The following is a 59271-nucleotide window of genomic DNA, read 5'->3' as shown; positions in this document are numbered from 1 at the left end:
ACTGGTTTGTATTTTTTCTTTTCTTTCTTTTTTTTTAATTTCTTTTTGTCCTTTTTCATGTCTTTGGATTTAGCTTTAGTTATGAATGAACCGGAATAAAGCTATTTAACCAAAGTCATCAAGCATAGGTGTCATTCTAACAAGTGATTAAATAGTATCCAGAGTTTTGAAGGTGAGTTTATCTTGGGTGTACCCAAATTAAAGTAATTTCAAGTGTACACAAAATGAAGACGCTGGGATATTCTTTCTTTCCCCTTTCCTGCACTTTGGTTTTCAATGTTACAATAAATAGTAGTGAAGACAATGTACAATTGTTCATGTACAATATACATGTCAAGTAATGATTTAAATTTTATTTATTGTAACAGGTTGCAGTAAAGATGTATTAAGCATGTCTGTGTCCACTTGTATGGACACAGTTTAAACTCCCATAGGCATGTGTGTTGCTGTAAAGACATGTATGGGAATACACGTCAAGATATGTACCTAAATCTGTGTACATCCAAGCTGGGAGACTGTGGAATAAGCTTCAGGCCAACTTACCTAGCTCGTGTTATGCTACATAAAATGCCTGATGCTAGAAGTGGAGCAGAGTGGGACATTTCCTTGGGAATGAATGGATCTGCAGCAAGGTGTTTTTTCTTATATAAATTTTGTTCACTAAAAAAGCATTAGCTGTTTAATTCCAATGAACCCACTTGAAAAATCTGTACAGGAAGCTTGAGCTCTAGCTAGAATGTACCTCAACCTGTCAGAGTGGTTTTGGTGTCAGAACAAGGTGCTCTGAAGGTCTTGTGGAATTCGCACCATAGCACATCAGTTCAATGATACTTTTCTATATACTTACATGACAGTGGGGGAGATGGGGCTGTATTATTGTAATATATATTTTTATCTTTATCCTGAGACTGTCTAAAACAACAGAACTCCCCTCTAAAGAGGTCATTGATAGAAAACAGGATTTAGGACATCCATACTTCAAGCCAATGTCATTATCTTAGGAGAAACTATAACCAACTGGGATGTTAGCCTATCTTCAATAACGATTTTTGCGGTTTTATTTTAAAACTTCGAAATTTTTGTTGTTCCAGAATTGATTTCATCTTAGCTAAAGGTACAGAATTATCAGTCTAACCAGACTTACAGATAACTTTGAAAAAGATGGATGTGTACCTGTTCTGTCCCTTGTACCATCCTCCACTCCCTCATCCTATTAGGCTACCAAATCTGAATCATGTTACTCTTGAGAGGTGTCATCACACAACTTATATCCCATGCTTGTGGTCAGTCTTGACCATGTGTGTCATCTCTTTTTAAAAACAGAATTCATTATTCTTCAACAAAGCTGGAACCCAGTCTGTTCTTCATTTTTAAAAGATTATAGCCATTCAGTTTCCTGAAAATCCAAGCTTACTGCAGAGGCGAGCTGCTGTGACACTTCAGTATACACAGTCATGTCTGATTTTACCAGCACTTTCACAAGTATGAATGTTTCTCCTCACATCCAGGTAGTAGTGATTTTATTTTTAAAAAAAATCTAGTCAGCCTTAATTTCTTGACACTAAAAGGTGGGTGTTTGGCCTAGACAAGGTAAAGTAGTTGATTATCTAAACCCATATTTGGCTTTGAAATACATAATCTTAACTTTCCCAATGTCATTGTCCTAATGTTGGTTTTATTTTGGCTTCAAGTTAAAGTTAAGCTTGGACTTACTAAGTTCACAATTGGCAAGAGCATGTTTGGAAAAAGCAGCTGTCTGGCAAGCTCTGGTTTCTCCAGAAAGTGTGTTGTGCCTGGTCCTTCTTGGCCTTTATGTATTAAAACTGAACACTCTTCCATCCTAGAGAATTGTTTAAGTACTGGTGTTTTTGTTTTGTTTTGTTTTGTTTTTTGTCACTTGTTGCTACCTTTCTTTGAAAAAAAAAAAAAGATTGGCTCAATTTCTTTTTAATTTTCCTAGAATGAAATAATTATATCCCCAGTCCCCAAATCACATTGAAAACCAAAACAAGCCTATTTATGGAAAGAAATAAAGAAGAAAAGTCTTCCCACTCAGTAGCCATGAGCATTTGTGTTTTCTGCTGCGGTCAGATCTGGTGAAGAACTGTCCCTTCACACCGTCCCTTTCATTGCTGACGGCTGAGACTCCCTGGAATTTTTCTGAGATTGAGGAAATGGACTCTAAGCTATAACAAAATCCATATGATAATTTTCTCTGAAATTTTAAATTTAAAATAAAATTTTAAGGTATTTGAGGAAATTTACTGGGTTAGATTCTAACATTTTCCATTTAACAATTTTTCAGCTAAGAAATTCAAATTTTGCAGGGCTTAAAATCTTGATACAAAATGTATAGATACACATATTTTTATACATATGTAAATTTTTAAATGCCAGCCCTTCTCTTCAATAGGACACTGTCTGGTAGGAGACACTTGTCAGGAGTTGTTGGAGGATGTTACTGCCTTTTCTTACTCTGTAACATCTTCCTCTGCTCACCAGAGCATTGGTTTGGCCAGTAAACTGAACTGTCAGGCACCCAAGGCAGCCCCTGTTGGCCTAGACATCGTCAGTGGGTGCCAGAGACCAAATGCTGAGATTAGAATCATTCATTAAACCAGATTAAACCAGGCATCAGACCTAAATCTAACCTTGAGAAGAATAACCATTTCTAGAGATTCTAAATGAGTCTCAGCGACTCATTTAAACATTCCCAAGCTGAAATTCATCTTTAGCAACCCACAGCTGAAATGTATCCTTTTCTGAATCTCCTGACCTGGAGTCTGAGCACGGACTACAGGGAAGCCGGGAGCAGCCAAGACAGGATGACTTAGAAACCACAGAGAGCCACATTGTCTCACGTAGCTCCATGGCTGCTGCTCCTGCGCAGCGGAATCAAGGAGATGGTTCGAGAGCCTCTCCTCAAAACTTGCTTTTTATTTTCTCTCCAGGTTTGCAACATCCCAACCCCAACACCACCACTAGCCTACCCCAGTGCTAGCTAGCTGTGGTTGCACACAGGCTTGTTGATGCAAATTGGTAATTACCACCCTGAGGAAACCTGATCAGCCCTTGGCCACAGGGGCTGGACTTGTCTGGGAGAAGTCCCTTTTTGGTGGATCTGCTAACTAAGGGGAAACCCTGGAGAACAGGAGAGTGCTTGGGGCTGGCCTCATAGCCCATCACTGGGGGAGAGGATCACTGAGCCTCCTTCCCAGGCTGCAGACTTGCACTCTGTCCATGGCTGAGCTCTCTGTGCTGGAGGAGCCTCGCTGACCATCTTCATCATGGTCGAGGCATTAAATAGAGAGCACTTAAAATACAAATCAAGCTTCTTTACACCATGGATCCATTTACCAACAGGTTAAATGCTGAAGTGCTTGAACTTGAGTTTCAACCTTTCTCAGGAATTTTCATAGAAATGTGAATATGCCACATCATCCCCGGTGGCAAATTTAACTCTAGAATGGCAGGAGAAATGAGCAGTATTCTGAACCGAATACTTAGCAAATGAAACATTTGACAAAAATAAGACATTGAATTTGGACAGCAAGAATTTTGAGTGATCACCAATGTCAGGGTTGGTCTATATATGTATTCATATATTATATATTTTCTTTCTTTAGAAATGCAACTTTACAGGTGATTCTTAAAAAGCTAATAGAAAAGTAGAAACTGGAAATTATTTTTACATATTTTCCCCCACCCCCAAATGAAGCCCTGTTAGGATGTAGCAGTCCCATGAAGACGAGGCTGTAAACTCCTCTATAAACTCTTTGGTTTTGTGGCTTGGGAGAGGATGTGTCACCAAGACCCCCCACCCCTGGTTCTCACTCTCCTTCCCTCCCCTGATGATCAGACTCTGAACATAGAAGGAACCAAGTCTAAGGGCTAAGCAAAGAACATTCAAGTGACAAGACTGTTCCCCGCACTGCTGAGCAGAGAGGGTGACATCATTCAGTATCCCAACATCTTACACTTGCAGTCCATGGAAGCCTTTGGAGAGATTCCATGTTGGGGTTAAAAAACCCATATGACAAAATTAAAGGAAAACAATAACATCAAATAAATGACCCTTTCCTTTTGTTGCTCAGAGAAACAAAATTGATTACCTTTGTACAGATCAATGACGATATTAGTATTTAGCCAGGCAAGAGGAGATAATGAACTGAAACAAAAGGTGTGAGAAATCCTCATCTTTGGTATTGTAGCTGTTGAGGTTTCTGTTGCTCTGTTCTGTGTTCTTTTGAAAAAACTGCATAGGCACAAATTAAAGACAATCTTCAACTTTAAGATCACCGCGTGAGTTGTCAAATGAAGCAGCAGCCACCGAGGCCCTTCCTTACTTCTATTCTTGTCTCAACCCTTTCTTTAAAATCTGCTTCCAAAAATTGTCCCAAGAGGTCTATTTGAACACAGTGTGTCTCGCTGTTTTGGTTTTTTTTTTTTTTTTTTGGTTTTGATGTTTGTTTGTTTGTTTTTAATTATTTCTGGCGTGCTTCCTTCTTGGTGGTGATTTCCATTGATTCACGGATTTATTTATTCACTTTAATGGGACAGTTTTGTTTGTTGCAGAAGTAGGTGCAGAGAAAGTTTCTTTGGTTTCGATTAAGTAATTCATAAAAAAAAGTCAGTCTCAAGTGTCTGTAAAGAATCATTGCAGCGTTTGGCTTGCTTTGAACACCACCACCCTCCACCCCCCATGCCCACCCGGGGCCGTTCACTGGTAAATATGCACATGGTGACCTTTGCAATCTCCCAGAGTTCTGTGGGCACTCTCTTCTGCTTGCTGTTGGAAGGTGACAGCCAGAAACCACAGCTAGCGTGGAAAAGCTTGGCTACTGTCCTTGGTGTAGCTGGTCCGCTCAGCCTGATGGTGAGCCAAATGCAGGAGCTGAATGCCATTCGGAGTTGCAGAGGTTTTCTGATTTCTAAAAGTAATCACAGTATCTTTAGGCTAGAAAATGGCAAGTAATAAATGTCTTTGGTTTGCAGTATTCTGCTTCTTTGGTGTGCTGTGTGTTTTTATTTTTATTTTTTCTTCTTCTTTCCAGATTTATGTAGTTAATCTGCAAGAATGATTCAACATAGAGGAGATTTAGGACTATATGACAGTCATGAGCAATATGTGTGGTGGTTTGATTTATTATTTTTTTTTTCCTTGCTAGAAAACACTGAAAACGTTCCTACTGACTGGATAGATGAGGGAACAACACAAAGCAGACAGTGTGAGAATGAGTGATGATCATAATGCACAGTAGAAGGAACCAGATGACTAATAAACCAAGGACACATTAATGCTCTAAAAATATCTAGATCTGTTAAAATGTTGCATTTTCTCCATGTACCATAACAGTTTAACTGGCCTCCTGAGTGTTCATCTGCATTATGTACAAACAGAATTTGTATCAAACTGCAAAGTGTGCTTGAAGCCATATTCCCAGTGATTCTCCAATGACTTCACAAAACTTCCTTGAAAATCCATATGTGGTAAATCCAGAACCTTTCTTATTTCTGTTTCCTTTTGTTGTGCTTGATACTTTGAGCTCAAGTAAACTGATTTGTTTTTGGACAGATCCAAGACCATGTGAAATTTCCAGGAGGTAAAGAAAATTGTAAACTGAATCAACTTAAAGTTTCCTAAGCTACTCAATGAAAAAAGATGCCTGAGTTGGAAAAACAGGTCCTTGGATTTTTTTTAAACTTCCATATTTAGACTTGTGCTCAGTAATTACCATTCTGATGTTTTTCATATTATGGCTGTGAACTTTGGTGGACTGTGGTATCATGAGGCTAAGCACTTGGAAAGCAAATGAGGTCAGTCTGGTGGAAGAGTCTTCTCTCACATAAGCATCTTGGAAGCCTAAACTCAGAGTCCTTATACAGACTAAAGTCTTACTGTTTCTCATGTGGACTCTGATGACGTGAGGTTGGCAGGACTCAAGTGGGACTGTTGATATTTTCAGCAATCCTGAGCCTAGGTGACACCTTACTGGAATCAACCCCTACAGGAAGGCCCCATTTGAGTTTCTGTAATGCTTAGCATGCTCAGAGGACAGTGTCTGGTTTAAAGAGATTAATTTCAGCTTGCACTTGGACTCCATAGCCGTTAAAAACGAAACAAAACAAGACAAAAACACCTGGCCTATGATTACAGCTAGAATAGAAGTTTCTTTTTAAGAGAATTGTGCTTTCAAATCACCAGTGAAGGGCCCCAGCTGTGAATTTGGTGTCTTTTTCCCTTTGTGTTTTCTTTTGGTATCTGTTGTCCTCATTCCGAGGTGACTTGTGCCCAAGTGAGTGTCCTTCCGTCATGCTTTGGTACAAGTGCTGGAGGTGGCTGAGGAGCCCCCTGTGCTCAGGTCGTCTTGCCACTTCTCCAGGCTGCGACGCCGGGCGTTCATGAAGAAGTTGCTAACAGTGGTGAGCTCCAGGCCCAGCTGCTGGGAAATGGTGATCTGCATCTCCTTGGACGGGCGTTTGTTCTCCTTGAAGATGGCAAAGAGCGTGCGGCGCTGGAGGTCGGTGAACACCAGGCGGGATTTCTTCTGCGAGTTGTTCCTGTCTTTGTTTGGTTCTTGTTCTTTACGTTTGCACGCTTGAAGAGAAAGAGAAGGATAAGAGTCAGTGGGAGTGGGAGCGCCAGCACCTGGAAGGCGATGCATTGACAGCATTGACAGAGTTGTACAAAGTGATGTAAGCCATTAAACTTCATTGTGCAAATTGCCTGGCTGTCAATACCCAGCCTTCCCAGCTCATTTCTGAGTGACAGAAGGCATCCGTTAGCTATAGGGGTGGGACCACAGGACTGGTTCACACAGTCTGGTTTGGAGCCAGCTGCAGTTGCCATTCCTAATTTGTCCATGCCCTCCCAGCACCTCCTGAAAATCTTTCTGAATTCCAATCCTGGGAAGGGAAGGCAGACTCCTGGCCCTGAGAGAAGCCAGGGTGGCAGTTCCTCCTTCACAGCCACCCTCAAGAAATGCTTACAGTGAGGCCGAAACTTCCTCTGCTGTCGGAACTTCAAAGTGGGTCTTTTTGTTTCTTTCCAAAATCAAACCTTCTACCACCACAATTCTAAAAAGTGCTAACAGAATGAAATTGGAAATGACAGGATGATAGTCTCATTTTGACTCAAATTCCCTTCATTCTGACTCTTGAAAATTAAAACACAACAGAACCAGCAGGAAGGGAAAGATTGTGAAAGAGCTCATTTCGCCAGTTGTGCTTCAGTGGGAAGCAGAAGGTAGGGGAAGCATGGGCAGGAAGGAAGCCCAGAGACAGTGTCAGGACTTGTGGATGCCAGAGCCTCTTCGGCCCAAGGTGAATGAGTTTCTGCATGTGGACTGGCGTGTGCAATCAGAATGCTTCTTCCCAGGTCACAGCTGCTCCTTAGCCAACAGCTTCCTAGAAGGCAACAATATCTCCATGTAACACTACTGATTGACTCTTCTTGGAGTCACAGATGCAGTTGAATGGCTGGGACAGTGCTGTCAATGCCATTTTCACTTAGAGACCTGGTATGCCTACTTCACAGCCAGGTTTGGTCTCTCAGGAAAGTGATTTGTGAGGGTTCAATGGCACACAGTGTTAAAGTATAATAACGCGTGGAAATCGCACTGACAGGTGAAGGCCTTTGCAGGGTCTGAGACTTATAGGTGGAGCACTTGGATGCCTGGTCTCATCATCTGGTTAAAGAAATCATAATGCAAGTGTCTAGAAAGGTTTTTTTGAGGTAAGTTAGGGAAATGTTCACTTCTGACCATTTCTCTTATTGGATTACCATAGCCATCCAGAGTTGGGCCGTTGGGCAACAATTATTTTCATTTCAAAGGGAAATAAATGAAGACCTAGAGTGTAAGTGAGGACGCCAAGGCCACATTCCAGGTTTGACATAGGTTGTAGGGGCGGTCTCTTCTTCACCTCTCCAGGGTGTAACCTGCACTCAGATGCACCCTAAAGGGACCTCCCTCTCTGCAGGAAGGCCTCTCAGGCCCTCCTGAGAAGCAGGAACCTGTATGTTTGACTGCACTGCTGCCTCATCCTGGGTCTACTTCCTGGATTGCCTGATGCCAAGCTTTCTTCTTTTGGACTCTATTTAAACAATGATGTGTGGAAACCAGCACTGTAGCTAGTGGGTGAAGCTGCTGCCTGCAACACTTTAATCCAACTCCCTGCCAATGTGCCCAAGAAAGTAGCAGAAGATGGCCCATTCCTCCTCAGATGGAGTTCCCGGCTCTGGCTTTGGCATGGTCCAGCCCTAGGCATTGTGGACATCCGGGGAGTAAATTAATGGCTGGAAGCCCTCCCTGTCTCTCTCTTTCTGTCTCTGCTGCTGGCTTTCAAATAAGTAAAATAAATCTTTTAAAAGAAAATAGTGATGCTTGGTTAAATTCCTAGTAACAAAGTCAGGGCAAAAAGCTTTAACTGTATAGCTTTCAATTTTCATATCAATATGGATTATTTTTCAGATAATACTTTATTAGTGCTTTTAATAGGGTTATTAGGTCTGATTGCCAAATTACATTTTGTTTTATATGTGTGTGTTTTCATATTTATGTGTATATATATGTATGTATAAAATAGGAAAATGTTGAAGATTTAATATTTAGCAAACTGCAGAGAAAGACTAGATGAAGGAGCTGATGGTGTGGTGTAGTGGATTAAATCAGTGTCTGTGGCACCACCTCCCATGTGGGTGCCAGGTTTTGCCCTGGCTGCTCCACTTTTGAACCAGCAGTCAAAAATGGCCCAAGTGTCTGGTTCCCTCTCTCCCATGTGGGAGACCTGGATAGAACTCTTGGCTTAGGCTTTGTCCAGCCCTGGGCACTGTGTCCCTCTAGGGAGTGAACCAGCAGATGAAAGATCTCTTTCTGTCTGTGAAAGTCTGCCTTTCAGATAAGGTATCCTGCACATAATAGCTTCCTAATAGCTTTCAAAAACTCCCAGATTTCATACCAGCAAATGCAAGACTGTGGCCTGTGATCTTCCAACGTACAAATCCAAGAGCCCAAAGGATTGAGGCTGTAGTTCTGTAACTTGCCCAGAGTTCTTAGAGCTGTCAGTGGTCAGCCCAGGAGTCTCAGATCCTTCATGTGGGACTTTTAAACTCTTGTCTCTCACTTGTTTTTCACAGGCTTTTTGGCTCATGCCTATCTTCTAGTTTTGCCTGGCCCTCCCAGTATCTAAGCCAACCGCATCCAACCATGCTCCATCCCAGACCATGTTCTCTTCAGGCGAGGACTTGCTCAGTGTCTATACACATTCCTTCCCCCACCCCCTGGTCAAATGTCATTTTCCAACCTGACAGTGAGCACAGGGTGGTCTACAGAAATTGCTCTCTGTTCAGTCCCCCAAACCACAAGGCTAGGGCCCAGTGTGAGGTCATGGCACAAGGCTTTGGTGAAGACCCAGCTCCGCAAGCAAGATCTAATGTCAAACAAGGATACTCGAGGTTGCGCAAGTGACCCAGTCATCTGCTGTAGCCAAGAATCAGGGAAAGGCGTTGAGAGGAAGGTGCTGAGGGAACAGGGGCTCTGGGGAAACAGCCCCAAAGAGGAGCTAAGGCAGATGACTTGCAAAAAGTATCCTAGTGTGGACATCTCTTATAGTGTGCCAACAGCCCTCCAGCAAAAGTGGGGTTGATTCACTTTTCTGTGGATCTGGGCTGATGTTGTGGCTTGGTTTGGCTTAGTGGTGGAGGTGACCGTGCGGCAGCCCTGGGACCAAGCCTTGAGAAGCTCAGTGCTTAGTGCTGGGACTTGGAACTCTGCACAGCTGCAGTGGGTCTGGTGGAGGAGATGGTTTATTCTAGCCCAGGCTCTGTGGGATTGCACCTAGCTGACCCAGCAGTTCACTGTAGATGTTTGAATGAGCCCAGCTGAGATGAACCAAATATTCTGGATCATCAGAGCAGCCCAGTGAACTTGCAGACTCCTGAGCAAAAATAAATGTTGCCTATGCCTCTCATCCTGCTGTTCTGTGCTGGGCAGCATTCCTGTGGCAACAGATAACTGATCATGGAAAGCGAGAACACCCCTTTGCCTTCTTGTTGAGGGAGTGGGTGAAGTATACGATGAAAAGCCTCAGTCAGAAATCATTGCCTGGTTTCCAGCTCCACGTTGGCCACTTAGCAGCCGCGAAAACTTGGACCTTATGTTTTTCATTGTATAGGAGGATAATGACGGCTACCATGCTGGGCCATCAAGTGACCAGCTATAACATATGACATACAGTAGGCATGCAGGAAATGTAAACAGCCTTCCTTTGCAGAGAAAGGAGGTAAGGTTAGAAATTCAGGATTTGAAATTATTTCTCAGGTCTGACTCAGCAGTAGATGAACTGCCCAGAGGGGCAACGACAAATAAAAGGTTAAAGAGCTTTGTTTTTCTTGTGAAACTGCCCCATAGCCAATTCCTTGCCTTGTGTAAGAGGTACGACTGTACTGTGTTTGCACACACGTGTCAGAGATCCTAATAGGTTCTGGACCATTGGTGTTTCCTCACATCACTAATTTATGCCCAAATACATTCTACATACGATGGGTATTGTTAGCCCATCATAAATAATGCAGCAGTACTGTACTCTCCTTGCATTCAGTAAATACTTTCCCTGAATAGTTCAATATGATCTTGCCAGGGCAGGGAGAGGGGGAAGGGAAGGAATGCATCCAGGTGCATTTGTCAGCAGACACTTAACCTCTGTGTATATGGGTTTGAAAACTATGCATACACCAGAATCCTTTCCTTCTTGTAGCTGAAGAGCGAGAAGCTGCCCCTTTTAGAAGGGCTTGTGCCAAGGGGAGTGTGACCTTTGTGGAAGAGGGAATACACCAGGGAGAATGTGGGGCTTGTGGTTATGTTGGAAAGATCAACCCCGGCCATCAAATGGGGTTATGCTAGGAAAATCAATTGCAAAACAGTTTACATTTGTGTCTGACCTTGTTCTCTGAGAAAGCTACGGATATTTGGAATAAGAAAAAAACAAACAAACAACCTCCTTTCACTTGGCTGTTCTGAAGAGGTGGTAGTTTGTTGCTGTGAGAATAGCCAGCCCGTGTAAGAGGTGATGGTGATTTAAAAGCATCCTTCAAGAGGAACTACTTTCTGTACTGAGGAGCCTTCTGAATAATAATAAGATCTTGCATTTAAACAAGGAAGCAAAAAAGTGGAAGAACTGCAAACTTGGAGTGTGGCCTTTGGCCTAACAGTTCATTTGCCCACATCCCAGCTTCAGTTCCTGACTCCAGCTTCCTGTTGATGGAGCCCAATGGGAGGCAGCAGTGATGACTCAAGCAATTTGGTTCCTGCCACCTGTGCCCAGACCTGCCACTGGCAGCTCCTGCCTTCAGTCTAGGCCAGCCCTGACTCTTGCGGTATTTGAGGAGTGAATCAGTAGTTGCAGATGATCTCTGTGTTAACTGTCTGCGTCTCAAATAAGTAAATGGGCTAAAAATAACTGAACATGTTTGATGGTATATATTTACCATTTAGCTAATCATCAATGCTGGTCAGTCTTGGTGATGCAGGCTAAATGAAGACACCAGTAGATTGTTAGAAGGATAGGGAGAGCAGAGTCTGACACACAGGATTGGGGGTTAGGCTCTAGGCAGTTTCATTGGTCACGTGGAGTCAGCTCCTACCCACCTTGGAGCAGAGAAGGCTTGCTGGTGGGAGAAGGGCTATTTAAACACCAGTATTTGTTCTATGCTGCTTACATTTTGGAAGCTATGGCTTGCAATTAGGTACTCTGCAGTTCGTTCTATTTCTTTGTGTAACCTTATTGCCGAAGGCTTCCTGGATCCAGATTATGGCTGAGCCAGTCAAATGACCTTGGTTCTAAGAGCTAAATTCTTAACTTGGACTTTGTGCAAGTGTTCCTGGTCCAAATCAGAGGAGGTTAGTGGTTTTGACTCAAGGTGGTGAGCTGGCTTTCTCAGAAACTCGTGTTCGCTGGCGGTATGGCTCAGTTGACTAATTCTCTACCTGCAAGCACCAGCATTACATTGGGGCACTGGTTCATGTTCCAGATTCTCCACTTCTGATCCAGTTCTCTGCTTGTGGCCTAGGAAGGTAGCTGAGGATGGTTCAGGTTCTTGAGTCCCCCCCTGTACCCACATGGGAGACCTGAAGGAGGCTCCAGGCTCCTGGCCTTGGATCGGTTCAGTTCTGGCCATTGCAGCCATTTGGAGAGTGAATCAGCAGATGGAAAATCTTCCTCTCTGTCTCTCCTCCTGTCTGTATATTTGCCTTTCCAATAAAAGTAAATAAATCTTTAAAAAAATGGAAAAAAAAAACTTGTCTGCATGGACCAGATGCTACTCCATTCAGGCAATAGAGGCAGTGACATCCAGACCAGCATCCACTTAGGAAGCCAAGAGCAGAGGTGGGGATGGGGGATGGTGCTCTGTGTCAAGGGACTTGGGAGTCCACTGATTGTTGGCCTTCCTCCTCTCTCTTGCTGCCTTCCAATTGTGGGTCAAGGCAAGGCCCTAGAAGGACCTCTTACCCATTTGCTAGATTATCCTGGACAGCTGAGGTACTCCAGGGTGAACAGCTCACATTCCCATGAGAACCCTGCTGCATGGTTTATTAGAGAAAAATCTTACAGTCAGGAGGATGTGGGAGGTAGAGGGAAGGAGGCAAGGGAGCAGAGGGAGACAGACAAGCTGCCCAGAGCTCCTGCAGCTGGCCCAATTGCTCAGGGCTCACCTCTACTTTCCTTCAGCAGAAAGCCCGAGGGCAAAAACGGGAGCCCTGAAGGAGGGGATTCTAACCACAGGTGATCTAGGCTGGCAGGAAAACCTTGGAGCCCTAAAACAGCAGGACTTCAGAAACCATTCAGCCCATGCTGCTAGTTTAGGGATGTGGAGACCAGAACTCCCAGGGGACTTTGTCCAGTTCTGAACAGGGCTGGGCCGCAACAGAGTCCTGAGAACACAGAAGTCCTCAATGTTTGGTGCAGCGGGTCTCAAGTCTCCTACATGCCTGGTAGAATACATCTTTTGGGACAGTGAGCTTTGAATTCACAAACCCTAGTCATCTGTTCTGCCTGTGCAGAAGCCTGGGCTCACAGTAATCTTTAGCTCTGCCCTGCATTCTGCCAAGCCATCTAGGAAACCCTGAATTGCTAAAACAGATATTTAATTCTGGACAGAATCATCTGGCTTCAGATGACTGACTGACCTCTCCAGCTTGCTATTAAAATCATTTAAGACCCATAATGAAAGATCAGAGTTATCACACAGATGACTATCACTGTAAGCAACACTTTTGGTGGTGCTTTGGGAAAGGGGTTACATTTTTTAGGGAATTTTCACCTAAATATTTACCAGGCCAGTGGGCCTGAATTAAAAAAATAGCACCCACATTGAAAAAAATAATGCCTTAGTATTCCAACTGTTCTGAAATTCAAATTTAGCCATTCTCAGCATACTTTGATGCGTGCTGACTTTTGGAACAGCCTGCCCATCCCCCCTGTTGTGGGGTGAAAGGAATGCTGGTGCAGGACTTCCTGCAGGTGGGGCTCCCACAGTGGTCCGGGTGAGCAGCAGTCACTGGGCACTGCTGCATACACCTCACTCCACCGGAGCAGGCTGGAGTTGATTCAGACGATAGGGGCTCCAGCGGGTGCATCAGCTGGTGGCAGTGCGGGGTACTGCGCACTGACCTGCAAAGCGGAAGCTGCATGCAAAAACACTTTTCTGTTCAACACATCGAGCATGAATGAGTCTTTTTTTTTCATGTGAGAGCAAACACTACCAAAAAGATGCAAAAACAGATAGAATAGAAATAAACAGAATAAAATAGAAATGGAAACCATCATCTGAAAATCGAAGAAAATTTATCTGAAAATATTGTATAGAAACGTAAAAGAATGTTTTAGAAAATCACCTGATAATCACAATATGATGCAAAGAGAGATGAATTTTATGAAACAGGAATAGAATGTGATTACAAAGAAAATAGATCAATACATAACAGTATGTAAAGAAAAGGCAGTAAGATGGAAGATGAAAAGGAGAAATACTGTAATAGCACTGGGAGACATTAAGAGCAAATTTGCCATGGTGGTTGTCATGCTAGACTTTTTATGCAGTTCAGGAGGTCTCTCCTGTAAGAAGGGACTTTCAGTTATTTAATGACTGAAGCAGTACATGTACTCCTTATGAAAACTAAAATAAGTTAAAAGCATGTTTCAGCTTTCTAAGATTTAGAAACTTAAAAACTCAAGATATGGCACCCCAAAAGACTAGCAGCTCTGTATGGCCATAAATACCCCTGAGCTCATCCCAAATGTTCCCAGGAACTTTATTACATTAACAGAATCCGTTCTCTAGGAAGGGGGAAGGGCTGGTGTTTTTTGTTCCAACAGCGTCTCCAAACAATTCAATTATGAATGTTTTTCAGCTTTATAGGAATAGCATAGTTTGAATGAAAGAATTCTCTCCCTTTGCAGTGTTAAAGCAGATTCATGAGTCAGGTGAAAGAGGATGTGAGATATGTCAGACGTGAAGAAAGGAACATAAAACAACAGAAAAAAATATTTCAAAGCAAGAAAGTTTCAGATAAGGCCTTCAAAATACCATTATTATTCAGTGTGATAGTGTAAAAGTAGCCAGTATAATAAAATAAGCTTAAGAAAAGATTATTTAACCAATATTATAAGAAAAAAAAAAGGAACTACTTGATAAAACCATCAAAGCTGTGGTGGGTGTGATGGCAAGTAGGTTAAGTTTCCACTTCAGCCTGCATCCTATGTTAGGATCCTGGCTCACAGCCCACTACTCCGCTTCGCAGCCAGCCCCCTGCTGATGTGCCTAGGAAGTGGCAGCTGCGTTCTGGCCATTCCTATGGAGGACCCCGATAGAGTTGCTGTTCCTGGGTTTGGCCTGGCCTGATTCCAGATATTGCAGCCATCTGGGGAGTGAATCAGAATATGGAAGATCAATCTCTCCTTATTTCTCTAATTTTGCCTTTCAAGTGTATGAATAAATCTCTAAAAATAAATGACAAGGGCCTGGATAAGTAGCCTAGAGGCTAAAGTCCTTGCCTTGCATGTGCCAGGAACCCATGTGGGTGCCAGTTCGTGCCCCAGCAGCCCTGCTTCCTATCCAGCTCCCTTTTCGTGGCCTGGGAAAGCAGTTGAGAACAGCCCAAACCCTTGAGACTCTGTACCCACATGAGAGACCCAGAAGAAGCTCCTGGCTTCTGGATTTTGGCTTCAGATCAGCTCAGCTCCAACTGTTGCAGCCAGTTGGGGAGTGAATCAGCAGAAAGAAGATCTTTCTCTCTGTCTCCCCTCCTCTCTGTATATCTGATTTTCCAATAAAAAATAAATTAATTAAAATATAAATAAATAGAAATAAGTGACAAAAGCTGACATAAGGTGATAGCTAATTATTTGGCATGCTTTTAAAAATAATACATTCATTTTATTTTTGATAGGTTTACATATTTCAGAAGGATGTATGTCCATGTGGACCACCAGTTAGGGTGGGGAGGGTCAAGGAATGGGGGAAAGTAGACGAGACAACTGACTGGCATATTTCTAACAGTTTAAAATCATTTGCTTTTTACAACTACCTATAAGGCAGCTGTTATTAATGATATCAAGGTAGAGGAGACTAAGCAAATCACTAAGGTTACTTAGTCAGTAACGGAACTAGGGTTCCAATTCAGACAGTCTTGAATCCAGACTGCATGTAACTAACAGCTACCCTTTATGCTTCTCCAGGCACAGAGAGAACCCTTCCAAGCCAATGTGACTTTCCACTTAGAAAACCCAACAGCCTCAAAGACAAATTGTTAGAACCAATAGGAAGTTAAGTGAGGTGGCTTGTTATAAAGCAAACAGAATATCAAAACTGATTGTGTGTACATGAAAAAAAAAATCCAAGAGAATACACAGATAAACTGTTAGAATTAATGTCTCAAAATCAGTAGACAAAAATCAATTGTACATCTATAGAACAAAACTAAAAATGAAAAAGATGTTGTTAATAATAGGATCAAAAGAACACAATACCACTTTGACAATAAGAACGCAATACTTTGACAGAGAAAAAGTACATGATTGTGAAAGTGAAATTAAAGAACCCCCACATTCATGGATTGGAAGACTTAGCACTTAATATTGAGAGTTCAGTTCTCTTCAGTATGGTCTCTAGACATAATGTAACCCTTAGCCCAAAATCTCAGCAGATTTCCTTCCCACCCTCCCTTTTGTCTTTTCTTTTCATTTTTGGAATTTGACAAGGTGATTCTGAAACTTACAGCAGAGTGCAAAAAAAAAAAATCAGAATAATTCAGTATTCTTCTTTTTAAAAATATTTATTTTTGTTGGATAGAGAGGAGAGACAATTTTCATCCATTGATTAACTCCCCAGATGGGATGCTGGCGCTTGCAGGTGGAGGATTAGCCAGCCAAGCAATCGCGCTGGCCCCAATCTGGCTATTCTTGATGAGAGAGCAAGGCAGGAGCTGCTACATCAAGAGCTTTTTTTTTTTTTTTTTTTTTTTTAGAGATTTATTTATTTTTATTGTAAAGTGAGATATATACAGGGCCCGGCGCGGTGGCGCAAGTGGTTAAGGTCCTCACCTTGCACGCCCGGGATCCCATATGGGCGCCGGTTCTAATCCCGGCAGCCCTGCTTCCCTTCCAGCTCCCTGCCTGTGGCCCGGGAAAGCAGTCGAGGACGGCCCAAGGCTTTGGGACCCTGCACCCGCACGGGAGACCCGGAAGAGGCTCCTGGCTTCGGATCGGCATAGTATCGGCCCGTTGCGCTCACTTGGGGAGTGGATCATCGGACGGAAGATCTTCCTCTCTGTCTCTCCTCTCTGTATATCCGCCTTTCCAATAAGAAAATAATAAAAAATAAATCTTTAAAAAAAAAAGTGAGATATATACAGAGAGGAGTAGAGACACAGAGAAAAATATCTTCTGTCCAATGATCCTCTCCCCAAGTGAGCACAACGGCCAGTGCTGTGCTGATCTGGACCCAGGAGGCAGGAACTTCTTCCAGGTCTCCCCCACGGGCGCAGAATCCCATGGGCCGTCCTCGACTGCTTTCCCAGGTCACAAGCAGGGAGCTGGATGGGAAGTGGGGTTGCCCGGATTAGAACCGGTGCCCATCAAGAGCTTTAATAAGATGTCAATGGCACTGTGCTGGGATGAGGTTATATACAAGTTCAGGCCAGTAGCACAGAGCAGGAAGCAGAGATTGAGACCCATATACACTTGGGCACTTGATTCAATGGCAAGACTGGCAACATAAGACACGAGGAAATGTGATGATGGATGCAGGTGAAGTGGATAGGCATTGTGCAGGGTGCAGTTCCTGACCCCTGCTTTGAACCATACATAACTGGCAGACATGAGTGTGCATGGCAAGATGATGAAGCCCTGAGAGAGTAACAGACCAACAGCTTCATAATCATGAGAAAAATTTCATAGGACTCAGCAGACACTAACCCAAGGGGAAAAAAGATTATGTATCAAAACCCATTAAAATGAAGAACTTCAGACAATCTTGAAAATAAATAGGAGAGCCATGAGTATTTGTAATGCATATGGCTGACAAAGGTCCTGAATCCAGAATATATAGACTATTAGAAATTTATTTCTAAGAAAAAGCTAGACATTGCAGTAATAAAACAGGCAAAGAAAACCCTTTGATACATCACAGAGAAAAGGCAAATATCTAATAACTATATAAAAGATGTTCAAAATTATTAATAATCTGTCCAGCACTAAGGTCAATTATGTAGAGCCACAGGAACTTGTTCCAGTTGGATACTGAGCAACCCCCACCCCACCTGGGCTGGTGTGACCCGAGAATGGCTACTTCCTGATAGCAGCCAGTGGCTCACATGGGAGTGGGTGCCTGTGGGTTGGTGAACAAGGCCCACGACCCCCACCAGTGGCCAGTTTGGCCCATCAAGAGTGGGAGCGTCCCCAGTGGAGGAGGAGCTGGAGGGCATCTTCCCATCAGCACTGTCCCTGAGGTGGCGTGTTAGGGGCAACCCAAAGCTTCTGATCGTTCCAGCGTTGTTACACCGATGAATACCCATGCCACTTCCCAAATGACCAAGGTTCCATGATGAGGGTTGGAGCATGGAGACCAAGCCCTAAACACATATCTGGGCAAATCCTCCCTACCATGATTTTCTGGTGGAGGCCTCCTTCCTACAGGCCTAGATTTCTTGCATGCTGAGGACTCTTTCCAGGATCTGAAGCCAGGAACATTCTGGTGAGAAGTGGTGGGACAGTCAGGCTGGCTCACTTTGTCAGAATCTGCAGGTGCAGTGTGGTAGGTACTCAGTCATGCTGCAAGAAGCTGTGCAGCGCACGGGATTGGGGAACATGAGCTACATGCAGAAAATGGACAGAGACTCCTCTGTGAAAGAGAGCCTCAGCATGGCGCATGCTGGGTGATATAGCTCTGCTAAAACTGCTCGCAAACCTGTGATATATAAAAAGATTTTTTTTCCCATGAGTTTTGTAATTGGCTAAATAAATGCATTGGAAGCACCTGGATCAGCAGCTGTCTTTGTGATTATCCTGGAAAGTAAGGAAGGAGATGGCTACAAGGAAATAGGCAAAGAACACTTTACCCTATTAACATTTGGATTGTTTACATTGAGAGAGTTTCAATGTATTTTTAAAGTAACTAAAAAATACTTTGGATAAAACAAAATAATGCCGTGATTGTGAGTGGCAGAATTCTGTTTTTTTTTTAATTAAGGAAGCACTGCAAAATAAATGACAATATTTTTCTTAGAAATTGAGGTAAAATATACATTGTTTAAGCCTTCTGAAATATATAGCTGTAGTGTCAAGTGTCTCCATACTGTCATACAATCAAGCCCCAGAACTTTTTCATCTTGCAAAACTGAGACCATATCCTCATTAAACAACTACTCATTTCCTCCTTGTCTTGACTTGACATTCTACTTTGTGTTTTTGCCTTAGATATCTCATGGAAGTGAAATCCTATGCCATCTGTCTTTTAGTGACTGGCTTATTTCACCAAGAATCAGGCCTCAGGGCTCAACCATACTGTAGACTGTGGAGAATGTCTTCCACTGTAAGACTCAGTAATGGTTCAGTGCTTATACACTGTTTATGTGTTGATGGACAGATGGGGTGCTTCCACTTTCTGGCTGTTGTGAATAATGCTGCCACATACAGGATAATGAGGTATGTCTTTGAGACCTTGCTTTCAGTTCTTCTACCCCGTATGTCTGGAAGTGACATTTTGCGGTCACATGGTAATGCAGTGTTCATGCCGGGATAGTTCCACAGGGGGCTGCATCGTTCTACAATCCCACCCACAGCACACAGGCTCCAGTTTCTCCCCAACCTCACCAACACTTTTTGGTTTTTGTTTTTCTTTCTTTCATTTTTTTTTTAAATAGCAGCCAGACTAATGGGGGTGAAATAAATTTTTAATTGAAAGAACTGGATGTGAGAGCTCTTAGAGGAAACCAGGCTTCCAAAGTCTAGCTCAGTGCTTGGCCACACATCTGCCAAATCAGACAATCAACCTTGCACACTCTGACCTCCTCTCAGGGCAGGTTTTGTTCCATTCTGTTCTGACTTGTGCAAGCAAAAGATATTAAAATGATGCTCAAATCCGGGAGCCCTTCCCATCTCCTCTCTAAGATGTCCTCTCCTGGCTGCCCTGGAGCCTTCCTGAGGATCCCTTCCTCCCTGCAGGCTCTCCCCACCCCCACCCCCACATCCAGAGGGCAGGGGCATGAGTGCAGCTGTAACCAGGCACCATCCGAGCTGTGGGCCACGCCTGCAGATCAGAACTAATGGCATTAGGTGTTCACTCAGGGAATAGAGCTGCAATTACCCGTGGAGGCTTTCTCCAGGATGACCACATGCAGAACACCATGTGGGAGAAGAGTCATGAATCACCAAGTGAATTAACTGGAAGCTGCTCTAATTAGTGTTATAATTTTTCATAAAAACAGTAATGAATATGAAATAATGTGGCCATGAAACCACCAGGACAATTAATGCTTGGGAGTAATTTGGGGTCAGGAAAAGATACTAGAAACTGTTTAAATAGACCTGAATGTTGAGAATTCAGAGGTTCACAGCACCAAATCTATTAGAAAATAAGTTACTGGGGATAGTGCAGTAGTCTAATGGCTAAAGTCCTCGCCTTGCACATGCCAGGATTCCATATGGGTGCTGGGTCATATCCCGGCAGCTCTACTTGCCATCCAGCTCTAGCTTGTGGCCCGGGAAAGCAGTGGAGGACAGCCCAAAGCCTTGGGATCCTGCACCTGTGTGGGAAACCCGGAAGAGCTCCTGGCTTCTGGCTTTGGATCGACCTGGCTCCAATTGTTGTGGCTGCTTGGGGAGTAAATGAGCAGATAGATCTTTTTGTCTTTTCCTACTTTCTGTAAAGTCTGCTTTTATAATAATAAAAAAATCTTTAAAAGAAAAAAATAAGTTACTACTTTGGAAAGGCAAGTGTAGCTGGCTGTGAGATTTCTTTCTTTTTTCTTCTCTTATTCAGGCTCCTGGGTTTGGGAACAAAGATGAGAGTAAAAGCCAAAATGAGAGCACTTCTTCAGGGAATCAGATAAGAACCCAAGTGATTGGATTTGGAGAATGCTTACGCAGGACCCAGGAAGGAGACTAAAGAGATACCATTCTCCTTGGCAGCACCTTCCCAGACCACTAGGAATCTGTGGAAGTAAGACCCAACCTTGGATCCTTGAAGAGATAGATGAGTTGAACTTGTTGGCCTAGCTGCAAGTTTTACTTGCAAAATTCTATCAAATGTAGAATGCTGACTCCACACGTTTTACCCTTACAAACTGGACTTTATCCTCTCATGAGTCTGTAAAGATCCATCTGACCCCTACAAAATGCACAGCAGACTTGGATTTCTCAGCATGAGTCTAGCAACTGTCTAACCATTTAAGAATGTCTTAAAAGGACATGCAGGGGACACGGAGAAAATGGCCCTGCTGCATGTTTGAGCTATCTGCAAACAGTGCATCCAAGAAGAGTGCAGAGTCCTGCAGTCTGGCCCGTTTCACAGTCCACTGTGGAGACGACACTCATTTTGCTAGAGAACACATGCGCACTCATGCAGTGCAGTACTGAGGAAGTCAGAGGTGAGGTGACCAGTGCCATCATGTCTGTCTGCATCTGCCTTATTGAGGTTAATCCCTTACAAAAAGTCACACAGCCGGTCAACAGTGAGGCTCAGAAACAAAGTGGAACTGACTCCGACACTCATGCTCTCTGCAACAAGGCCAAGCAAAACTCAATCTGCAGAAGCTATGGGAGAGTCAGTGACTTGGGCCAACCTCTTGTTGATATACTGAGAAGTTACAAGGAGTAATATTAACCAAGAAATAATAATAACTAAACTAGCAACATCTACCATATGTCAGTTCTAAACATCTTTTGTACTTGTTCCTGTAAGGATTAACATAATGCTATGATAAGCCTATTATTATTTGAAGTATAGAGATAAACAAGACAAACCTTAAAGACTTTGACAGACCTTTAAGAACCTAATGACTTCTTGGGCCTGGCGTGGTAGCCTAGTGGTTAAAGTCCTTATCTTGCATGTGCCAGGATCCCCAGCTGCTCCATTTCCCTTCCTGTTCCCGCCCCGCTTGTGGGCTGGAAAAGCAGTGGGAGATGGCTGAAAGCCTGGGGACCCCACACTCTTGTGGGAGACCCAGAGGAGGCTCTTGGCTCCTGGCTTCCGATCAGCTCTGACCATTGTAGCCACTTGGAGAGTGAATCAGTGGATGGAAGATCTTTCTCCCTCTATCTCCTCTCTGTGTATCTTCCATTTCCAAAAATAAATACATTTTAAAAAATGAATCTAATGAATTTTGAAATGCACTGTGACTAGTTAACAATACAACAAAAAGCAGCAATTTGGGACAATTCTTTAAAAATATTATACCAGTACTTTTGGAATAGTAATTCTCCATTCACATCTGATTCCCGCGCGTCACCCTCACACAAAATTTGATGAACAAATGGGTCTGTAATAACCAGGATTAAAGATGAGAAGGGGGCCTAGCACGGAGGCCTAGTGGCTAAAGTCCTCATTTTGCACATGCCAGCATCCCATATGGGTGCCAGTTCTAATCCCGGCAGCCCCACTTCTCATCCAGCTCCCTGCTTGTAGCCTGGGAAAGCAGTTGAGGAAGGCTCAAAGGCTGGATACCCTGTACCTGCTTGGGAGACCTGGAAGACGCTCCTGGCTCCTGGCTCCTGGCTCCTGGCTTCAGATCGGCTCAGCACCAGCTGTTGCGGTCAGTTGGAGAGTGAATCATCAGATGGAAGATCCCCCTTTCTGTATATTTGACTTTGTAATAAAAATAAATAAAATCAATCAAATCAATTTTTAAAAAAGATTTATTTTATTTTATTGGAAAGGCGGATATACAGAGAGGAGAAGAGACAGAGAGGAAGATCTTCCATCCGATGATTCACTCCCCAAGTGAGCGCAATGGCCGATGCTATGCCGATCCGAAGCCAGGAGCTGTTCTGGGTCTCCCACGTGGGTGCAGGGTCCCAAAGCTTTGGGCCATCCTCCACTGCTTTCCCGAGCCACAGGCAGGGAGCTGGATGGGAAGCAGGGTTGCCGGGATTAGAACCGGTGCCCATATGGGATCCCAGGTGTGCAAGGCAAGGACCTTAACCACTGCGCCATTGCGCCAGGCCCATAAAAATAAATAAAATCTTAAAAAAAGAAGATAAGAAGGGTCCAGCCTGCCAAAATGCAGGCACAAGAACATAAGCACCATTTGGAATTACAGGGTAAGTAAGCTTAATAGATATGGACAGCCTGTTATGAACAGCAGGAGGCTACTCTGCCCACGAAGGCTGTCATTTCTTCACATCTATGGGAAGTGCATTGATTCATAGGATGCCATTTCATATGCATGCAGAACAAATCCAGCTAAACAAAGTTAACTGCCCAATGGAACTCAAAAATACTTCTCGATTTAATTTTAAACAGACGTCAAAGTGAAGGAAATTTAATTACGTAAGTAATACAGAGCACAATGAAATGTCCATCAAAATTGCTTGCAAAGATTTAAAATGTTTTCCTTTCCAGACAATGGAGTTAGAGCAGCTAAAATATCTGATGTTAGGATAATGTCTTGAAGAGTGGGGCTTGGAAATCAGTATGCTCTCCTCTATAAATTAACTATGCACAAATCTGAGCCAGCCTGAGATCCACATAAATCAACCCAAGTGACCTTCTGTGTTGCAGACCATTAGGGTCAGGCAAGGAATAAGGAGGATGCAAATAAAGACATTATCTGGGGCACACTCACTACTGGAAGGCATCCGTAAACATCCAGATTAAGAATCAAGACAGAGCTGTCACGTCCTTAATGCTGCATATAATTTCTCTAAAAAGGCATATATTTTTTAAAAGGATGTAGAATGTAAGGTTAAAAGAAAAAATACCTAGACATTGAGGCATATACTTACAGGGACACAAACCAGCAAATCTTCTGATCTTTCTGATACCACCTACAAACTGCTTCTATATTGCCAAACGTCACGTAACATTTGCATTATTTGGGCTTCGCCAATACAGAATAGCCAAGATCTGAACTGATGCTTTTGACTTCTGTAAGCAGTAGATGTACACTTTTGTTTCTTACGTGCCTGGTAATTATCTCAATAGCAAAAACATGGTGAGTTCATACACTCATAGGGCTAAAGGGGCCCTCCCTTTAGGACACTAAAACTGTGTGATCTTGGGGACCATGTAGAGTTTTACATTTTAAAATATTCTATTCATTTACTTATTTATTTGAAAGACAGAAAGAGACAGAGATCTCCAATTTATGGTTTATTCCGCAAATGCCATAACAGCTGGGGCTGGGCTAAGCTTCAGCTAGGAATCCAGACTTCCATCCGAGTCTCCCAAGGGTGGTAGGGACTTGAGCATTCAAGCCATCATTTGGTGCTTCCCAGGGTGCACATTAGCAGCAGTCTGGAGGGTGGGCAGCAGGGGTGGCACTTGAACTCATGTACTTCAATATGGGATGTGGGCATTCCAAGTGGCACTTGGACTGAAGCAGCAGATGAAAGACCTTTGTCTCTCCTCCATAAATCTGATCTGCCTTTCCAATAAAAATAAATAAACATGAGACTTGTGCATTTACTGAGTGAGAACTGTATGTTAGGAACTGTGATAGGGTTAAGAGGAAGATGAAAGTGAGCAAAGCTTACGACCCCTCCTGTCGTGATCTAGTAGTGTAGGCCAGGTACAGTGCAGAGACCTGGCCCCACGCTGATGGACACGGGTGTGTTGCCTGTGCATATGAAGCAATTCCATGTTTATCTTCTATATAAATAGAAATCTGTCCTACTCTATTATCATCTCTTAATGCCAGTATGTCATCTTAGGAGTGCTTCCTAGGAGAACAAAGGAACTAAAATATGTGGAATGAGATTGAGGGTAAAAACAAAATATTTTCTAATTATTTATTATTATGAAGTTTATTCAGTTCTTCACCTTTCCCGTTAAAAAAGATTTATTTATTTGCAAGACAGAGCAGCACAGAGGGAGAGATGGGACAAGGTTAAGACAGAGAGAGGAATCTTCTACCTGCTAATTTACTCCTCTAAATGCCTGCAAGCTCCATGACTGGTCCAGGCAGAAGCCAGGGGAAGGAACTCCTTCCAGGTCTCCCATATAAGTGGCAAGGGCACAAGCACTTGGAACATCACTCACTGTCTTTCCAGCCACATTAATAGGAAGTTGGATCAGAAGTGGAACAGCTGGGACCCAAACTGATAAGGGATACTGATGACAGAAGTGGCAGCTTAACTCACTGTGCCACACTGCCAACTCCTTTGTCCCTTCTGTCCCCGAGCCCCTTATTTTGTGAGCTTACAGCTACCCCACTCTGTCTCTGGGCTCACTCCTGTGTCCTTCCTTTAGCAGTAGGATGTTGCCGAGCTTGTGAATGCTTGTGACTATCCCTCTGCCAGTGCCAACAGAGAGCCATGCCTAGGAGAGGATGGAAGACACCAGGAGCAGAGCCCCCTCCCGACACATGCATGGGCAAACCCAGCTGGGAGTCCAGATCTGCTGGAACCTGAAAATATGTGAGAATAAGTGTTTTTTGTTCAATGCCATGAATTGTGGCATGGTGCATGGCTCAGCACTATGGTTGAGTTAGGCAAGTGATCCACAGCATGTAACAGATGCTCAATAAAATTGGTTTTTCACAATCTTTCTCCCTCACACACATTGCCAACTTGTCTGACACAGACAGTATTCTCAACACTGTTAGGCTTCCTGTCCTCTTGGTCCAGGTCCTTCCTTTATCTCAGGTGGGGTTGTTCTTAATGTAGGGATTTCCAGAGCTCTAAGGAGGTAGAATACCTGGGTCCTGAGTTAGTGTGACTTATGAGAAAAAAGAAGTTTCATTCTGGATTTTTCTCCCCTCCCCTCTAATCTGATCACCTGCCACCCCTTTGGGCTCCCTCTCCCCCGCCCCCATGCATCCTTTTAATTGACTTTCTAGAATCTGCCTATGAAAGAAGGCTGAGTTTGAGAGTCTGATGGGGAACTGGGCTCACAGGAGGGCTGGGCCCAGCAAATACTGATTCCTCCTGGTTCCACCTGCTTCCTTGGGAGCATGGCTGAGGAGGGGGCTGGAACACCCCGGAGGGATGGTGGCTGTTGATAGTCCTCTCCAGCAGTTGTGCCCCCACCAGAGGGGAGGGTGGACTCAAGAACCTACACAGAGGCCTCAGGGTGGCTCTCTGTTCAGCCCAACCCTGGCTGCCAGCCTGTGTGGAGGGCACACAAGTGATGGTCACTTAATTGCTTACTTGGGCACACCTAATTATCATTCAGTACAGCAATGCATTCAGTTAGAGGAATGTGAAACCAAGCCTACAATGTTTAAATTTTATGTTGTTTTGTTTCTAGAAACTTGATCTTCAGTTTGTTATTTATGTAGTATGAATGTCAGATGGAAAATATCACAAGGAAATACATACTTTCCACATAGATACACAGTGATTGTCTTAGTTTCTCTCTCAAGTTGAAATGGTAATAATATCTTTACTCACTCGATCTCATGTGGATATTATAAAAGTAAATAAAAAACTGTCCACTTAAATCTTTAAACCCAACTAAAACTGAAGGGGAAAAAGCTCCCCACTTCATGTTTTAGTTCAGTGCTATTAACTATGGGGTCTCAAAAATCTCAAGTAACTTGATGTATTTGCTAGCCACAAGATAAGGGATTGATACAAAGAGGTTAAACTCACAAAAATGTTGACTTCTTATCTTTATATCAAAATTTAAGTCCACAATGTAAGAATTAGTGACCATTTAAATGTAAATTTGGTTTATGGTAATGAAGGTAATTGGAGGGGTCCCTAAGCTCTGAGGGGCAGAAAAACCTGTTGTTAATCAAGGCATCCTGAACACTGCTACGAAGCTTATGTCTTGTTTCAGGTTAGCTCAGGAACTCATTTTTGATCATATAGGCAAATATTTCTTTGAAGAGCCCCAATGTCTATAATAAAAAATACCACCTTTTTTGGGCCTGGCACAGAAGCCTAGTGGCTAAAGTCCTCGTCTTACATGCACCGGGGTCCCATATGGGCACCAGTTCATGCTCTGGCTGCTCCACTTCCCTTCTAGTTCCCTGCCTGTGGCCTGGGAAAGCAGAAGAGGACGGCTCAAGGCCTTGGGACCCTGTACCATTGTGATCTGGAAGAAAATCCTGGCTCCTGGGTTTAGATCAGCGCAGCTCCAGCCACTGCAGCCACTTGGGGAATGAACTAGAGGATGGGATGAATATCCTTCTCTTATTATCTGCTTCTCTCTATAAATCTGACTTTCCAATAAAAAAATAAATCTTTACCAAAAAAAAGTAGTTAAAAAAAATACCCCTTTTTAAAGAGGAGAAGCTAGAAAGGAGTGCCAGAAACAAGTAAACATATATAATCCATTCCCCCCAGAGTGACTGTTTGATCAGATTTCCTAAGTATAATCAAGAGTTGACTCACTTGAAAAAGTCCCTCCTGTGGGATCAGCTTTGGACTAGTGGTTGTGAGAAGCACAGAATGTTACCCCCAGCTCTGCAGGAAAGGAACACACAAAAAAGCTGTGCAGAGAGGTATGGGGGTAGAGTAATAATGAAGCAGTGGTGTACTCTGAAATGGAAGATTGTTACTGGGAGTTCAGGAGAGGGAGGGGGAAGAATGGGCCACAGATGCCTGGTAAGATTTCAGGGAAGGAGGACTGGAGATGGCCAGGAAGGACAGAGGGGACTTGGAGAGATGGCTGGTGAAAGCATGCCAAGTGGGAGGACCATAGTGCATTGATATGGCTGTGCTTCAAGGAGGTCAGCAGGGAGTACGGCCTGGTCAGAGCAGGTCACCTTTGGAGACCAGAGCCAGCAGGTTAAATGAGGACCTGCTTTGGTGCCTAGGGGTCATCCATTCCCTGTCTCATTGGCACAGCTCAGAAGCTCTGAATGAGACTTAATTCTACAGTAACATTGTGAAGATAAATAAGGATTATCCACTCTAGATCTTTGAAATCCAGCAAAATCAAAGAGGAAAAAAAGCTTTACAATTAATCCATCACTGCCATGTCTTAGCTTTGGAGAAAAATGATATTGATCAGCGCTTGATATTGTGAAATTGGAAATATTTTGCTTAAAAGATGTATCAGTATTGACTGTTCTTTTTCAAATGCTAGTTACTAATTGGGGTGACCACAAGAGGCAGAAAGCATCACATCACAGAAAAGAGGTTCATTAATTTATTCACACATATTCATTGACTGCCTACTGTATGTATGCTGTATCCAACCTCCATTCCCCTGAAGTTTAATCTAACAGGGTGACATTGATAAGTCATGAGGTGATCCCCATTATATTCTCTAAGTGAAATGAGAGTGGTAGTTCTAGGAGATACCAATTTAGGAGACCAGAGAAGACTTCTTATGGCAGGAACACCTAAGCCTAGACTTGACATTGAATTCAAGTTAATTGAACCACAAAGAACAAGGAGTTTTAAATGAGGGTGTAATGTGGTTAGATGTGGGTTCCAGAAAAATCACAATAGCTTAAGCATGGAAATGAGAGAGGACAAGACCAGTGACAGGGAGACCAGCCAGGAGGTTGCTGACATTGGAGATGGCCCCAACTAAGGCAAGAGAAGAGAAAATGCACAAAGTAGATACTTGGGAAGAATATGCCACCTGGCTGACATGCTTAATTGATGAGAAAAGAGGCTGTGTGAACTTTCTGATTTCTGGCTTCAGATTCTGTATAAAATGATGGAGTAAAAGAAGGGATTCATTGGTAGTGGTGGGCATGGTGGGCAGGTGAGAAAGTTCACTTTGAGATGGGCTGGATGTGAAAGGCAAAGATGTCCACATGCAAAAGAAAACAGGGACCTGGCACTCAGGAGACAGATGGTGGGCTGCAGACAGACTTAGGAGAGGTGGTGACCAGATGGAGAAGATCTTCCAGAGTGGGTATGCTGAGTGGGAAAACAACAAAATCACCTGGGCCAGAATGTAGGGCTAGATAGGTAAAGAAAGAGGCTAGAGAAATGAGTGATTATAGGGATCAAGGGAAGAAATGGAGAAAAGAGTGGTCAACAGCATGGTCAGGGTTGTGTAATGGCCTGGATTTAGCTATAAAGTCCTCCACAGTGGAAGTGGGGAACCAGTGTTGTGTTAAGACTATTAAGCTGCATCCCCTACCAGAGTTGGAGTCCCAGTTATTTTACTTCCCATCCAGCTTCCTGCCCATGCCCTTGGACTGTTGTGGCCATTATGAAGTAAATCAATAAATGGAGGGTGTGTGTGTGTGTGTGTGTGTGTGTGTGTGTGTGTGTGTGAGAGAGAGAGAGAGAGAGAGAGAGAGAGAGACCGACTCTACCTTTCAAATAGTTTTTTTTTAAGTTTACTTTTTTGAAAAGCAGAGTGACATGGGGCAGGGGTTGGAGGTAAGAAAGAGAGAAAGATCAATCTTTGTTGGTTTACTCTTCAGATGGCCACAACAGTAGAGCTGGGCTAGTCCAAGCCAGGAGATTCTTCTCTCAAGTGGGTACAGGGACCACCTGCTGCTTTCCTAGGCTATCATCAGGGAGCTAGATCGGAAGTGGGTCAGCCAGATTCAAAGTGGCACCCTTATGGGGTGCTGGCACCACAGGCAGCAGCTTAATCTAATACACCATAGGCCCCTCAAATTTTGTAAAAAGTGGCACTAGCAAGAATAGGGCTACACAGGAGGGCTGAGCCTGGGGAGGGTTAAGACACCAATGCTGGGTTATAGCAACTCTCCCCAGAAATTAGGGGAAGAAGAGCTACAGCAGGCACTAGGTAGGGGGTATTTTTAGAAAAAGAATGAAGCAGGGTCAGCCTTGGGTATTGTGGGTTAAGCTGACACTTGCCATGCTATCATTCCATATGGGTGCCTATTCAAATTGTGGTTGTTTCATTTCTGATCCAGCTCCCTGTTAATGGCCTGGGAAAGCAGCAAAAGATGCTCCAAGTGCTTGGGCCCCTGTTACCCATGTGGGAGACCAGAAAGAAACTCCTGGCTCCTGTCTTTGGCCTAGCCAAGCCCCAACCGTTGTGGCCGCTGGTTGCAAGATATTTCTTCACTGCGTTTCAAATAAATAAATAAATCTTTGCGGGGAAAATGCCCGCAAAAATTCTGAATAGGAAGATGCTGACAGAGATGAGAAAGCTGGAAGTACAGGAAGGGGGTAGAGCGGATAATGAGCGGATAATGAGGAGACTGTGGCCCTAAATGTGGGAAAGGACTTGACCTTGAAACAGGGAGATGTCTCCCTCTTTAGAAGACAGAAAGGAAGTTTGACGGCAATTAGACCCTGCGAGTGAATAGAGAATTCACTCTTGTGCCTTGAAATGTAACCCTGATACACATTAGGAGACAGCTACATGCAAAATATGCTACTCCTAAATGTGGGGCTCTGTGGCAATGGTTCAGAAAAGCATAGTTATTTTACTTTAGTATTTTGAGTAAAAAAAGAATCCTATAGAATATATCCTGTTCCCATTTCAGTCCTGTGGAAATCTCTTTTTAGAAAATGTATGGTTTTCACTAGAAAGGAAATGGATTCAGTCTAGGTCTGTGCAGCATGTAATGTCTTATTTAAATAAGATGCAGTGACACGTATGAAACAGGCTTTACAAAACATTCTCACTATCAAAACCACATTTCCTGGACAAGGGTTTTGATAACATAACCCAACAACTACTATCAAGTGCATATTATACCACTTGAAGGAAATGTTTTAGCCAGTTTGTCACATAGATTTAAAATCAGCCTTTAGGTCTCATTCAAATACATTTGTGCTCATTTTTAGAGCAAAATTTTAGATATTTGGACACATAGTTCATTGTTTTCTCCCCCCACGGGGTCTGAATGTTCTACAAATATTGTCTTGCTTGGGACTAGATTTTCCCTCTTTTCCCATAAGAGCCACTTGGAATTTAAAGATGAATCATCACAAGGAAGAAAATCTCATTTATTTATCATACTTTTGACTTTTTAAGGGGGGGATTTGTTCATTTCTCTGCCCCACCTCTTTGAGAAACACTTCAGCTATTGCCAAGCTTTAACCAGTATTCCTTAAAAGAAAGCAAAAGTTTATATTTTAATCAACTCTGGGGAAGTCAAAGGCAGTTTCACTGAAAACCCATGGATACGTGTTGTGCCTAATCATCGACTGAAAGAACCACTTGCCTCTTTCCTCAGAAATAAAAATGCAAATGAAGCAGAGTGCCTGGTGGGAAAAGGTCTGTGTCAGTGCCTGGTGTCAGCCCTCCAAAAGGCATAGGGGAGGAAGATGTTATACCCCACTGAGAACCTTCTGCGTGTCTTTTGTTTCCCCACTCCCGACACTGCTTACTCTTACTTTATGTACCTGACCTTTTACAGAGAGGCAAAGAAGTCATGGAGATTGTGACGAAAATCCATGCCCTACTCTGTGCAGAGCACCCATCTCTGACCGCTGGGCTCAGGTCGCAGCCAGGCGCGATGTAAGGGCAGCCGTGGCGCTGTTCGTGGTGCTGAAGCACGCACGGTGGGGGGGGGGGGGACGGTGGCAGCGACCCACCCACAGGCGCTGGGCTGCCAGTTGTGATGGATGGGAAGCAAGTCTGGAACCAGCTGCTGCTCACAGAGCTGCAGCGAGCTCCGCAGTTTGGCTCTAACTTTAGCTCACTGGCTCAGTTCTCTGCAATTGCAAAAAAAAAAAAAAAAAAAAAAATGGCTGCTTTTTCTTTCCCCAGGGAACTTTCCAAAGCCCACCTGGAGCTTGCTGAGTTGGCATCTCGTCCTCCATGTCCTCCTGGTAGAGGTGAACTCTCTCCTGTGTGCAGTAATTCACCTTTTCAGAGCACTTGACAGTTGGCACCATCCTCCCTGACACCATCCACTGAGCCATACCTCTTCCACATATAACTTCCTCTTCTCTCCCACAGATACTTTTTGCTTCCTCTGCTGCTCCTTTCATAAGTTCTTTCTAGATAAGCAGGACACCATTGCCTCATGGTGCAGGGTGGGTAAATTGCCTCACCTAAGACAGACTGAACTGATTTCTCTGTGGCAAAGATTTAGAAGAGGCAGAAGTGGGGCTAGAGTGGTGGTGTATTAGGCTAATGCTCTGCCTGTGGCACCAGTATCCCAGTGGGTGCCAATTCTGGTCCTGGCTGCTTCATTTCCAATTCAGCTCTCTGCTACTGGACTGGGAAAGAGAGGATGGCCTAAAACCTTGGGACCTTGCATCCATGTTGGGGATCTGGAAGAAGCCAGTGGGACCAGTGCAGCACTGGCTGTTGTGACATTTGAACCAGAAGATGGCAGATCTGTCTCTTCTCTTTCTCTCTCTCATATCCCCTAAGATATTTCCAGGAGGACAATGTTTGCATGGATGGTGATTTGGATGGTGGAGACAGGGACAGAATTCCAGCAGCAACATGAAGGAAGGGGTTAGTGCAGAAAGACAGCCTCTATAAGACCCCCAGCAGGTGGCAGTGCAGTTCATGGTGCTGCCAGTGGAAGCTGTGACTGTGCCTCAGGTGCCACTTAAAACTTTTGTCTGAGTAACTCGCCAACCAGGTTGGGAGAGTTGTCTTCTTGTTGACCCAAGCACTTACTCAGGCTATTATATGTGTGCTAAAAGCACAATTTGCACAATTCTATTTGCTGTGATGGGCAGTATTATGAAGGGAACATAAATAGAAAACAAAGAGTCAGTGAGTTTTTTTAAAAAATATGATTGATGGTACTCAGATTAAAACTGTTTAATCATCAATAACATGATTCAGCAATTGGGAAATGTAAACAAATTGTGCCACTGCTCGCTACGGTCCAGGCTGTAGAAGAGGCCCCCAGGGCTGGGCTCAGTCTCGGGAAGATGATGCCAGCCAGCCGCCCCTCCCTTCCACCGGGCAAAGCGGGCTGTGCCTACAGACAGACTGACTGGTGTGACCTTTGGCTTGTGCAGCACACATGCAGTCGGGCTGGGGTTAATGGCACTTTGCAGGGAGCTCCAATTGAGTAAACAAAAAACTGCCTTGCCCTGTTCTAATGGAGCACATTATTCTGAGGCCTAAGCCTCCATCCAGGCCCCTGCAGCTGCTCTGCAGGTCAGTGCTACCAATAAAGCAATTAGCCAATGAGAAAACTCTTCTTCCCCGAGGGGAACTTGGGGGTTTTGTTGCAGTTGCTGTGCTTTGCTTTGGGTTTTTAAACAGGCAATCAAGTTGATCTGAGCCTCTTACATCAGACTTCAGGATGAGGACAGTGAAACTGTATGTTTGCTGAGTGTGATATTTTGAGGGACTGGTCCCTTGTTCAACACAGCCTGGAGAGCTGACTGCTTCCTGTTCAATTAACCTGAACCATAGCTGAACTCTGCCCTTTGAACTTGCTGAGCAGATAAATACATTAGCTCACCTAAGGAATCATTAATATTTTTCAATCACATAAAACAAACATGAATGTCCAAAAAACAGCCCAAGAGATAGCCAGTTAGAAATAGCTTGTGTACCACATTGGAAAAAAAGTACAAATAGATGTTATTTACAGAGCAAATTAGGGTCAAGGAAGAAATGAAAGCAATGTGCCAAGAGTTCTGGAGACAGAGGGGACTTTCATTTTCATATCTGCAATCCAGAGGGATCCTGAGCAACATCAGCTATTCCTGTTGTGGCTGCAGAGCCCTGAAGCCAAAGTGACACCTTCCTCTTGAGCTAGTGTCTACACACTTCCATCACAGCACACAACTCCTAGCTCCTTCTCTTCCTGACTTTGGTGTCAATGTTTGCTTAATTATGTAATACTGCATTTCTAAGGAAAGCTCTATTCCTGATTTTCCACAAGGAAAACAAAGCAATTATTCTGGCAGTATCATTGCTTTGAAAGTGAACCAGCTTAAATGAACCAAGTTAGTGGTTTGGTGGAAATGATTTTATAAAAGCAAACAACACTCCAGAAACACTGCTAACTGTATGCGATGAACAATTTTTGTGGGGGGGAGTGCACAATTTTTGTGCGCCTATTTTGTCTTCTTCCCTTCATGTCATCTTAGAAAAAATGAGAAACACATCCCCAACTGAGTCATTACACATTTCAGTTTGATTTAATTTCACTTGCCACAATTCTGCCTCCTGACCCCCTCCTTCCCTACCCCATTTTCATTTTTGTTTGGTTTGGAGTATGGGCTTAATGCCCAGCTATCCTAGATGAGAACACTTAAAGGAATATCACCAGCACGAAGGGTAAATCTATTGAACGAGGGTCTTTAACTATGTGGTTTCCTTAAAGGGAAAGGTTGGATCAATAGGATCAATATGAAAGGTTTCCCTGGCCCTGCATAAAAGGGTAAGGGCTTCTCTTTTCACTGGTTTAACTTTACTCTCTGACAAATGCAAATCAATGGATCTGTGTTTACAACAGATTCCCTAACAGACTCAACTTGGGCAGAAGCCTGCAGCCTGGTCTAAGGGGAGAGAGGGTGGGAGTCCAAGCTTGCTCTAGAGGGATGCTCTGGGGAAGTCCTGGCAGCAGGTGCCAGTCACCCTTAAAAGAAGGGGGTCTGCTGCCCACTCAGACTCTGCTGGAACTCAGGGAGCTGCTGCTGCCCCTCCAAAAGTCAGAAAAACAACGTGCTGCAAGACTCCTTGAAGGATGCCAACACACCCCATGTTGGGCCCATGTGCTGGGGTCTCGGGAGGCAGCCAGCCTATTAACAATCTTGGAAACAGACAGAATGTAGAAACTACAGTCAGACGCTACAGCTGGAGCAGTGTGAACAGTCCGGCCCCAGGCAGGCTCCCTCTGCTTGTGCCTCGATGGTAACTGGCTCTTTGTAATGGACAAGGCAAAGCATAGCAACTGTGGGTTCTTTTCCCCTTAAGTTTGCCTTTCCCTTTAAAAATGTGATGCTTTCCAGAGATTACATGACTTCAAGTCAATACCAGTTACAGAGAAATTATTTTTCTTCCTGCAGGAGAAAGTATATGTATATTTGATTACACGAGCCAAAGTCCAATGCTGATTAAATTACGCTGGAGGTGTGCTTCCAACCCAAACAAAGTCTGCTCACTACAGAAAGAGTAATGGATCCTCAAATGGTGAGAGAGGCGCCAAGGTGGAGCGCAGTCCCCCTGCCCTCTGGGGCAGTTTGTGGGGGACAGGTCCTCATGATAAATGACCACCGCTTCTAAGAATCTGGCTCCCCAAAGTGAGACTCCTCCATCGGCACAGCCCACAGCCTGCCTCCAGGTCCTGTCCAGACAGCATCAGATGGGCGGGCAACCTCATTCACTTCCCTACTTCCTCCGTTTTTTCCTCTCTGTAAACACACACACGTTAAAGTTAGTGCCTTGTATGCAGTTAAAAAACTCAAAAGGCATTCCCAGGTCATGCAGGCTGGTTAGGAGGAAGGGCTGGGTGAGGAGTCGGGAGTGATACCACCTGCCCTTTGATGAGCTAGCTCAGGCGGGCTTTCAGCTCCTAACATCACAGCACTGGGATTCTTTCCCATGAAGTGACATTCTGCTTACTGGAAGAAACAGTTGAGCCCTCAAAGAGTCAGAGCCACGCACAGCCCAGAGAGCCTGGAGATGAAGTTGAAGGCCCCAGGGTGCCTCCCTCTTGGCTCTCTTCCCCAGAGCCTGCCACCCGGGCAGTGATTTCTATTTTTGCCTTCCTCCCTTCCCTTCCCTTGGCTACAACCCAGAACTGAAATCTCTCGGCTTCTCTTTGAGGTTTTTCATTCTCCCTAGGGTCTCCCTACATGATATCACTTTTTCATGAAGACACTTTGTGCCAGCTGTGCCACCAGGGTGGTGTAGTGGGGTCCCCAACTTTCTTCTTGAGAACTCTGCATCCCCTTCTTCTTACTTTCCTTGAGACACAGGGTGTTTAAGCCAGAGAACCTGCAGGGGGGCTGGGAGGAGGAGGTCCTTCCTGCCACATCGCTGTGGTTCTGAAAGGAAACCCAGATGGGAAGGCAGAGGAGGCAAGTTCTCCTTGCCTCAGGGTTCAGGCCCCAGCTGGGGGATGTAAAACTGGGGTAGTGGGCAGCAGCCTGTGGCCTCTGGGCGGACCCTGCTCGCCAGGAGGGCACAACAGGGCTGGGAGGTTCTGCAGTCAGCAGCTTGTCCCCTGTCCTACTCCCTCCACACATTGCCCTGCCTTGGGCTCCAAATGTCCATTCCCCGCCCCCCCCCCCCCCCCCGGAGCCTAGAAGGTTTTCCTGGGGTCCTATGGGGGAAGGGACCACTTATCTTCCAGACTCCCTTGCTTATTTTCAGTCTGCCCACCTGAGCCAGCTCCAAGTTCTCAGGAGTCCACACGATCCTTCGTGACCGGCATTCAAAGTGATGGATCAAAGATCCCTTCCTTTAGGAAGGACCCGTGGGGTCACAGGAGACACCCCAGCTCACCCCCTGCCTCATCTTAAAACAGAAGTACCCGAGATTGCTTTCTCCCTTTGCCTGTGTCTGTTCTTCATTGTTTCTGGAGGAGGAAGGAATATACTTCTCTGCTCCCAGCTTGACTTCCTCTTGAAGGAAAAGTTTAGCTTTCTCCAACTGGAGAATTTAGAATTAAAAACAAAAACCAAAACCTAGATGATTTAGTTCTCATCCCAGTCCACTGGTGCTACAGCTCTGTCATTGTTCCCATACATTTTTTCAGGAAGCACAGCCATCAACTGGCAGGTGGGAGGCCCTTTCCTCTCCCCCCCACCCCTCCCCACGGAGAGGGAGCCTCCACAGCGGGTGGGGAGTGGGCGTGGCTGGCGCGCTCCTCCACCTTCCCCCTCCAAGTGTGTGTGTGGGGGGGCACAGGAAGCTTCCCTGCTGAGCCCAGCGCAAAGCGGACGCGGCTTTTGTGAGCGGTACAGCCCAGCTTCTGTCACTGGGAATACGTTTGATTATTCAACTTACACATCTGCCTTTAGAGCCACGAGTATGAGAACCGGAAGGGATGGGAGCGACTCTGTGGATCATTAAGCTTCGTGGTTAGCAAGCAGCTTTGACCACCTCATTTCCAGACTTGGGCCTGGCCGCCAGTGCCTATCCAGACCGAAATTCGAAACTCCTGGGGCTTTCCAGGATGGTTTCGAAAGGAGAAAGAAAAAAGTTGCCCTGAGCAACTCCTTGGGCCAGGAGTTGGGCTACCCGGGCCTAGCGGTGACGGCCAAGGACAAGAGAGCTGGGAGGACTAAGGAGCCAGTGCTGGTCTCGTATTTTCGAGGGGAGCCACACCGAGGAGCTCTCCAGGAGGGCACGCAACTGAACAAGCTCCGTGGGAATTTGCAGAAGGCAGTTAGCCCTGCGAGAGAAGGAGAAAGCCCCGGGAGGAAGGGGCGGGCCGGGCTGCGCCGGGGAGGAGCTGCGGTCTGGCGCGGGGAGCGCCCGGCGCGGCGCGGCACACAGCAGCGTGGGGAGCCCGGGCGCTGGCGAGCGCTCTGCTGGGAAGGAGCGCGCCGGCCGTCGGGCTTACTGGAAACGCGCCGGATCAGGTTCCAGATCAATGAAATCTGGGTCCACACGTTTGCGTTATTGTTGCCAGCATTAATGCTCTTTTAATCTTCTAAACATTATCAGCATCGATCTCCCTCCATATACACATTTGTTTGAGAAAGTGACATAACCACATGGTGGAAAGCCTGGAATAAAAATAAATGGGCCGCTTCTAGCGTCCGGGGCGCAGGGAGGCGCGGGCGGTTTCTCGTGTCGGGTTCACTCCCCTCGCTTGTGTTCCGCCTCCTTGCCTCGCTCCCACCCACCGTCCTGCGTGTTAGTGTTAGGAAGGTATTCTCCCGGCAGTCGGGATAGCAAGCTTTTAAATTATTCATCCATCCAGTCAGCGGCCGAAAATACTGAAATACTGCCGTACCTGAGTGGGTTGTGTTCTGGCCTCTCTGGCTGGGATCTTAAACTAAACCGACCGGACAGGTGGGCTGAGCCGGGAGGTGGGGCAGCAATAGGAACCTTAAAGGAGGTCCCCTCCATGCACCGCGGTTTCTGTGACACCTGGCTGCACGCGTTCCCCGAGGACCCCCGGTCTAGCAGGAGTCTTGCACGCATGTGGTGCCACGCTCCTGCTCAGGACTAAGTCTGGGCCAGCGGGGTAAGGGCTTTCAGCCAGTTGGAGAGGTGGGAACTGGAGGCAGCCTCGGGCAAGCCTTTATAAGAGTGAGGTTCCGGCCCAGTGAGATAGCGTAGTGGTTAAAGTCCTCGCCTTGCATGCACCCAGGATCCCATATGGGTGCCGGTTCTAATCCCGGCGGCCCCGCTTCCCATCCAGCTCCCTTCTTGTGGCCTGGGAAAGCAGTCAAGGATGGCCAAAAGCCTTGGGACCCTGCACCCACGTGGGAGACCCGGAACAGCTCCTGGTTCCTGGCTTCGGATTGGTTCAGCTCCAGCCATTGCAGACACTTGGGGAGTGAATCATCGGATGGAAGATCTTCCTCTCTGTCTCTTCTCCTCTCTGTATATCCGCCTTTCCAATAAATAAATAAATAAAAAGAGAGAGAAAGAAAGAAAGAAAGAAAGAGGAAGGAGAGTAAGGTTCCTGGGAGTTGTAAATGTAGTTCAGTGGTGGCTTCCAGGCATTGGAAGAAACCAACCCCTGTCACAGAGGCCTCGCCCTTCTTCCTGGAGGTGTCCTTCAAATTCATCCTGGTTTCACTCAGTGTTGGAATTTGTACTTGTTTCGGAGGATACCTGCGCTCAAAGCCCAAACACCTGCATGCTTGAACCCCCAGGGGATGAGCCCTCTCAGCCAGCCCGCCAGGTTTTTATTAACCTGTGGGGGCTGGGCTGGAGACCACGATGCCAAGCAGGCCCCACTGGGAGGTCTTGGGACCACTCACTGCCCCCTTCTCATGCCATGCAGTGCATTTGGAGATCATTTCTCCGAAATCGAATGCAGGGACAGTCAGAGCTTCCCTGATGCCTTCTCTCCTTGACAGTCCTTCCCTGACTGGGTTGCACCAGGGACACCCATGGCACTTCAGAGCAAGGTTTGTGGGCGAGTTAAGGCTGGGCCACTCAGACCCTCGGCTTGGGCTTCTGGCCGGACCCAAGCAGAACCAAGCAGGCCTGCTTAAAACAAGGAGACAGGTGGAGGGAAAAAGAAGTGCTGGTCTGGGCGCCAGGAGCCTGGCTCACCCTTGGACCGCAATGGCCTGGGCCCTACTAGGCGTTCCACCAGGGATTCTGACCAATCTTTCGGCCCAGGAGGTCCTCCTGGTTCTAAAACTCCCTCCACTCCCGGGCGCAGCGCTCCAGAGCAGGTAATGCCTGCTTCCCAGCCCCGCTTCTGTGCTCCAGTCTGAGGAGACTGAGAGGCCTCCTAGGTCATAACCTCTCCACACACTTGTAGTTGCTGATAGAATGGCCAGATTTAAAAAAAAAAAAAAAAAAAAAAAAAAAGAAGGCCAAAGCTCTTGTCCCTTTTCAACCCCGGGTAATAAAACACACATTTGAATGCCTGAGCCACAGCAGCACCCCGTCTCCAGGCACTTCCCGCCTCCCGCTCCTAGCGGGAGGCGATGTCCTCGAGGAGTTGGTGCCTGAGCTCCTTCTAGCAGCTCCAGGTTCTGGCCTCGCTGCCCGCGGGGGGACTGCACCTGCCTGCCTGGCAGGTGCAGGTGAGGCCGAGGGTCCCCCGAGCGCCCCTATCTGCCTCCAGGCAGATCTGCTGGCAGTCGCTCTAAAGTTGGAAAGACGCCAATCACGCAAGCCTTGCTTTCCACGTCCTCCAAGACCTGCTCAGGCAGCAGGCACGCGTATTTACAACCCTGTGTCCTTTGCACGACAGGCATGAGGGGGCGGCAGCGCTCCGAGATGGGCCTGAGTGGAACAGCTGTCATCCCGACTCAAACGGTACCCCTATGACCAGCTGCCAACTTCCTTCTGGCTCCCTGTGCCCAGGAGGCAGGCCGGAGAAGGCCTGGGGCACTGCGAGGGCCGCCCCACAAAGGCTGGGACAGACCTGACCGGGTCCACTTCCCACGGCCGCTCTCAACGCACGACCTCATCTTTGCCAGAAACCAAGAGAAAATGGTAAAATCAGAGTCAGATTAAGAAGGAAGAAAAAGTAGATTTCAAAATGCAACCATGAGTGTCCGGTGTCCAGCGATTTGGAGGGAGGGAGCCGGTTTTAGTTACCTTAGATCAACATCGAGGGGGCGATGACCTAGTGCAGGCTGGGATTCAAGGAGGCTATCAGAGGAAACGCCCCCCCCTCCGAGCCCCGGGACACTGCCTGTCCTTCAGGCATTAGCAACGTGTAACCCCACCAGTGGGGCACAGCGGTGGTAGGAAAGCCCTTGGGAACCAGAACTGGAGCCTGAGCGCTCAGCTCCGGAATTTGCCCGCGTGCATCTCATTATTCGTGCTATGCAAATTACTGCTACCACGAATTAGTTGGCTCATTAGCCAGCAGATGCCGAGAAAAATCCCAGTCCAAGAGAAGCCGCCAACCTCGGTGACTCGCAGTAGGGTATTGTGTGTCCAACTCTGTAGGGGGTCTCGGCACTGTCCCGCTGGGCCCACTGCCCAGTCCGCAGGCAGAGCAGTGGCCACGCACACCACGCGGGGGTTTGTGCGCACAAAAGCACGCAACTGCGTGCCAATCTCAGTCTGTGCTGCGTCTTTCACTCTCACTCCAGCACCCGCCGCCCACACAAGAGGTTTCTGTGCTCCTAGAACAATAGAGGGCTGTACCTCGCGGCTCGGCCGCTAGAGGAGGCACAAAGAGCCGGGACAGCTCCAGAACAATGTAACCGGCGGGCCGACCTGTCCCCTCCCGCAATCCGCCAGCCCTCCCGGCCGCGGCGCTACCAGCACAACTAGAGCCCGCTTAATGCAAAGGCGGAGCCTGCAGCCCGCAACTGAGTTGCATTAACTAACCTGCATCTTAATTTCCCAGTACTTTGAGTGCGAGCGCCCAGCCTCTCCAGGAATCCCAGAACCCCCTCGGAGACGCCGGGAGCAGGATTAGGGTGACCGGCCAGCAGGCAGGGAGCTCTCCACGGTCTCTCCTACTCCGTCTTTCTAGAGCAGTAAACACGATAGCTCGAGCCTTCACCCCTGCCCCTCGCTGTCGGCGTAGACTCTGTCGCGGACCACAGCTGGCTTTTTGGGTCAGGCTCGGTCACAAGGTCTGCACCAAAGCCAAGGCCTGGATGGGCTCCGAAAGCGGTGCAGCATCCCAGCCGTCAGTGCCCCGGGGCGGGAAGGCAGTGCCTCTCGCTAAAGACTAAAGAAGTTTGTCTCGCGTGGAATGTAGCACCAGGGAGAGCTCTTTCTCCCTTCTAAAGAGCAAAGCACTGCAGCTATTGCTACTAGAAAGACTGGCAGCATGGAAAATGGTGTTCTGTGGTCTAAAAAGAGTTCAAGTGCACAAGCTTTTGAATAAGGGCAGTTCCAGGTTAGTGTGAATGCTGGAAAGAGAGGAGCTTCTAGCAGGCAGCGCGCAGCTCTCACGGGCCACCCAGTGTTTGGGAAAAGTCCGAGAGTGAGGCCAAAGGTTGGCACAAGGCAAAGAGGGTGAATGAAGGGTGTGTGTGTGTGGTGGTGGGGGGAGTGTTCGGTCAGTAAGAGTGAGGGAGAAGTGAAAGAAAGAAAAAATGGAAGAAGAAAGAGTAAAACGGAAGTGCGCGGGGAAAGCAGAAGGGGAGCGGGTGAAGAGACGAGCCAGCAGGCCGGCCCCTGCTCAGAGTACTCCCGACTGCTGGCCCCACGGCCCCGGGCTCACCTGCCAGGCGCAAGGCGGACATGCGCTGGAACTCCGGCTCCTGCAGCCACTTCCACATCCTACGGAAAGTCTCCCTGCCAGACTTGAGTTTACTCCATGGTTTTGGATTCCGGAGCAGGTCGGAGAGTGTCCCCTGAGACCGGCACAGCACCCTCTGCGCGAAGATAGCCTGCGGGATGCTGTAGCGCTTCAGCTCAGCCGTGATACGCTGCGCCACCTCTTTGGTGTTGATCTCCTCCAGCTGGCCCGACGTGGCCACCTGCGAGCCCGACGAGGAAGAAGGCGGCCGCTCGCGGCTGGGCGCCAGCACCGGCCCGTGCGATTGAGCGTGGCCTGGGTGGTGCAGGCCGTTGAGGTGCGACATCATGGCCGCGGGCGGGGTGCCCAGGCCTCGGGACAGGTGCTGCTCGCTGCGCGTCAGCATGGCAGTGTGATGCGCGTCGAAGTTGGGGCTGAGCATTTTGTCATGGCCCGGAGGGCCGTAGTTGGGCAGGCTCTGCTGCGCGTTGTGGAGGCCGCCCAGCCCGTTGCCCAGCGGCGTGGCGGCCAGCGGGGACAGACTCTGACTCATTCCGGGCATCTCCTTGTAGGGGCTGTAGAGGTTGTTCATGGCTGGGAGCCCGCGCTCGTCACGCATGAGGGTGAAGCTGCCGCTGACGTTGCCCGACAGGCGCTGGTGGTGGTGGTGGTGGTGGTGATGGTGCGGGTGGTGGTGCGGGTGCGGGTGGTGGAACTTGTCGGACACGGTTGAGATGGGCGGCAGCGGCTGCAGCGGTGTCAGCGTGGTGTAGGTGTTGCTCATGCCCATGCCAGGAGGGGACGAGTCGCAGGACATGCTCATGGCGTGGTGCAGCGGGATGGAGAGCTCTGGCCGGTAGTCGCCGCCGTCCAGGATCGAGGCCATGCTGGTGACCATGGCCGAGCGCGATGCCGCCGCCGCTGCCGCCGCCGCCGCGGTGCCCAGCTCTTGGTGCGCTGTGGGTGGCGGCGGCGGGCCCCGCAGCGAACCCGCGGCACCGCGGCCCGCGTGGTGGGGGCTGGGGCTGGCCAGCAGCTCCTGTTCATGCCCCGGACCCCCGCCGCCGCCCCCGCCGCCCCCGCCACCGCTCCCGCCGCTGCCGCCGCCGGCCGACCCGTGCAAAGTGCCCAGACTTTCCATTGTCAGCTCCGGGTTCATGGCGCAGCCTTCTAGGTCTTTGGTGAGGCATCGATAGGCGGTGTAGGCAGCCTTCATTCAGTCCATCGGGGCCCGGGAGCGGCGGGGGCGGCGGGGGCGGCCGGCGGGCTGGCGAGGCGCGCGTGGCGGGGCTCGACCGCGGGCGCGGAGTGCCGAGCGAGTGGAGCGGGCGTGCGCGCGGGGTGCGCCCCGGCTGCCGGCGGGCGCGCCCGGGTGGGGGCGGGGTGGGGGCGGCCGGGGCGTGCGTTGCGGGAGAGGGGAGGGGGCGGGGAGGGAAGGAGGGATCACCGGGCCCCGCCGCTCGGGCCGGCGCGCTGCCTCGCCATGTCCGAGCCCGCTCTGGCGCCGACGTCTTTCTGTTTGGGTGAGCGGGAGCTGTCCAGAAGGGCTCTGCCGCTCGCTGGGGCAGCCAACCTACCCTCCCGGGCCCGGGGCGGGGCCGTGCTCGACGGGCGCGGCGAGCAGCCACTCAGCAGCCGAGGCTCCCCCGGGGGGCGGGCCTTAGACGCGAAGCTGCCAATAGAGGCTGGGGGCGGGGACGCGCGTTTCATGTTTGGCTGACGGCTCGGTGCCTTTTTCCTCCAGTGCTACTGGAATCAAACGTCAAGGAGAGGAAGAGGGAGGGGAGGGGAGAGGAGGGGCGGCGGGCAGAGGGCGGCCAGAGTGCGGGCGAGGCAGGGGGATTATGCGAACGACGCGGCCCCGCGGCCCTCCGGGGCAGCGCTCTGTCCGCTTCGCCTCACCTCAGAGCTCCGGAGCCCGGCGGGCCGGGAAGGAGGAGCCCCGCCGCGCGCGGGTGCAGACACAAACGCGCGCCTGTTTGCAAGCCACCTCCCGAGAGTCTCTCTCGGGGAGCCGAGAGTTCAGCCCTTTAAAATGCAAGCGCTAATGTATTCTAATGCACCCGTAGAGTCCCGAGACTGGGCCGAGCGCATAATCTGCTGGGCGGCGAAGGGAACTCCAGAAGCGGCCGGGCCACGGATGCATGCAGAGTTAACACAATCACATCACTTAATTACCCGGCAAGCCCATAAATCTCCCAGTTACAAGGGTTCTGAAGGACCCTCCTAAATTGCAAAATTAAAAAATTAGAATTTCAGGAGCTGCGGCTTCAAGGTGACCAAGCCTTGGCTCCATTGGCGACTTGTCAAGCTGAAGGCTAGTGTGTAGATAGAACCAGCCGGTGGGGATGATCGGATCCCCAAGGCGAACAAACTTCTACGCGGGGCAGTGAGCGTGCAGGCCAGCCGGGACAGTAACTGAGGCTCCTTTCCCTAACGCATACCGCGTGTGTGTGCACGAAAGACGCCCTCCCCATCCAAACACACGTATGTTCACACACACACAGACACACTAACGCTCACGCGCGCGGACACACACTCACACGCACAAACACATACACCTCTGTCTTTCTGGAATCCCATGGGAGAAACGCCAGGATTGGGTACAGCACCCTAAGCCTCAGCCAACATCCAGACATTGAATCTGGATGCTCAAGGATCAGAACAAGTCCTCACCCCCGCCCTCCGTCAGCTCCTGATGCCTCAGCTTTTCAAAGCACCCCTTCCTCCGGCTAGAATTTCCGTGGTTTGGCCGCCTTAGGTTGGGTGGTGGTGCTGGGGACCCCGGAGCGGTTGCGGGGGAGGGTCGGAGAGGTCGTGGAATAATCCTCGGCCCCGTGTGGGGTCCAGGGAGAGGTGGAAGCCAGCCCGAGAGGCCAACAACCGGCGTTGAAAGCGAAGCAGGTTGCTCTGTTTGCCTCGGAAGATTCAAGCTGGCTGAGGTTGCGCAGATGTTGCCTTTGTTTAAAGAGACAGTAATTAAAGACAGGGTGGACATAAGTTTGAGAAGCGTGACCTATTTTCTTTTGATCAGCTGTCAAAGGAAGAGCAGGGGGTCTCCTTAAGACAGCCCCTCCAACCACTTCCAGCTGTTAGAGAAAACTTGATAAGAAAACAAGGACTCCGTCTGGAATACTGCCTATGTGCCTTCGTGGCGCTAGAGCAAGGTTTAATTCATTTGGAAAACAGTTCTTCGTCTCTGTGACCTTTTCTGCGGCCGTCTCTCCTCTGGACACATGAGGAAGGAAGCTCGCACACCGTCCAGTCACCCGAGTGTACGGAGATCTTATTCATAGATGAGCTTTAGGGAGTGCTCGCCAATACATTGCCAATTAGTCTTTTAAGCGGTGTGTTCTGGGTTGTACCAAAACCTAGGTAAAAAAAGTGACAGTTCCCCTGCTTAGGCAAACAGGTTTGCTTGGAAACTCACGTTTTGGGGTATCGCCTCTGGGGACAAGTGAAGTAAACTCCATTTTCGGTCTCTAATTTCTCCCTTCCCTTTTCCCCTCCTATGGAATCTTCTCCAATTCCTTACTTTATAGAGATTGCAGCTGGCACTCAGGGCGGCCTGAACCAGTTCACGTTGGGAATGTCCACCATCGAGCGAAACAAACAACCTGCCCCTGGCTCAGGGACTGAACTGCGGTAGGCTAAGGGGCAGAGCTAGAAAGGAGGGGGCTGGTCGGGTGTACCCCAGGGCTGAAGGCAGCCTCTGGGACCCGAGCTTCGGGCTCCAGGGTCGGCCACTGACCCCCGGCCAGCGCTGTCTCTGTATGGAAAGCTCAGTACATAAATTGCCATTTAAATAATTTTTCAAAATGATAAACTCATTTACCAGGCCACCGAGATAAATCTGCTCCTGGGAATTGCATTTCGATGTGCTTGGGAGCAGAAAGGTGAGTTCCATTTGCTCGCTGCCCTACGCCCCGCTTCCTTCCTCCCTCCCTCCTCTCCCCAGCCGCCCTCTCCCACTCCCGATCAATATTGGCGATCTCAGGGAAATCGTGAAATCGTATTGGCTTCTTTGTATATCATTTCATTGGACTAGATTAAGGCAGATTTTTCACATTATTTTTTTAACGTTGGCTTGAGGTTCTATGTTTCCTCCTTAAAGCCCATTTAAAAAGAAAAATGTGCTTGTTTGGTCAGCGCCCTACTTTTTTTTTTTTTTAAATAAATAAAGGTTGGATGCTCTTTCCCCCTTATTTCTAAAAAGGGAAAAAATTATTCTTCTATTTTGGGATATTTTAAGACTAGCAATACTAATACAATTTTCAGATATGTTTTGGAATTTCTTTGTTTTTTCTTTCCCTATAATTTTTTAAAGAAATGAAAAAGGAAGGGTTGCTTTTAAAATACTGTTAGTACCCACATGCTAGACTCCAGAGGTTCTGCAACTCAGATTTTGTTTTTATCTGAAGTTACACTTCCCACCTCCTCCTTCCTTCCCCCAGCCTTTGATGCCAGTTAGACCATCTAGAAATGTGGTATCATGAATGTTGTTCCTCCTGTTAGAATTTGTCCGAACAGCTGCACCAAGCATTCTGTCGAGATTAGGGTGTTTATTTCTTAGCATGTCATACCCACAAATAGGATTTTCTTCAAGATCAGAAACTTAAAAGGAGCCAAAAGAAGCATATAAATAAAACACACCTTCCACCACACACACACACACACACACACACACACACACACACACACACACACACACACACACACACACAGGCTATTGCCCTGTAAAAAAAGAAAGAAAGAAAGAAAATGTGAACTTCACTTAACAACTACAGAAAATGACTGAACATAATTCACCATTAAATGTTTTCATACTTTTTTTTTCACATTAAATTTTTTTTTTTTTTAGGCAGAGAGAAACCAAAAGAAGAGTGAGAAACATTCAATTAAAACAGGGATCCCATAAATTATTCACGGAAAAATAAACAGACCCAGAGTGAACCCAATCTGGATAAGGGGCCAACAGCTTTGCTTTCACTATACAGTAGTAACCACAGTCCCGATCTGGGGGCAGGGGTGGGGGCTGCTCGGTGGAATCTCTGTTTTGTATTGGGTAGAGCACATTTGTGCTGCCACCAGGTTTCTCAGAGCAGCACAAAAACACATAATGGTGGGTTGATTTGGACGATTTTAGTTTTGTCCTTCCCAAACCATCTGGCGTGCGAGTGTAAGGGTATTGATCAGGATCTGTGAGCTGCACACCCCATGCCAGTCCCTAGCAGCTCTGGCAGTCAGCGTCGCCCAGGAATTGCAGCTGTCTGTGTAGCTCCTCCAACTGGAATCTTCAAAAAAAAAAAAAAAAGTACCCCCCCACCCATCAAACACGTCTTGCGTTTGGGGGTAAGTCAATATCATTTCTTTGTCATTCATTGAGGGAGGATTATGCAGGAGAAAGTTTTTGTTGTCTGTTGTGGCCACTGCTGTTGTGCCTTTTTTTTTTTTTCCTTAAGGAGGGAGAGCAATTTTCTAGCCATTGAATGGTAATGGTTTTCCAGAAAGGCCTCAAGCATTTGTATGAATCAGACAACAAATGCCGTTCCCATCTTGTGGGGGAATTTGAAGAGGAGACGGAAGTGTTGGTGCAGAGCCACACAAATCAGAGCAGGCATAATAGAGGCTGCCGTTTCAAGGACGAGGAATTCCCCTCCACCCCCTTTTTCTTCGAGCCCCGCAAGTGCCGGTGATTATACGTGCAGATGGAAGAGGGGGTGTTTACGCAGAAAAGAGCCTTTGGAATCGTAGCTCTGTTTGATATCTCCATTAGCTTCAATTTTCTTGCCTCTGGAAGCTCGGCTGGTTGAGCACAAGCAGAAGAAAACTAACAGCGAAGCCCAGCCCCTCTGCCTCCCTCTGGCCTCGCGGCTAGGAAATCCACTGACGCCCAGCAGGTTTCCGTCCCGGACCTAGCAAAGTTCTGTTTCGATTTCTGTTTTGTTAGGTTCTCAGGGTGGTGCGACCCAACGGGACCCTTTTGGTCTCGTTCCGTCGCCCGGTCGATCTTAGGTGAACCCTCGGTGCCCGCTAGGCAGGCGCGCCAGGGGAGGGTTGCTAACTTTTCGGTTGATCTACGGTGTGCAAAGATAGAGGGAAAGTGAGAGAGCGATTGAGAGTGGGGTGTGGGATGGTGATCTGTTAGTCTTTTCACAGCAGAGGGTGGGGTGGGGAGTTGAGGGACACGAAGTTCCAGGACCCTTACCTGCAGCCGGGAGCCCCAAGTCTAGCGCCTGTGGGGGTTGGGATGGGGAGAGCCAAACCTACAATTTCCTCAGTAGTTGGGACGCTGGGAGTGGGTAGGATTGAGAGGAGACTTTCCCCAAGAGCTTTCCTGCGGGTCTCAGGGCCACCGGATCTGGACAGACAGCCGCAGCCGGGGCCCCGGGCTCTGCGGGGTGAAAGGTGGGCGCATGCACCTGCTTGGTCGGATAGCACGCCAGGGTCTAGGTCTGTGTGCTGGATCATCTGGCTACCCCTCCCCAACGCACACACAGGGCACTGTGGTGGTTTTGTGTCCCCTAAAGCACTACATGCAAGTCCACCGGCCTGTCCTGAGCCGCCCAGCCCCTCGCGGAAGGGAGCTGCGTGGGAAGCAAAGCCGGGCCTCTGATCCCACGCAGGTGGCTGTCCCCGGGACTGGGTGCCAGGGTTGCGGGTAGGCTTGGCACAGCTTCGGATTTGGGGCTCGTGGCTGGTTTTTTTTTTTTTTTAAATATATATATATATATATACACACAATTTTAAAATTTTCTCTCCCAACTCCCGTTTTTGCTTTCGTGGCTGCGAACACTGGGGTAGCTGACGGAAGAAAGAATTTTCCTCTTTGGGGGAAAATAAAATTTAAAAGAGGGGGGTAAGCAAGTGGAAATGTTGGATCTACCCATACCTTTTTTTCCCCTCGGGGGATGGAATGGGAATTTTATTTCTCTTTCTCCATTTCGAATAATACTGCATTTTAAATAAGCAACTTAGGCGGAAACGAAAGACCGATTTTTCCTGTCCCCACTTTCCAGCCATGAGCCGCTCAGCAGAGTTGGGCTGTGCTGGGCTCGCCTTTGCGCTCCGTGGGTTTCCAAAAAGCACAGTTCCAGGCCGTTCCAGATGAAGTCTTCTCCCAGCCAGCCGTCACCCCACAAAAGACACACTGGCGCGAGGCCCCTTTGTTCAGGTCTAGTTGCGCGTGAAATCTTTTTGTCATCCTTGGCTAAGGAAGGCACAAGTGGCAGTGGATGGCGAAAACGGACAAATGCAACTCCGGAACGTTGAGTTGTTTTCAGGTGGCCCTAGACTCTAAGCACGGCGCCGCTAGAAAACAAACCTGTCACCCCGTGAAAACCACCGTTTGTTTTCTTGGAGGATAGTAACTTTCCCGACTGAGGAGTTCGTTAGGATTTAGGGGTCGCTACCAGGACTTTCCTGGGAGTCTGTATACATCTTTTATATCAGTTTCAGAGGTCTCCCTCCCGTGAGAAAAAAAAAAAATTCAATATAGTAAGAGTGGGTCAGATTTTAAACTTGAGAAACAATCCCGATTTCACAAGATTGCTGTTAGCTAACAAAACCCAACGGGGAGCTTTACAGAATTTATTTGAATTTTTAAAGAATCACACAGGGTTTATTTTATTTTAGATTCCCTTCTCTCCGGTCCTTGAAGAAATGAAAGCAGCAAAGAAACCCGAGCTAATGATTGTAGGATAACACGATGCAGAATAGCAGAGTCCAGTTGGGGGTATTTCAGGAGCGTCTCAGGCTGCCGAAATAGTCCCAGGGTCACGCGTGGGGATTTCGAATTGTTTTGCTTGCAGAGAAGCCTAAGGGAAAGAAGCTTGGAGGACGGCGGGGCTCGGAGGCCGTCGTCGCCCACCGGAGCCCCGCGGTTCTGGCCAGGGCACCGAGGCCTACCCGCCGCTGGGCAAGGAGAGCGGGGCGCGCAGCCCGCTCGGGAAGGACCCGGGGAGACCTGTTGGCCTCGGCGCAGCGGGGCTGCAGCCTCCCCGGGCCGCCGTCGAGGCCGCGGGCGGCTACGGGCTCCCCTCGGCCGGACCCGCTGAGCCCGGCGGCTCCGGGGCCCGCGCCGAGCAGCGTCCCTGGGAGGGGGCGGCGCGGCCCCGCGGCTCGCCAGACGGAGGAAGCCGGGCAGGATTGATGTCTAAATCAATGCGGTTTCTAGGCACTTCTCTCAGCTCCTCTCCATTTTTCTCAAAGGCAATCGGCTCCCCAGGGTGGATTTCTTCTGTCCCTTAGCCCAGTCGGCGCGACCAGGGTGCGGGATTCAATGCCAGGCGCTGCCTACCCGGGCCTCGGCCGGTGGCCGGGCGCTGCCCACGCAAGCCTCTGGGCCGGTGGCCGCGATCCGGACCCGCACCCAGATGCGGGCACAGGGCTGACTGGGGCTCAGGCCCCGCTGGCCACGCACGTCCTCCATCCGGCTTCTCTGCAGCTAGGTCCCGCGCATTGGGAGGGCGCCCAAATGCAGGCCTCCCTCCATTTCACCCCTGCCAGGGGTCCTGTGACCTCTCGCGGTTCCCCACTGACCCCTAGGTGGGTGGGACCCGGGAAGGGAGGCCCCAGGTCTCCAGCAGGCCTGGCTGCCCCTGATTTAATTATTCACTGATGAATTAGACAGCTGCGATTGCCGTGGAAAATCAGCGGCCACCATTGATTCCCGGGTAGAAGGGAGGAGGGCTGGGGAGGCCTCGGCGCAGGCGAACCGGAGGAGGGGTGGCTGGGCCCTTGGGCGCCTTCGGCCCAGACCGCACGCCAGCAATCGGGTCGGGTGCGGGGACTCAGTTTTCCCCTTGGCTCCAGTACCACTGAGCCGCGCTTGGGACTGGGCAGGTGCTTGAAGGACCACAGGCCGCGCGGGTCCTTGTTCTTGCTGGCTGTGCCCAGGCCGAGATCAAGCGGGGCTGAAGGTTAAGGGGAAGACAGTGAAGAGAGCTTCCCTTGGTGCCAGCCATGGGCAAGGGGCCCGGGATGCTCTGCTCCCCAGCGCCTGCGTTCTCGGGCTAAGCTGGAGAACCGTGGACTCCTGAGTGGGAGTCCCAAGTTGGGTGTGTGTGGGGAGCCCTGACAGTAGCGGGCAGCCGATTTCCTCTGCCCCGGGGCAGTGTTCTCAGAACACTGAGGACCCCTCTCCCCCAGGGGAACCGGACCACGAAGGACGGGCGGCTGGGAGCTTGGCTCTGGGGCTTCCGGGGCGGCAGCAGGTGAGGGAGCCCCAAAGGTGTCTTTAGCAGAGAAACGCTGGGAGCCAGCAGGATAGCCTTTGGTATAAATGTGTGATGTCCTCTTCTGGGGTTTCAAGTCTGGAGACTTTCCTGTTACACCTTGAAATTTTTATTTACAGTTTCTAAGAAATCACAATGGTAGGAAATGTGTAGAACAAAAAAAGCACGAAAGATCTAAGTCCCTCAACCTCACCACGTCCAGTCTTTTTTCTCGCTCTGCTTTGCATAGTGAAGTGTGTTCTTTAGTCCTTCGGACGGCTGCCGGGGCACTCCATCACGGCAGGTGCAGTGCCTAGAATGGGTCAGCGAACAGCAATGACCTTTGCTCTCCTGCTTACTGAGATGGTTGATGGATTTGGTAGAGTCCTCCAGTTTGGGGACTATTCTGGAGACACACCTATGTGGCATTCTTTACGTTGTCAGCATGAATTGATGGGATTCTAAAGGCCTTTCTGAAACATCGAGGTCAGGGACGCTGTGCTGTGATGACAAATGTTCAAAGTCTGTAAAATTCCCCACTTCCTGTTGGGGGGAAGGGAGTAAGAGTTGAGTTAGGTGCTGTTGCAGGAATTTCCAGCTCCAGGCCAAATGCTGTAGATTCATACTTACCGTTTGCAGGTGCTGTTCCCTCCCTGCCTGAACCTTTCCCCCACGCACCTGGGAAAATTAGCTCGCACTTGAGGTTTCACTTGCCATTTCTAGAGATTTTCATCAATACTGTTAGCATATCTCATTTCTTTGTGGGGAAAAAAAAAAGTCTTCTTCTTGTCCCAAACTTCCCAGCTCATAGTTTAAATTTATTTTTAAGGTTTTCTTATTGCTCACAATCATAGCTAACACTGTGAGAACCCAGTGTTCTTGGGGAAAATTATGTTTAAGCCTAGTTTGGACTAAAAAAAAATTGTGTTGCATTTCTACCTGGCTCCTTCTTGTGAAATAGTGTAACAATTGGAAATGGAATGTAAATGGGGCAGTAATCAGTTCAAGGTGGAAAGAGTATTTGGAAGTTGTAAAGTGTTATATAAAATGACAAGATTTTGATTCATTTATTTTCTCATTCAAGAAATACTTGCGGGTCCACTAGGCACCTTTTAGAGTTCTTGCTTTCTGCTTTAGACTAACTCAAGCAAAACGGAACTTCTATGGGACAAAGCAGGCAGTTGATGGGAGTGTGCAGAGGGCCACACAGTTACCAAGGGATGAAGAAGAGAAGCAATGCCAGCCAAGCTGGAGACTGGGTCAGAAACCATGCTGGGGCTGGCTCTGTCCTGTTGTTCTTGTGGTTGGTGTTGCCTTTGGAAGGGCCAGTGGGTGGATGTTGTATGCCAGCGTCACAACTCAGTGAATGAAAGGAACTACCCTTCACTCTACCTATAGTGTGTACTTTAGGAGGGTCACCTCCAAATGGAAAGGGTGTTTGGAGTGGAGAGCCAAAATTAAACAAAAATCATTAAGACATATATTACCAAGTACTGGGGATAGATCAGTGGACAAATTCTAGGTGGTTGCTATTCTGATGAATCATACTTTTTAATTATGTGATAATGATAATTTTCTTTTTTCTATGTAAAGAGATAAAAATAATAAAAGCATCAAATAATTGTTTAATTCCATTTCAAGGCCAAGGATTAAATTTGCCCCCTGTTGTTTTGTTTTTATTGTTGTGGGTTGCGGTAGGTTGTTGTTCAGGGGCAGCTGGAAATGACTGGGTTAGGGTTCTGTGTCATTTCAAGCCAAGCAGGGCAAGGCTGTCTTCCAGTCCTGGTCCTGTCACTGGCTGGTGTGTCTAAGCCCCGTTCTCCTCTGGATGTCCTTCAGAGTCCCTCCCATGCCTAGTGTCAGATGGGCTGTGCGTCCCTTTTACCCAGCCGAGGTCTTTGTGATGAGTGAGTTCATTTCCTTTGTGGTCTGCGTCTTGCAGGTCTAAATCCAAATGGCTTAGGGGCTTAGGGGTTCAAGAGCTCTGTGTTTCCAATGAAAAAATATGTAATTCATTCTCCAAAAATCTTTCAAGATTCCCTTTTTCAAAAAACAAGTCTTCTGTTCCTGGTTTCATAGATCTATTTTAGTGAATGGGTTTATTGCTTCCAATTTCAAATTACTGTATGTTGTGAGTTTTTGGCTACTAACTGTAGTTAATTTTCAAATCATGAGAGGAAGAGGATCCGAGGATAGAAAATGACACAAACAGAAACTACCGTGATTTAATCAGAAAGACAGGACTTGCTGAGGAGTTTTGCTATTTCTGGAATTTACCAGAGTTTTAAGTGGGTATTTCTTTTGAAGGGGATTTTAAGTTCTACATGAAAAAAAAAAAAAACTTGACAAAGTTAAACCTTAATTAAAGTTTGCTCCTTCAAAATAGAACTCTAGTGATGTTTACTGTGTCATCAGTGTCTTGACAGGGAAGATGTGGGGACAGTTTCAAGGGTTGTGTTTAACTTAGGCTTGTTACACAATTTAAGCAAACAGCAGCAACCCTGGAAATGTCGTATTTTGGTGTCCTGAATAAAAAAGTGGGTGTCAATCAAATGAATACATATTAAACCACAGTCACTTGTCTTGTAAATGAACCTCTCTGTGTCCCATTTCAAAAATGATTAATCCCTTGGAAGACCAATGTATCAGTAACAAATATGCAGATACACAGGAAAATGTTGATTCTTCCATGGTTGGGGTGGGTGAAATGAAGTGGGCAGTGGGAGGAGTCACATCAATAACAGTGTATTGATCCTGAGAGGATCAAGAGCTCTCCTTTTCCATACAAATTTGAAACCTACTAACCCTTCAAAACTGTATTTTTAACTTTTCTGGGTGCCTGCCATAGCAGAATTTTATGTTGTAATTTTAGTGTACACACATTTACACATGTTAGGAAGGGACTGATTGCTAATTAATGTTAAGGACAAATAAATGTTTTAGGTGTTTATTGTGTGGAAATAGGTATATATTACGATCTTTTTAGTAGCAAAATTATTAAAAAGAATCTCAGGAATTTTCAAGTGTACAATGCGTGGTTGTTTGCTGTTTCATCCCTTATTTACAATGTTTCTCTTAAACGTAATCCTCTGTCAGATCCTGTGCCTTGCCTCTCACCAAGGCTTCCATTCGCTGGCAACTGGAGTCTGCTCTGACGCCATGGGTTTGACTCTTTTGGATTCCACATTTAAGTGAGATCATGTTTTTCTACGCTGGACTCATTCCACTCATGATAATGTCTTCCAGGTTGACGTGTGTTGTGATAAATGAGAGGATTTCCTCCTTTCTAGAAGGCTGAATAGAGGTTGGTGTTCTGGTGCCTTGGGTTACACTGCCTCCTGCAAAGCCAGCATCCCATATGATCGATCCTCAGCTCAACTTGTGGCTGTTCTGTTTCTGATTCCTGTGAAGGCACCTGCCAAGCAAACACAAAATGGCCCATGTGCTTGGTCCCTGCCACTGAGGTCGGAGACTTGGAAGGAATTTCAGACTCCTGGCTTTAACCTGGGCCAATCCTAGCTCATGTAGCCATTTGGGGCTGGGGAGAGGGGTGAATTAGCAAATGGAAGATCCTATCCCTGCCTCCAACCTATAACTCTGCCTTTTTAAATAAATACATTTTTAAAAACAAAGACTGGATAGTATTCCTTGTTTAAAAGGGTACTTCAAATGAAAGTGTAACTAAAAGACAAATTCACTTTGATGCAAAAATATCTGATGTCCATGTGGAGTGACCTTCAAAGAGTTTATGTATATACATATTGTAAAAAATAACATGGAGTTCAAGACTTTCTTGCACCCACAGTTAACTTACCTTTCAGTTCCACTTTCCATGAAGATTTTGAGGTGTGTTCCTTATCTCTTTCTCCATTGATGGATATCTATGCCAACTTTGTTTCTTACTAATATGGATAATGCTGCAGTTGGCGTGGGAGTGCAGCCATCTCTTCCACATACTGTTTTCATTTCCTTTGGATATATGCTCAGTTGTGGGATTAATGGATCATGTGGTAGATCTGTTTTTAATTTTTGAGAAAGGAAAGGCGTTTTTAAAATGTTCTTTTGTAGTTAGACTTGTGTTGGAAATTAATTACCAAAGTAGAGCCTTCTCTGATGATTCTGGGCTCAATCCTTTTCTTTGTGTAGTATTTAGATGCTTGTTTTTGCCTGCTCATTCACTACATGCCGTAGGAAACTTGGTATTGCTGTGTGTGTGTGTGTGTGTGTGTGTGTGTGTGTGTGTGTGTGTGTGTGTCTTATTGGCTATTTTAGCTAGTAAGCCTCTGATGATGTCATCTGGGAGGAAACCTCTATTCACATGCCACAGGGTCTTAATTCTATCTTGTCCAGTGTTTCTAGTAAAGTCTATCAAAGGTTGTAAAGATTGCTTTTCAAATTTACGGGGGGACACACAGCTAGTGTATTTGTCATAGCTAACATATGGAAGGACAAAATCAAGATTCCAAATGAAACATGAATGTTGAAACTAAAACCAACATGATGTATTATCACAAAGATTACAAGTTTATTGTGATGCCAAAAAGTTTTGAAATCAATATATTTTTCATAATATTCATTTTTATAACTTTTTGAATGTAAAACTCATGTATGGATTAATTTTTTAATGCTGGAACTATTTATCTGAAAAGTATAACTCAAGGAGGGGGGTGGTGTTACCAGACTGTAAGCAATCTATGCACAAAGGTGGGAAGGTGCTAATCTATATCATAAATGTGAAATATCCAGGCAGTGCTATGCTGCAGAAACCAGAAGCTGTAATTTTAGGGTGAATTAACCATTTCTATCCTTCTAAAAAAGATAAGCGGTAACTTTTGTGTTCTGGTCTGGAGACTTATCTAAATATAGGCACCTCATTTTATACCGACCATGATAAACAAAAGCTTAGCATGGGCCATCAGGATGCGAGGGGAGAGGAAGCCACACTTTAGGTAGAAGAGTTAGAGCTACTGTTTGGCTTAAAGAAGAGTAAATGATGTGTGGTGTGTGACTGCCTCTTCAAATATTTGCCTTGCTGTCACACAGTGGAGGAGGTAGAGTCATTTCTTTCTGCTTCCAGGTCAGAATTAGAACCAAAGGGTAAAAGTGGCATGGGGACTGACTTGTATTCCATTGCTTACACTTGTGCAAGAATACAGCAGTTTGCTGTATGAAGGGATAAATTCTTCACCCATAAAGTGAATGATAGTCTGGCTAGGATGCTATTAGCAGCAAGCAGCTGAATTAGGCAGAGGGTGTAAATAGATGGTTGCTTTGGTTGAATTCCAGGACTTGCTGAGTTGAATATTTTATAAAAAGTAATACTGTGAAGGCAGTTTTATTTAGGTGATTGTAAGAGGTAAATTGATGTTAATATTCAAGTTTGCCTGAACTTTAAATGTCTGTAGTAGAGCAATATCTATCTCAAAGCATTAAGTAGATACTTACCATATCTTACTTGCACCTAAAAGTTAAAATCTGTAAGCTATTGGTTGTTTTTTTTTTTTTTTTGGATCTTAGGTGTTGAAATAACCTTATCTGAACTGATGTAAGAATATTATACAGTCTTTATTCTACTTAGAATTAACATTCACATTTACCTTTGCAGCAAATTTTTTGTGTTTAAAAAGAGGATGGTGCCTCCAGACCATTTGGGGGTTATATAATACACGATTTTTTGCCACAAATATACTTTCAAAGATTTATTTATTTATTTATTGAAAGTCAGATTTACAGAGAGAAGGAAAGACAGACAGAAAGATCTTCTAACCTTTGGCTCACTTCCCAAATGGATGCAATGGCCAGAGCTGAGCTGATCTGAAACCAGGAGCTTTTTCTGGGTCTCCCATGTGGGTGCAGGGTCCCAAGGCTCTGGGTTGTCCTCTCCTGCTTTCCCAGGCCACAAACAGGGAACTAGATAGGAAGTATAGCAGCTGGGACATGAACCAGCACCCATATGGAATCCTAGTGGATGCAAGGTGAGGCTTTTTATCCCATTGAGCCCCCTAATATCCTTTTAGAAATGATTTATTTGTTTGTTGGAAAGATTTAATTACAGAGAGAGAGAAGGGAAGAAAGAGAGGGAGAGAGAAGAGAAGAAAGAGAGGGAGAGAGAAGAGAAGAAAGAGAGGGAGAGAGAAGAGAATCTTCTTATCGTCTGGTTCACTCCCCAAATGGCCACAACAGCTGGGGTTGAATCAGGCCAGTTAGGTGCCTGAAACCCCATCCAGGTCTCCCACATGTGTGGTTGGGACTAGAGTATTGAGTTTTTTAGTGCTTTTCAGGTGTGTTAGCAGGGAGTTGGATTTGAAGTATGTATATGGAATGCTGGTATCACAGCAGCTACTTAAACATTTGCAACACAATCAGGGTCCTGCATTATTATCTTTCAAGCATTTACAAAGTTATCAAATTGTCTACTTCCAAATAATTTGGTTTAAGGGATTGTGCACTTGCATTATTAGATATCCTGTTAGTAGGTAGTTCTTATTTTTTCAGGATGGCTTGAATCCAGTGACCAGAAACCTAGAAAATAAGCTCCACAGTTTTGCATTGACATTCCTGAATGACTCCTAGGCCCTATTACCTAGTCCCTAAAACATGTTATAGAGAGACTTTAGATTTGGAAATATCAACTTATCTCCACCAAGAAGATACAAAGGCAGGATACAGAGGTGCAGTTAACCTGGAATCCACAAAGTGAGGTGATGTGTCCTGTGTCCAGCAGTATCAGCTTGTCAGAGAGACTGGTTCTTTGGCCGTGGTTCCACACCATTCTCTCCTGCCCCCTTTGGCCTGTCTTGAGATCCATTTAGTTTCCTTTCACTGTATTTCATTTTGTGAAAGATAGCCTGAGCCAGTTTCTATTATGTCCTGCCTAGTAGAGAACTGTTTTATAAATAAGGGATTGGTCCAATCGATGAAAATTGGTCAGATTTGGGATATTTTCTCTGGAGAGGAGAGGCAGAATCTGTTAATGAATTGCATGTAGAATGTGAGCAAAGAAAAGAAAGAAAAGGGGCAAGCAGAACTTCAGAATTACAGATTGACAGGAAGAAGGGGAAAGAGAGGAAAGAAATGAGAGAAGGTGGGAAAGAGAAAGAGAGAGAGAAGAGAGAAATCTTCTACTGATTGATTCACTTTCAAGTAGCCACAGTAGCCAGGTCTAGTCCAGGCTGAAGCTGGGAGCCTGGAACTCCATCTGGGTCTCCCTTGGAGGTGGCGGGGCCTAACCACTTGGGCCATCTTCTGCTGACTTCCTAGGCAGATTCATGGGGAATTGGCATCAAAGTAGCACATTCAAAACTGCAATTGATGTTCACGTGAGATGCCAGTGTTTGGGGCAGCAGCCTAACCTACATCATGATGCCAACCCCAGGACTCATTATCTGCATTGTATTGGTCTTCTCACAACATGATGGGAGGGATTCCCAGGGGAGCACAGAGTGAACATCTCAAAAGAATCAGGAAAAGCCTGCATAGTCTGAATTACCCATAGGTCCATTCAGATTCAAAGAAAAGGAACACAGCAGAGCATCACAGAGCTCGGGGCTATGTTTAAAAATGATCATTTATTAAGGAAAGCCAGGAAAAGTTGGAGAAGATAGGGGGAGCAACAAGTAGGTAGGTGGGAGAAATCCTGACTTTATGGTAAATGCAAATGCCATTTAGTCATTGAAGAGGAGACATGGGTAGACAACTGGGTACAAGTCACGAGTTGGAGTGAGAAGCTGGCTCTGAAGAGAGAAACTTTGGAGCTGTCTGTGCCTGGGTGGCGTATCAGGCCACAGAGCTGACTGAGATCTACAGTGAATGCAGTCAAGAAACGGGTAGGAATCTGCAACTGTCTAGTTGGAAACATAATCAGGGAAAAGTATCAAGAGATACAGAGGGGAAAAAGCCAGCACTGGGAATGCTTAGGGTGGAGCTATAGGGCAGGCCAGCAGAGACTCTGTCGAAAAATGAGCATGCAGGAGGATGTGATTGTCGTTTTTCTAGAAAAGAGGGGGAATGTTATAGTTTGGAAGCAGCTTGACTGGTGCTTATACCAAAAAGCCCACATTTCCTCCCATCCCGTAGGCCCAGAAAAAAAAATTGTGGAAAGTGAAAAGATTATAAATGGTGGTTTATATTAGATCATGAAAGTCAGGAACTAGGTGATTGTGTTGTGAAATTCTGAGATGATCCTATTTTTCTTACATTTTCTCAGTTGAAGCTTGTGGACAACTCTTATGCGTTCTTGAGACATGGGTTCCGTTGGCTTCTAGGACAACATACCCTTCCTGGATGCCCCTCTGCTCAGATCTTCTAGTCCTGCTCTAGTCCTTGCCAGCTCTGTTGCCTTTTCTTGACTTCTCAGTGCCGGCGTTTCTGAAGGCTTGCACTTGGATCTGCCTGTTGTGCTGCTCTATTCCCTTCCCTCCATGCCAGGACATCGTGTAGACCTTGACCTACTGTTTGTTACCAGTGATATTTGTCTTTGCAGTCACCATTCAGTTATTTTCTGGGCCAAACACATGCATGGAACTGCTGTCTGGGCCTTTGGTTTTCTCAGGAGGACCTGAAACCCCACATCTGTGTGCAGCCTTCCACACTGAAGCTACGTGGTGACTAGCATTCTGGAGTTTTAAGTTATATTAAAATTTTGATGTTGAAGTAGTTATAGATGCACATTTATTTACAAGAGACAATATGGAGTGAACCCTATATCCTTTGCCTAG

At 46.7% G+C, this 59271-nt stretch overlaps 1 protein-coding gene across 1 annotated transcript; it reads right to left on the bottom strand.

The window, feature by feature from the left end:
* Positions 1-4363: 4363 nt before the first annotated feature.
* On the bottom strand, positions 4364-42555 carry ONECUT2 (one cut homeobox 2). The gene is made up of 2 exons (XM_040984742.1): positions 41322-42555; positions 4364-6598 (listed from the first exon to the last, which is right to left on the bottom strand). The coding sequence occupies exons 1-2, from the start codon at positions 42553-42555 to the stop codon at positions 6312-6314; spliced, it is 1521 nt and encodes a 506-aa protein (XP_040840676.1). The 3' UTR covers positions 4364-6311.
* Positions 42556-59271: the final 16716 nt, after the last annotated feature.

This window comes from Ochotona curzoniae, unplaced genomic scaffold (genome assembly GCF_017591425.1).
Source record: "Ochotona curzoniae isolate NIBS_2020 unplaced genomic scaffold, NIBS_Ocur_1.0 contig_43, whole genome shotgun sequence".
NCBI classification, from domain to species: Eukaryota; Metazoa; Chordata; class Mammalia; order Lagomorpha; family Ochotonidae; genus Ochotona; species Ochotona curzoniae.
The sequence above is the reverse complement of the archived record's forward strand: the minus strand, read 5'-3'. Positions and strand labels throughout refer to the sequence as shown.

Bases quoted from the DNA above. Each gene is read 5' to 3' on its own strand.
- ONECUT2 (XM_040984742.1), bottom strand. From the start codon at position 42,555: ATGAAGGCTGCCTACACCGCCTATCGATGCCTCACCAAAGACCTAGAA. The intron at 6,599-41,321 runs GTGAGCCCGGGG...TTTCTCTTCAAG, and splicing joins GTCCGCCTTGCGCCTGGCAG to CGTGCAAACGTAAAGAACAA.